Consider the following 72,089-nt stretch of genomic DNA (forward strand, 5'->3'; position numbering starts at 1 on the left):
TTTGACGTGAAGGACGGCTTTTAGAAGAACAAAAGTAATCTTTTCTCGGCTAGAAAATCATGAACATAAAATATCCTTCTAGCAGATTTAACCATTTATCTACGACGTCTGCATCTATTTGGCCCTCATATATGGGAATGTCAATGTTTACTTGTACCTTAAAAGGAGTGGAGCCTCCAGAGTGGCTACTGGATGTGGATGCACTGTCGGTGGGCAAACATTGAAGGATCTTTGGCAAAGTTTTCTATCACCGCGTTCCTTTGCTTCTCGAGGGCTTCCTTGAGCAATATTTTGATAATATATCCTACCTCCTCGTCTTTCTTCTCTTCCAACATGGGTGACCATCGTAGTTTATGAGACTGATCTTACAAAGGTTCAACCAGATCGATCCCTAATTCCTTATATCCCGACCTCATCACGGACATGTAAAGAAAAACAGAGAAAGAGTAGATTGCTCTGATACCGCTAATCCATATTTAAACAGGAATACAACAAATTATAGATATAACCATAAATACAAATATGTAGTAGAAATAACACTTCATTTCATTAATATCCGATACTGAAATATGCTTACAAATAGAATGGAAGTAACACTAGCTCAGGCGATGGTAGATTATCTATCAGAAGAGATGTGGTGGCTACATGTCTTTGAACTATGTTACAATGAGGCTCAAAGGCCTTATCGAGAAATAATCAAAAACCCTAAACATCCAAAAACCTAACCTTAGGAGATGAAGCGCCAAACTATGAGCCCCGTTTGGGTAAATTGGTACATCAACTTCCCGGGGTCGTAACTTTGGCATACGATCTCCATTTGACGCACACAATACCTCGTTAGAAAGAGCTCAGGCGATAGTAGATTATCTATCAGAAGAGATGTGGTGGCTACATGTCTTTGAACTATGTTACAATGAGGCTCAAAGGCCTTATCGAGAAATAATCAAAAACCCTAAACATCCAAAAACCTAACCTTAGGAGATGAAGCGCCAAACTATGAACCCCGTTTGGGTAAATTGGTACATCAACTTCCCGGGGTCGTAACTTTGGCATACGATCTCCATTTGACGCACACAATACCTCGTTAGAAAGATTTATTCGAAAACTACAACTTTTCAAAATCAAATATTGGCCAATGACCTAGTTTGGTCCCAATTTTCTCAAAAAAAACATCGTTTAGGGCCCCAAAACGGCTGCGGATGTTCAGGTCCCAAAAAGTTGTCAAAATAGTAAATTGCGCTACAAATAAGGAAACTGAGAAATTAAAAGAAACAATGGCGGGGTTCCAAGTGAAATAGGTGGGTGGCCACCAATATCCACCTAGATCATTCATATCTCTCTTTTGTATTGCAAACCTAACGTATTGAGAAATTTAGATAATTTTTTAGTAGAAATCTGACATGATTGATAAATTATTTATTGATAACGTAACCCATTAAGAAATTTAAATAATTTTCGAGTAAAAATTCAACATGATTGAAATAATTTATCGCTGAAAATGACACATTCTTAAATGTGACCAATTACAAAATCATTTTAATTTCTCACAAAATTCAAAGAAAGTGATCCATTGTAAGATCTTAGTAATGGGAGTATTAAGATCTCAATGTTTTTATAGTGTTCTTCTCAAATTTATTATATAATTTTGGTGATAGTATCATATTACTAAGTGCGTGTTTTTTAATTAACATGAAATTTAATTTAATTTTGAAAAAGTACACATAATTTATATTTAAAAGTATATACTAAAATATATTATTTTACTTTCGTGATACTCATTGTAATTGGGCACGAAAATATTTTCCAGAAATAAAGATTTCCTCAAAAATGAAAATGCATAGCGTTCGAATAATCAATAGCAGTTTACTATAGTAAATGCGAAGAAAGCATATGATAAAAGCCAATAAAATTGAAATCTAATAAATGCAAAAAAGCATTAAATGATAAAAGTCAATAAAATTAAAATCCCGTCCAAACTGGAGGATTTGAAAAAAATCTTTAACGCAAGAAATACTGTGAAGGAACAATACCATTGGGATGGATTTAATGAATAATACCAATCAATCAGGATGGATATAAAAAATTCCGGAAGTAGCATGAACGACAAAGTTCAGCAAATGGAGAAAATGAACGTCGAGGTTCCAAACGTGACTTGAACCTTGTAGTCTGACGAGACCTTTTTGCATTTCAATGTCAAGCTCTATCTTCAAGTGATCATTCTAGATTTTTGGAAGCTCTAGGGTTCAACGTTTGATATGTCCGAAATTGAAAATTGAAAAGTATTCCTTGTGAAAATCACACATCGATCAACGTTGTCTATTGAAACCATCCATCACCTAGAAACCATTCACTAGAGGAGCGAAGCCCCACCTTATTACTTATTAATTGAACTACATAGAGGAGCCAATGGCCACCTTATTGATTGAATAAAAACTATTTTTGATTTTTGAAACAGGTTTTTGGGATCATTACATCAAAATTTATTCATTACATCAAAATTTATTTATTGACGCGTTCCGAACCAACAAATGTGGTTTATCGTCAAAACAGAAACCTGTATCAAAAATTGATATATCGTCAAAACAGAAACTTGTATCAAAAAATGATATAAATAACGGAAGCCTCAATTCAATAATTTTTTGAGTTTGAAAATTAAAAATTATTCAAATTTTTTTCATTTCATCCATTAGTGTACACTATAAATTATTAAAAATAAATCTTTAATATTAAATTATATTAGTAACAATATTCCTTTAATATCGAATATTATTAATCTATTTTAAAAAAAAATCAAAATTTTGCAAAGCCGCCTCCCCAAGTTGAAATAGATAAACCTATTGTCGTAATGTTGTTTATTGATTTTTTTATTAGTACAATAAATGTGAAAATATAATTTATTTTAAATTTTTAATTAATAAGATAAATAACAATAATGCTAGAACTCTTTATAAAACCATCTAAATATTCAACGTATTTGAACAAATAATATAGTATAATTTAGCAAGTAATAGATAATATATAGCCATATGCTGGATAGTATTTTAAAAATATGTAAATGAAGAGTAAACATAATTTAGTAGATATATAATTTGAATATTTTAATAGTTAGTTATATATATATATATATAATTTTATAAATTTTCATATAGTAAAATATGTTGTATATTATATTCTAAATTTTATATATAATATAAATATATAATTACAATAAATATATAAACGTATATCAAACGCCTTTAACATACGGTCATACACTCAGTTTTGACAACCAATTACATATAACTCCAAATTATTCAAAGTATAATTGATCTTAATGCACTATTACAGAAAACACTTTACAATCGTTTGCAATAATCTACTTGATATTTTTTTTCTGAAATATTCTCTTCCCCTACTTCAGGGATATGCGGGTATTTATATTAATGGCGATATTTCTAAAATGCTAATATTTATAGTCATCCGGACACTTAACGAGAATGATAGCAGTTTTAATAACCTCGACAGGATTAGATGTGCAATGTAAAAAGGCAGGTACTATAATCATGAGTCATATAATGGGAAAACTATCGAAGATAAAGAGAAACTGTCCCTTCCCTCGATTCCTCCTACTTCTGAGGCTTAAGGGTGAAACGCTGATCGTCAACATTGGGCAGGCATAGAGCGTAACCTGTTTTGGAATCGTCATTCCACATGCTTTTTTCATATGCAGCTCGGAGGGATCGCCTTTAACCCTAGAATCAAAAGTGTGCACCAATTGAGCCACCGGAAGTTCAATGGTATGAATAGCCATAGAAGCACTTGGGCATCCTCTCCTTCCTACCCCGAAAGGTATCATACTGAAGTCTGATTGATTTGTTAAATTGATATTCTCTTCTTCCATGAATCTCTTAGGCTTGAATTTTGCAGCATCTTGCCCCCACCTATTGGGATCCCTCCTTATAGCCCACACATTTACCATGACCATTGTTTGCTTAGGTATGTAGTATTCTCATATGGTGACAGCGTCCATAGATTGATGAGGAAGTCCTAGCGGCAACGCTCGGTATAGTCACAAAGTCTCTTTTGCCACACAGTGGAGGTATTTCATGCTTGCCAGATTTGACTCTTTTACATTACCATGTTGGCCAACGATCGATTTGATTTCTTCTTTCAACGTGCTCATTACATGGGGATGTCTGAGCAACTCACTCATTTCCCATTCTAACGTAGTTGATGTTGTCTCCAAGCCCACCACGAACATGTCCTGCACAAATACAAATCCAATTCGTTGCAAAATGCAAATCCAATTACTTGCGAAATAGTGACTGACCAAAATTTAAGAATGAGGGGTGAGGCATACAAGCACAAGACCCTTGATGGTTTCCCATGTGATTTTATTGTTGGTCTCAGCCATATGCAGCAGCACATCGATGAAATCTTGCAAATGAGGCTCTGATTCTGCCTCTTTCTGGCCTTTGGAGGAGACATTAACATGGTCGTCTATTATTTTCTCTGCAAATTCAATGAATGTTTTATCAATTTTCTTCATCTTCGAGTTGATACCTTGCAAATCAAGCCAATCCAAATACAAAATGAAGTCTCCAATGTTGAAGTCTCCCACCCTATCTCTCAACTGTACCAATAGATCTTTAAACCCTTTGAATTTACCACCGAAATCATCGTCCGAAAATTTCTTCTTCACCAGTGTTCTGCAAACAATATTGGAGGTGAGAGTAGAGATGGCCTTGGTAACATTCACACCCATTCTTCCCTTCTCACTCTCCTCCCATATAGAATGGATCATCGCAGACACATATTCCTCTCGCACACGCTTGAAGGACTCAATTCTTTTTGGAGTGAGGAGTTCTAACATGCATATTTTCCTCATTTGCCTCCAATGATCTCCATATGGAGCGAAGACTACATCGTTAAAATTGAAAAGCATTAATCTCCCAGCGGCTCCTAGAGGTCAGCTAGAAAAGATCAAATCATGAGTTTTGAGAAAATTTTTGGCTATCTCAAAAGAAGAAACTGTTAAACACACATGGGAAACATAGAATAGGAAAGATAAATCATGTGAGTACATTTTTTTATTAACATCAGATATACATTTATAGTACAATATGTGACTCTTGGGTTTCAGATCCCAAGGTCTCTTGGACTACTTTGGTCCATTCGGCTTCCACACTAACCCATTTAGGATTAGGTGTCCAACATTCCCCCCCTTAATCCGAAGGGTTATGTATGAGTCCAAGAAGAGAGTTGTAATACAAAATGTGCAAAAAATGCATGGCAGCACTAGGCTGAATGTGCTCTATGAAATGTTGGTAAAAAGGGCAGTGGTTTAAGGATGACCACCAACACTGAAACGCTTAGTGCAGTGCCCGGAACTCTTCCAAAACTGGCAAGAAACTGAAGTTTTCTGCTAGAGGAAGTGATCCAATTGTTTTAAAGAGGGAAACCTTCAACCATAAAAGGGAGGTCTCACCCCACATAAAAGGTAAAACTTGAACCTGAAAAGGGAAGTCTCAACCTGTGATGGTTTAAGGATAACCAACAACTCTGGAATGCTTAATGCAATTCCTGGAACTCTTCCAAAACTGGCAAGAAGCTAGAGTCTTCTGCTAGAGGAAGTGTTCTCAATTGTGTTCCTGGAATGCTTCCGAAACTGGCAAGAAGCTGAAGTCTTCTGCTAGAGGAAGTGTCCCATATTGCCAACTGAAGGCATGTTCATGGGCATCTTTGTCGCTGGCTACAACTCTGAAACTGGTGTGGCAGGTTGTGGCTCAGGCTCGCTTGATGTGACTTTGAAGCTTGTAGATGACCATCGTTTCCCCCCCTGTCAGGTACAAGGTGAGAAGATGGAGAAAACTCAACTGCAAGACTGTTCAATATTCTGGAACAAGTTCTGACATGTGTTTGGAATATCTTCTTGGCTGTTGATGCCCATTGCCAAGAAGCGATCCATCCAAGATGAATCTTTGTTCTTGCAGGACGTTTATTTCTGAAGCATCTGTGTGAAGAATGGCTGGTTTTATGACAGTGCTTACATGGATGAAGATCAAAACAGTGATCTTTCAAATGGCCAACTCGGTCACAGTGTTGGCATTTCACGATCTGTTGTTTTTGTTGTTGTTGTTGCTGTGGAAGAGGGGCAGAATCTGGAACAGCTGGAGGTGAACTGTCATGAGGAGCAAGTGAACTGTCATGAATGAATCCAGCACTCTGAAACTGAATGGGCTTTGAGTAGTCTGGAATATGAAAGGACAAGTCCTTGTCATATCCAAGACCAGTTCTGTGCTTGTTGTGGACAAGCTGTTCCCAAGGTCTGATGATGGGCTTGGGAAGTGCAGACTGAGTTTCTGCATCTGTATGTACAACTGCTGCTTTATTGGGCACTGGGTCTGAATGAACTTGAACAATATTGACTTGTTGTTTATGGGAGTCTACTTCATTGTTCTGAACAGAAACAGGTTCAGAATGACTCCTTTGTTTTAATTCTTCTTGCTGTAGCTGTGTTTCAAGCTGCAAAAAATCAATTTTCTCTTGTGCATATTGTAGACATGTCTGAATTTATGAGAGAGAGCCTTTGCTGACTTGGAATGTTTCATGATTAGAGGAATATATCAGAGTTTTTAAGAACTCTAATATTTCAGTAATTCGAGGCATATTCTTCATTGTCAAAATTACAACCCTTTAAAAGACTGATTACAACTATGACCCAATGAGTAAAAGTAACACCCACTCACAGTACAAAGACACAGAAAAATCCTTTGTAAATGTGCAGCAAATGAATCAAGCCAAATTTACTTCTGTATCACAAACTCTTAGCAACATCATTAATATCCAATCACTAGGTCAGTCATAATGACCAGGCATTATTTGATTGGTACACATTCACTCAGCACATTAGCAACATTAACAATAGTATCTTCATATTCTTACTAGAAAACCCTACATAAATAAAACTGCCAAATACATCTCTGTCAAATCATGTCAATGGCATATATATTCCTCTCATCAATCAGAAGGATCACAACATCAATCTGATTACCAAACCAAACATAACTTATGCTCAACACCAGCACATAATTCTGATCTCAACCTGTAGAACAAACTGTCCAGACCCTAGCAGTAGCACAACAACTTGGATATATATATATATATATATATATATATATATATATATATATATATATATATATATGCTTTCTGACAGACTCAATCAGCAACAACCGAACTCCACTTATTAAATCACTCTCTGCTTGGAAACCTTAAACTTATCAACCTCGCTTTCTTCTCAGCTATAAGCTCATCACCCTGAAAATCCCTAGTAGCCAACAATCAAGCATGCAAACTCAGGCTTAGCCACACAAGGTTACTCATCTGCACTACCTTCGTTTTTTTTTTTATACATGAATCACTCGCAGCTGCATGATTTTTCATTCACACATACGCTAGCAACAAATGTTATCTTATAACAAGCTTCTTACAAGGCCTGTGCCATACATATCTGGTTAGTAGCATTAGTACATCAAGTACCTGCCCATTCATATATCAACCTTTGCTCGCAAATGTCAGCATACATTAATTCTCACCAAAGCATTCCATCATTAAGTTATATTGTATCATTAATCCAACTAACTCAAAGGCATAACAAACACTTAGCAATATATCCCTATAACACTTTGTTAGAACACATAATTAGTCTACATGCTCTGTTTATGGTCACTCCCAACACATATATTCTCTAATACATAGTACGGTGATGCCACAGGGATGCCATTTCAACAGTCATATGAGATCCTTAATCCGCGTCACTCAAGCATAGACGTGTGATATTTCTACAGTCCTTTCGTGCACATGTGTCGTTGTAACGTGTCACAGATAACTAAAGTAGGCCCCGCGATCTGTGATAAATTCTTAGTCTATTAAAACCAGATATTCCAAATGAATGCACGAAGACTTGAACTCTGAGTGATGAATCAGTCGTCGTTTGGTGATGAACTTCAATCGAAAATTTGTGGCGAACGATAGCAATAGGCGTGTGGTATATATCACTAGAGAACAGAGAACCAGTGGGTGTTCTCAGTGGGCTTGGAAAACAGATCCAAAGGAGATCTTGTCAGCATAAAAAAAACAGGCGGCCTTGTAGATTCTGCGGTCCGAGAGGCTCGGCAATGCCTAAAACGGCACAGACGGCTTTATTGACAGAAGAAGGGAGATATGTTATGTGGGAGAAAGAAAGATAGAATTCAATAATAATACCGTCGATTTCAACAAACAGTCGAGATTTAAGAAGCCCAGATTTCAAACGGACGAACCCATGACAGCCACGAGCGCCTCCTCCGAAGCAGCCTCGGCCCCCACCGCCTTTGTCCCCAAGATCGCGAGTTCGAATCCAGCCCAGAGCTGCGAGGTCGAATTGTGAGTGCAGTGGCTTGACGGAGGAGTTAACGTTCTAGTGTCTCTTCAGATGCTCGAAGTATTCTCGAATTGCGGCAATGGAATGAGCAATATGGAGAAGTTAACGACTTCTCATTTCTCCTTTTCATGCGGTCTATCGAGCTCGTGACCTCCTTTTGACAAGTCACCACAAACGACCATCAGAGTAGCGAGGACCAACCATGCTTCCGCTTCAGGCTGGAGTCGGGGTTTCTTTCTCCGTCTTAGGCATCTTGTCATCCACGGAATTGCAAGCGACTGCGGATCGAGTTTCTTGTATCAAGCCCGTTATTGAGGATCTCCAGTCCGTGTCCCTCTGCGACCACTTATTTCACGAGCTATGCTTGCAATAATGGCTAGAATACTATCCGCCAAATAAGAAGGCTACTTGCCCTGTATGCAAACACCAATGTTCGAACAAAGACATTCACAGGCTCTACTTCCAGTCCATTTCAGAGTCGACTCAGCAAACATACTCACAGCGTCCACGCAGCCCTGATTTTGAAGACGTTGAGGTGCTACGGGCAAATGTGAAAAGACTGGAGGGGCAACTCACGATTGTTACTGGGGCCTTGCAATCAACAACACATTAAAGAAATAAGTGAGGAGCTTTCCTCAAACATTCCGAAAGGCTTCATCAATTTCTGCATTCTCAGAGGCGAGCACCGGCTCCGTAACTACCACTCGGTGACCATAGCGGAGATATACCAACCATAGCGGAGGTATGGCATTATAGTATACCAACCAAGCAGAGAACGTTCAACAGCAACGTTCAAAATTCCAAAACGTTCAACACAAGCCACAATTTTCAATTGAATCTGCACTGACATAGTATGCAACAGGGGCAGTTACCAGGTCAGAGACGTTTTTGTCAGAAATGTTTATGAATGAGTGAGAGAGCTGAACAGTCAGAGACGTTTTATGAATCAGTGAGAGAGCATGAAACGCTTATGGACAGAGAGCGCAGGTAAAAATATGGCAGACAGACATGTCAGAAGAACCGCTTGGACAGTGCTGGACAGCGCCAGGAGCAGCTAACATTTAGCTGAAGAAATATTTGTGAGAAAATATTCCTGAGATGCCGAATTGATGGCAGAAATCACTGCACAGAAAGGCCATAAGACAAATGGCTCACATTAATTATGCAGGGCAGGAATACGCCTGCTCTAATACCATGTTAAACACACATGGGAAACATAGAATAGGAAAGATAAATCATGTGAGTACATTTTTTTATTAACATCAGATATACATTTATAGTACAATATGTGACTCTTGGGTTTCAGATCCCAAGGTCTCTTGGACTGCTTTGGTCTATTCGGCTTCCACACTAACCCATTTAGGATTAGGTGTCCAATAGAAACTATGACGGTAGGGACTGAGCCCAAGCTGAGAAACAAAATGGGACCATATTTGTGGGCAAAGTATTCAAAAAAACAATGAGTGGGGAGTCTCATATGGTGGAGGTTTCCGATGATGGGCCATGCACAGTGTCACGCCCCTAGCTTGGCAATACTCTTCCAACCGCATGATGGGGGGTGTGACACCACCACCCACTTTCTTTTTAACAATACTTGTAAGTGTGGACTATGCCTACTTTCTATACTTAGTTTATTTTTCAACTTTCCTAAGTATAACATTCACATACACAGCGGAAACATTCAATTATTCATCTTCATTGTTATTACCATTTACACATATACACAATAGATATTTTAATGGGAGGGGCATCTCCCTAAAATATGAGTCTGCTCGATGATAATAACATTTTTACATAAAATATACAGTTTTATAGTCTTTGCAGGAAACCCCAAGTTTCCTTAGTGCAATTTCTGTCACAACCGTGCATCTCAGCCTGCACCATTTAGACTACCTGAACCATCGTTTGGAGGACCCACAGGTTCTACTGTCCATCGCAACTCGTTCACCCTTGCACCAAATGCCTTCATTCTCCATCACCTCGTTTAGCTGAATGCCCTCAACTCGTTCAGGTGGACGCCCTCGCACACCCTCACCCGTTCACTCGTTCAGGTCAGCGTCCTTGCACGCACTCCCCCATTCACTCATTCAGGCTGGTGCCCTCACACGCCCTCACTTGTTTTGTCTTTCAGACTGACCTCACCCTTTAAGTCATTCAAGTCAGCACCTTTGCATGCCCTCACTCGTTCAGTCGTTCAGGCTGACGCCTTCGCATGCCCTTGCCCGCACGCCTTCACCTGTTCTGTTGTTTAGGCCGACGCCCTCGCTCGAACCCCTTTGAACAACCTCACCTGTTCATTCGTTAAGGCCCATGCCCTTACCTGAACGTCTTCGCCCATTTTTTCATTCAAGTCGACACCCTCGTATGCCCTCACCCGAACGTCTTCACCCGTTTTGTCATTCCGGCCAACGCCCTCGCCTGAATTCCTTCGAACGACCTTGACCGTTCAGTCTTTCAGGCCGACGCCCTCAACGCCCTCGCCCAAACACCTTTGAACAATCTCACCTATTCAGTCGTTCAGGTCGACGCCCTCATACGTCCTCACCCGAATTCCTTCGAAGGACCTCACTCATTCAGTCGTTAAAACAATTGCCCTCGCATGCCCTTACCCATTTGGTTGTTCAGGCTGACGCCCATGCATGCCCTCACCGGAACACCTTTTCACAACTTGTAGCTCCGTTTTCTACGTTTGTTGCGGCTCTGTGCCTCGGCCCAAGAGTCTATCTGCACTTCACCAAATTTCAGTCTTCCCAAGTAGCTCACCCTCTTAGCTCGCATGAACACTTGGAGACTTTGCTGGAATGATTTTTGCCACCACTCCAATGCTATACTTATATGGCGGTTGGCCCATCGGTTGGGGCGTCGAATCACCAAGCGGACCCGCCGTTTCGTCCAACTTGCCCCTCCGTTGGGTTGGCCCATGGTGTGGGCGCCCATATGCGGGACGACCCCCACATATAAACTCGGCAATACTCCCAACACTTAGTCATTTTTCAGGATGACTTTCGCGTCACATGCTGGCTCGTCTCCTCCATTTGGTCATCTCATCGCACTATGCGGGCGCACCCCAACTCGCCGGTTACCTCCCACCGCGTCGCTTGCCCATTGTATGCCCTTCACTCGTTTCCTCCATCGTTCAGCCTAACTCATCGCACCATGCAGGCACGCCCAACTCGCGAGTTACCCCAGCTCGTCGCCCACTCGCCCGTCGTGTACCCTTGACCAAATGATCGCAACTTGTGGGCCTTACATTCCCTCCCACTCTAAATGGTTGTCATCCTCGACAGCACTGTCATATGACATCGCAAATTGTCGGTAGCTCCAACATCAAAATGCTCATGCTACCTGCCTCTACTCTGCCATCATATAAACCATAAAGGCTTATGTCTCCATGAATTGGAAAGTCTCCTCAATCCATGATCATCAGCCACATTCGTCAGAATCCCCAAATGATGCCCCATCGTGGAAGGTTGGTCCCTCAAACTCAATCTACATGCTCACTACAACATATTGTGTTGACCTTATCATGTATCATCATTGTGTGAACCGCTGCCATGATACTCCAACACAATGCTAACGCATCTTTGTACACTGCTCGAGCCCCACGATTTGAACTAGTCGGGTGATCAATCCAACTATCACGCTCAAACCATGAGAATGCACATCCTCATGCCATCATCAGTCATTTCTCCTAGCCTCCTGTCACAACATCAACTCGATCAAGAATCCATCTCCATCTCCATCAAAATGTAAGCCATGCCCAGGTCCATGAAGTAACCCCCATCTCATCTGCGACATGTTGTCCATGATGTTTGGTGTCAATGTGTTACATGTCAATTAGTGTCATCTATCCCAACATCATCATCCATATATGTGTAAAATCCATCTCCTCGAAATGAAGAGATCCTCTCATCAGACCGACTCTTGATGTGCCACATCCAGGTCCATGAAGCAACCTCCATCATATCCGTAATGTGCCATCCCTCAAGTCTACCAAGGGAACAAGTATACGCCTGTCTCATCACCCATGTGCTGCCCAGGATCATAGACCAATCAGGTCCCATGTATAACAAGTGGTTAAGTCTCGACTCAATCCATGCCCAAGTGTTTCCACCATGGCATCATCATCGCTGCAACTCCATTACTCGAAGTGTCTCAAATCGATCCTCCACATCAAGGCACTCTCTCAAGCACACCCATAAATGTACTCAAAACTATGCACCCCATACTGCATCAAAGTCCCCAACCTCATCTCCTCAATGCCTCAGATCCTCCAAGTCCACCATAATATGAAGTCCCCAAATCTCACAACCTCATGTAATCATGAGCTCCATGAGTCATCTCCAACCAACATCCTAGCAAGCATACATGTCTCGGCCCAAAGGTCTCTGCAAGATGCCTCAACTCTCCATGTAGTAGGAATGCTCCATAGTCTTCTCACAACTCCACCAATTCCATGGTCTTGTTATACAAGAGTGCGCAACATCTCCATCGACTCATAAGTAAAACATCTCTATGTCACACCGGCAAATCCACCTACACAACATCCCTGCTTTGGCACTCCTCATTGGATGCCGATAAGTTACACCTCTACAAGTGCTCCTGCATAATGTCCCTGCATAAGACTGCCACGCTCCATGTCCCCAGCTCGACGTCCATGACTAAAGTTACCCATGTTTTCCAACCAAGTAGACCCATCACAACAATCGGTCATCCTCATCCCATTCTGCAATCTGGTCTAGTGAACTTGGTCATCCAAACCATATCATCAAGTCACATGAGTCTCTTCCACCATGGCTCCTCCACTGAAGGTTCCACCAAGACTTCCTCTTGGTCTTGTCCATGAGAAGTCCACCCAAGTATCATCAAACTCAAGTGTGTTCCCTCTCTCCAATCTGTCCATGAGTCATGCTAGGCACTTAGCCAATTTCCCCACATGGCTAAAGCATGATCCATTCCTCCGCAATGATCATCACGTTCCTCCCTTGTCACGGGTATTTGCACCTTTTACCATAAGGTCACAAATAGCCCCAACAAGCTCTACAAAAGTCAATGGTCCTTGCCTCTCCATACAAGGTATCATCGTAGACATCCATGGTAAGATCCTCCATCGCATTGGCAAACAGATTTTTCCCTTCCCTGCATATGGCCCATCTACAAAAAGCTCCAATGGAACACAAGTATAAGAAGTACTTACTTCATCATGACACTCCTCCATGTGAGTATCCTCATCCACCAATGTCTGCAAACTACACAATCCTGGTCCAACTTAAAAAATTTCAAGTTCATTTTGCATCATTGTCATATCTGCAACATCTTCAAACATCATGACTTCCTCTTCTTCATCATCGCAATCTGCAGCTACATCCTGCTCCATTGCCCAACCAAGTCGAAGAAGTTCATCTTCAACATTCCTTTCCAAGACTTCAAGTTCATCTCGAATCTGTGGGTTCTCTTCTTTCATCTGCTTCAACCTGTATAAGGTCAGCAAGAGCCTCCCTTGGCATTCTTCCGAACCTGCCACGTCTTGTCATTCAGCTCAGTCCAAGCACAATGCTTCACCCCTGCTAACCCTGTCACAGAGTGTAGCACTTCACCTGAAAATTTGAATCACCTAACACGAATGTCAAGTATTCACCTTTCTTCATCACGTATCAATAACCACCTGTCACACCCCTACTCTGGTGGTACTCTTCCAATCGCACAATGGGGGGGTGTGGCACCACCACCCACTTTCTTTTTAACATTACTTGTAAGTGTGGACTACAGCTACTTTTCTATACTTAGTTAATTTTTCAACTTTCCTAAGTATAACATTTACATACACAGCGGAAAAATTCAATTATTCATCTTCATCATTATTACCATTTACACATATGCACAACGAATATTTTAATAGGAGGGACTCCCTCAAATATGAGTTTGCCCGATGATAATAACAATTTTACATAAAATATATAGTTTTACAGCATTTGCAGGAAACCCCAAGTTTCCTTGGTACAATTTCTGTCACAACTGTGCATCCCGGCCTGCACCATTCAGATAACCCAAACCACCGTTCGAAGTGCCCACTAGTTCTATTGTCCGTCGCAACTCATTCACTGTCGCACTGAATGCCTTCATTCTCCCTCGGCTCATTTAGTCGAATGCCCTCAACTCGTTCAGGTGGAAGCCCTCGCACGCCCTCACCCGTTCACTCGTTTAGGCCGGTGCCCTCACACGCCCTCGCCAGTTCCGTCATTCAGACCGACCTTGCCCATTCAGTCATTTAGGTTGGCGCTTTCGCACGCCCTCGCCCGTTTAGTCATTCAGGCCGACGCCTTCGCATGCCCTCGCCCGAACGCCTTCGTTCGTTCTTTTGTTTAGGCTCACGCCCTCTCATGCCCTTTGCCTGAACATCTTCAAATGACCTCGCCCACTCAAGCCGATGCCCTCGCTAGAACATCTTCGCCCGTTTTGTCATTCAGGATGACGCGCTCGCACGAACGCCTTTGAACGACTTTTCCCGTTCAATCGTTTAGGCCGACGCCCTCGCCCAAACGACTTCGAACGACCTTGCCCGTTCAGTCATTCAAGTCGACGTCCTCGCACTTCCTCCCTCGAACGCGTTCGAATGACCTCGCTCTGGCAAACGCCCTCACCCGTTTGGTCATTCAGGTCAATGGCCTCGCACGCCCTCGCCTGAACACCTTCGCATGACCTGCGGCTCTGTTTTCTGCCTTTGCTGTGGCTCCTTGCTTCAGCCCAAGAGTCCGCCTGCACTTCGCCAAATTTCAGTCTTCCCAGGTAGCTTGCCCTCCTAGCTCGCATGAACACTTGGAGACTTTTCTTGAATGATTTTTGCCACCATTCCAATGCTCTACTTATATGGCAGTTGTCCTATCGGTTGGGACGTCGACTCACCAAGCTGACCGACCATTTCATCCAACTCGCCCTTTCGTCGCATTGGCCCATGATGTGGGCGCCCATGTACGGGACTACGCCCACATATAAACTCGCCAATACTCCCGACACTTAGTCATTTTTTGAGATGACTTTCGCATCGCACGTTGGCTCGTCTCTTTCGTTCGGTTAGCTCGTCACACCATGCGGGTGTGCCCCAACCTACCAGTTACTTACCAGCTCATCACTCGCTTGTCGTGCGTCCTTCGCTCGTTTCCTCCATCGTTCAGCCCAACTCATCGCACCGTGCAGGCGCGCCCAACTCACCGGTTGCTCCAGCTCGTCGCCTGCTCGCTCATCGTGCACCCTTCGCCAAACGATCCCCAACTCGTGGGCCTTACACATAGGGCCCTGGTGGTAATATGTAGATCTTAATCTCTTTTTTTTTTTTTTTCAAAAACCATATCAAGAAGAAGGAAAGTAATGTACAGAAAATAGCTACTGTGGCAACGACTCCATTAGTGACTGTGAATGTTGCAGGTAAAGCTAGAGAAAGGCGCACACTATGAAAATCCATATCGCACACACCCATTCTGAGCACTGCACTCTACTTTTTGGAAACGAAGCTCTGCTTGTATTAATAGCCGTCAATGAAGGAAACACATAAATCTCCGGTACACGTAAGCTCTAGTTATCCGGAGGCTAGATATCACTAGTGAAACCATTGGAGGAGAAATCAAAACGAACTCTAAACTTATCTTCATAAAATTTTAAAATGTTTGAAGGACCGACTCATTTCAAATCATTGAATAAAAAGACACTAAAGTTGTGGTCATTAAATTTAAAGAAATAAAGGTAATGTAAATTACTAATTTTAAATAATTAGATGCCCTCTCGGAGTCGGAGGAGGGACGTGGTTTCATATTTTTTCGTGGGATAAAACATTTAGTGTTCCTCTTTATTATACTCTTGCCCACATAAAATATTCATAATGTTTTAATAATATTTAACATTCTTTAAAAAGTGTTTATTTAATTTCTTCGTTGACGTGATATGTCGATTATATTCACGTTCATAGTAGTTAACCATTATTTTCTAATATATTTTCTATAGGATAAACATTTAATATTATCTTAAATTTTTTATATTATAATTTATGATGAGGTGCCAATTTGGATTCTCTAATAACAATAACAATAATGGATACTTATTATTTTTTACGAGGGATAATTTAAAAAAAAAATGGTTATTTTCAAAAAAATATATTTTTTAAATTCATCCTTCAGCGGTATAGTGTTTAGATTATTTATAATATAGTTGTTATTTTCAAAAAATATATTTTTTAAATTCATCCTTCCGTGGTATAGTGTTTAGATTATTTATAATATAATTCACGAGGGATAAATATATATTTTTTAAAATGGTTATTTTCCAAAAAAAAAATAATTTATTAAATTCATCTTTCAATAGTATAGTGTTCATATTATTTATAATATAACGTTAATAGTATAGTTATATATTTTTTAAAATGGTTATTTTCCAAGAAAATAATTTATTAAATTCATCTTTCCATAGTATAGTGTTGATATTATTTATAATATAATGTTAATGGTATAGTTGTTAAATTATTTATATTATAGTTTTAAACACATAACTCTTTACTCAAATAATCGAATAATAATAATATTCAATTATTTATATAATAGTAATAGTTCATGTTAAAGATGGATTACAATAATAGATTTTTTTAATTTTTTTTTTTTTTTTTTAATCTAACATATCTTTTTTCTAAAAAAAATTGTCTCTCATTAAGTAAATATGATTATACAACATATACTTCGTGATTCTGGTCTACCTCCTTTCTTCCCCCTCAAATTTAATCTATCTTTGCTAATTGCTAATCCTAGCACCTAGCTCTTCATTACCCTACACTACACTATAGCATAACATCCCACACTATATTTGAACCTATACCTTGGTTGGGAAAACATATTATTGTAAGGTTGAGTGCTCATCCACCTTGGTTTAAGGTTCTCATGAACATTTCAATGGTTATTTAATTCGACCTTGGGCCATGGCATTAATTTCTTGTCCCTTCTCCTACCAGCATGTCGTCCTCGGTATTGTATGGTCCAATGCACATCTTCCATCTGCACCAAGTCTCACGTCGATGCCCAATGTTGGGGTTTGTGAACAATTGAGATATGTTGATGGGTTTCAACGGCTCAGATCTGCTCTCCTGCACTTTAGCCATGACCTAATCCTAACCCTGCTTCATTTTGTGCTTCGCTTGTGGCAATCACTCCGTTTAGCAGTGCGATAATTTTTATGCAAGTTCATCTGTGTAATTAGAGTTCTGAGTGAAATCTAATGGAGTCCTCCTCCACCATACCCAGGTTCAATATTCCCTGGCATCCTACATTTATCATTTTTTTTCCATAAATGTTGTTGTTATTTGTGTGTTGAGGCCTCTTGGGTTATGGTCTTTGTTGACAGGGAATGTTCATGATGAATGCGGGATTGTTCCAGCATATGCAGGGAAAAGGAACACCCTTAACCATCACCATTATGGCGACAACCCTCAGGTCAGTATCCCAACTCTGCACTCATTTCGTGTGCCCTTGCTGTTTTTATACTCTGTGATTAAAAGGGTACTAGTAAATTCCTGGCTCAAATGTTCTGTTGTAGGAGAGTGGATATTTCTAGATGATGGTAGTAGCCCAATGCTCGGTTCACATTTGTTTTACAAGTATCACTGCCCACCTCTCGGCCCACTTAACTGTATTATACTAGGTTACATAATATATTGTCAAATTTCTTATTGCGGGAGTGTAGGCTATGAAATACTAAGGAATGATGGTTAAATTTAGGGTTTATCATGTTTTTCTAAGTTGTTTCTCTCGTTTCCCCTGTTTGCACTGCAATTGTCTATTCCTAGTTTTTGTGGTGTTGCCACGATTTTTCTCTTGTGACCATAATTCTTGATTCTTTATGCGAGAAGGATAATGAAAAATTCCTATTTACAGGTGCTGACCTTAGTTTTGGTCTCGAACCTTTCAACAACAAAGGCAGTTGGGTTCATCATTCCTCCACTGAACTACCGAATTGATTTTCTTTGTGGGATTTACTCTTGCTACTATTTGAAATGAATTGATAACTCATCTGTATGAGAGTTATGACCAGGAAGGGTCTAATTTTGCTCATGAACATTGTTATTTATTTTATTTCCTAGACTTCTTGAGATGATACTGTAACATCTTTGGTGCATATTTCTATTATATTTATACCTTAGCGATAAGACTAGATCTACCTTATAACTTTCATGTACTACTGTATGAATAGTTTCATTTGAAAAGCTCGTATATTTTGTGTGAGAACTCCTTTTTATATTAATCTTGCTAATCGTTTCTAATCTTTAAGAGTTAATCAATTGGTGCCTTTGTTCTTGTGATGGTTAATATTCCCCACAGTGATCTTTGTAATTTGTGCATTCAATGGTTTTTATACATCGCTAGAATTTTCATCAGTTTTGTATATAATGGTTCCTCTTCATTACTCGAATTTGCTTCAACTATGCATTTGATTATTTCTATTCATTCTTCGAATTTACTTAAGCTGTAAGATCTTAAAAGTGAAAACTAGGTACTTTCGTTTTGAATTTATGTGCATAGCTATATTTTTCGTTACATTAATTGTGCTCTGAGGCTAGCTTTCGAATTTAGCTACATGCATGTCGATTTTAGGGTTAAGAGGTTCTGCCTGAATGCCTAATCTGAAGGTTATATATGTGAATGCATTTCAAATTATAGTCGATGCTTGACTATGTGGTATATTTTGTTTAAATGAGATTCTACTTGTAATCGTAATACTTAAGTATGGGAGTATAATTGTGCAGATTCTTTTACCTGGAACTTAATATGTAAATAATATATAGGGTGGCTATAATGGTTAGTACATGGAATGCACTGGTTTGGCATATAATCATAATTATGCATATTCTAATGGCAGTTTTTAATACAAGTTCTCATTTAATCATTATCGCTATATGGTGTATTGCCTTTTTAGGAAGTTCACCTTCAACGTTCTATTTATGCTAGTCCTGTACGACTCATGAGTTCATCATCGATTTGTATTTCGTAGTACAAGAGTAGAAAGGTTTTTTTTTTTTTTTTTTCTTTCTCACTCATAAAAATTCTCAAATTATATTTCTCATATGTTTACGTTGCATGCCTTGTAATTTATTACAAGTTAAGGGCTCAGGTATTTCTAAGTTCCTTGACAAGTATGTGATCGACACACAATGGAGATCTACATGGAGAGGATCTTAGGCTTTTGTCACTATCTTATACATCCATTTTAGATACCCTTGTTGTGATTCCTATGGAATCTAATTTCCTTCCTATGGATCATTTGGGAGGTCAGTACCTCAGTTTCATTTTTAATGCACCAGTTCGATCATGTATTATGAAACCAACTCTACACCCATGAAAGAAATGCTAATATCCTTGTAATCCTTTTCACAAAAAATATTAAGATAATTCTTAAGATCCACATAACTGGACAGGTAGCAAGGAATCCATTCTCAATTTACAATAACCATTTCCTTCTGCCAGTGGAAAGTAAATAGTAATACTAGTTCTTTGACACCAAATGTCCTCCTTATTTTTATTACAGAAGATTATATCTCTACAAATATATATTTTAGCAACAGATAAAATTTATCTATATGCAACAAGAACAGTAGATTAACTACTACACTTTTTCAAAACAATAACCACATACATCTACAACAATTAATTCATAATCATAATCAACATAGATCAAAACAGAGATTTCAATTATTTGTCATACTAGAAAACCTACACTAGAGAAGACACTATCCACCCAACCACGAACTGCCTCCAGTTCTCCTATGAGGTCCATTGTCAATCCCAGAGAATCAACAACCTCATTAATTCTCCCTTTAGGTAGTTATTACCCTTCTTCGCGATACTGTTTCTAATTCAGGTGCGTCCTACTTTTGAAGAGCTTTATTATTTTCTTGCCTAGGATTTTGGTTTTAAAGCCTGCTTTTCTCTCCCATGGTGCTTTAAAGGAAACCAATCTTAGCCCTTTTCTTCAAATAAGAATTTTCTGTGGATTTTATCTGCCTCCCTTAATCTTATCTAGATCTTTGAAAATTATAATCATGAAGAATTAACAATCTTATCCTCGAGTTTCTTTTCTAAGTGCATAGTTTCCTTAAACATTAATTTCCTTTTTTAATGAATAAGAAACTACTTATAATAATTATTCAAATTGTTTTGGCTCCATTTCCATTTATTATACACATACATTAAATAATAATATCTACTAGGAGATGTCACATCCTCCCCCCTTTTTTCACATCGTCCTCGGTGTTTACCTTATATGTGTACACTGCTAGAAAAATGATGGAAGCTTTTTCTGCATATCGTCCTATTGCTTCCAATTGGCCTTCTTAAGGGTGTAGTTCTTCCACTGCACTTTAGTTCGAGCGATGACCTGATTCCAGAGCCAAATCTCTTTCCGATCAAGAATGTAGAGTGGTTCTGCCATGAATTCTCCTTCAGGCTCCACCTTTAACATTTTCAAATCAATAATACGAGAGAAATCATGTACATGTTTCCTAAAAAGGAAATGTGAAAATCATTATCAACTTTAACGTGACTAGGAGAGCTACTTGATAAGCTACAACACCTATTATGTCCAAAATTTCAAATGGCCCACATTAGCAGGGTGCCAATTTTGGGCAAGAACCCATTCTTTTTGTTCTTTTATTTCGTTTTACCCAGATGTACACATGCTCCCCAATATTAAATTCCTTATGTGTCATTTTCTTATCAGCATAACTCTTTTCCGGATCCTGGGTGACCTTAATATTCCGCTGAATTCTTCACACTATGTGTTCTATTTCTTGTAATTGATATGGTCCAAGAATAAGTATGTGCCCTTGCTGACTCCAATTAGGAGGTGTATGGCATTTTCTACTATATAGGGCTTCGAAGGGGCTCATTTTAATTGTTGCGTGATAGCTGTCTTTATAGGTAAATTTAGCCAGATGTAGGAAATCCTCCCATCTTGTTGGTTTATCCATCACATACGTTCTAAGCATATCCTCCAAAATATGGTTGGTTCTTTCCATATAACCATCGATTTGGGGATGATATTTGGTACTAAAGTTAAATTTGTTACCCAGGATGCCAAAAAATGCTTTCCAAAAATTGGAGTAAACTTGGCGTCTCTGTCAAACACTATCCTTTTAGGAACCCCATGAAGTCAAAAAAATTCCGTCATAAAAACGTGTGAAATTTTTGCAGTGCCAAAAGTAGATTGTTCTGGTAGAAAATGGGTTCCTTTACTTAGTAGATCCAAAACCACCATGATAGAATCTTGTCGTCTCTTTGTCTTAGGCAATCCGATTATGAAATCTAAGGAAATGACTTCACATTTCCATTCACGAATGGGTAGTGGGTTTAGTAACCCAGCGAGGTGTTGGTGTTCCACCTTCACCTATTTACACTCTAAACATTTTTTCAAAAATTGTGCTACAACCTTCTTCATTCCTCGCTAGAAATTTTTTTTCCTTAATCATGTAACCATATTTTGATACCCCACGTGTCCAACATAAGGATTTTTATGATATTCATCAAATATCAGTTATTTTAGTTCTTTTACTGTAGGAATATACAATCTGTTTCTATACAAAAACAAATTTTCGCCATTTTCGTTGTATCCCAGGACATCAAATTGCTACAACCTTTGTTGGATTTCTAGATATTTTGGGTCAGGAAGTATACCATGTCTGACTTTATCAAGAAACTTGGTATTAATGTTGTTAATAGTTATTCTCATTAGATTATGGGTGTGTCTTCTCAGAGCATCTGCTATCTTATTTTGTTTTCCTTTTTATGTGTGTTATCTCAAAATCGAACTAGATAAGAAAGGCCATTCACCTAGCTTGCCTAACATTTAAATCTGGTCGACTAAAAACATATTTGAGACTGATATGGTCTATGGTTAGAATAAATTTCTTGCCCAACAGATAATGCCTCCACATTTTTAATGTGTGTATAACTGCGGCTAACACAAAATCATGAACTGCATAATTTCTTTCATGTCCCTTTAACTTTTTGGATTAATAAGAAATTATGAAGTTACCTTGTAGTAGCACTCCTCCTAATCCATTTATACTAGCATCAGTACACACCGTGAAATCTTCATTTCGATCTACTAGTTTCAAAATGGGTGTTGTGGTAAGTAACTATTAAGATTATCAAGCTTCATTGACATTCTATAGTCCATTCATACTTGACTCCTTTCCATTGTAAAGAGGTGATGGGGTGAGCTATTTTTTAGAAACATTCAATGAATCGGCCGTAACACCCCGCCAATCCCATAAAAGACCGAACAATTGATGCATCTTTCGGTACAGGCCAATTCGCCATAGCCTTCGCCTTCTTCGGATCCATGGCTAACACTTTCTTAGAAATAATGTGACCCAGCTATTGCATTTTTGTTTTGTAAAATCCACATTTGTTGTATTTGGCATATAGATGATTCTCCCTTAATATTTGCAATACCAGTTTTAGGTGCTCCTTATGCTCCTCATCATTCCTGGACTGTATTAGGATATCATTAATAAACACTAATACAAATTTGTGGAGGAATTTGCCAACTATGTTGTTCATTAAGCACATAAAACTTGTTAGGGAATTAGCAAGGCTGAATGGGCATACAACAAACTCATAGTGTCCATATCTGGTTCTGAATGTCATTTTATGGCCATCTTCTGGCTTGATTCTTAGTTGACGATAACCAGTTCTCAAATCAATCTTTAAAAACATAGTTTCTCCTCATACTTGGTCAAATAAATCATCAATATGGGGAAACAGGTACTTGTTTTTTATATTTAAGTTGTTCAACTGGCGGTAGTCAATGCACATTCTGAATGTGCCATTCTTTTTCTTAGCAAACAACATAGGTGCTCCCAAGGTGACACGTTTGGTCTGATATAGATCTTGTCTACCAAATCTTGTAACTGCATTGTTAATTCCAACAATTCAGGTGGGCTCATTCAGCATGGGTATCTAGACACGGTTTTTTGCCTAGGTATCAGATCTATGGTGGAATTTATATCCCTGTGTGGCAGTAAGCTGGGAATTTCTCTGGAAAAATATCTTGAAATTCCTTAACGACAGGTAAAGTATCCAAGGTCATCTATCTTCCTTTATTTTTGCTTCCTCGACTCGTACTCAACACAATTGACAACCTTTCCTCGCACATATTTTCATTTTCATTGCGGAAATATGTCACACAAATATAGGATTGAGCATTCCCTTAATAATCTTGTTCTATTTGTGTTGTCCTACACAACATGGTGTCTTCGTCAAACAATTTACTACTACTCCATGCTTCTCAAGATTGTCCATGCCAATTAATATGTCGCAGGATCCTAAGGGATGGACATTTAGATTTACTCTAGTTGCATACCCATGTAAATGTAAAGGGAATTGTTTTACTTGACTGGTCTTTCTTCTCCTGGTACTCGTGGCTAGTTGCACTAACCATGCAGTTTTATATTTTTCAGTTTTAAGAGAGCATTTTTCTACCATAAGAGGTCCAATATATCTCAAGCTAGCTCTAGGGTCAATTAAAACAGAAATATGTTGGTTGAAGAGATTACCTTAAATTTCAATCATTGTTGATTGATGTTCTGCCTATATATCCTCTCATGCAGATCTTATCCTCGGAATACTCCAGGAAATATTTTCATCGTGGTAGCCTCTTGTCTAGTCTGAAGATTGTGCAATGGTGAAGGATTGTGGAGACAATCCATCATCAAATGAGGCTCGCCACATCCTCAACATTTCAGAGGTTTTGTTTCCTTTCCTCCTCCATTATTCTTGTTATCTCGGTTCATAATCCTTGATCCTGCTTGGGACTGTTAGCCTCACTCTCTTAAAAATCAATAATAAATCCAATTATTAAATTAAATAAATAAAATCATGAGAATTCCTCAAACTAAGGAGTCTAGTTTGGATGAAATATTCTCTCCAACTGGCTCTCCTAAATTAGTGTGTAAGTTGAGAAATTGTCTCAGCCAAGTGAGTCTAAGATAGAAACACTATCTTAAGACCACTTACTCATGTATTTAAATGTATTATTAAATTATTTGAATAATGTGAATTACATGAGCATGAGAGACCACATGACGGCTCTCTGCCCTTTCCGTCAGTTTAATTTTTATGTGTTAATTTGTTGTGCATATGGTTATATGGATTTGTGATCCTTCTTCATTATTTCCTATTCTAATATTTTTCTGCATATGATCTTTTCGAAAATGTTTTTGGTATGTCGGTTTATGTCATTTTGTGCCAATAGTAGTTTTACTTCTGTCCTTTTTTGGCCAAAATTTCGAGTTTTCTCCTTTATTTCAGAACTATTGATAACACAGTCTAGCTTTTCTGACTGCCCCCTCCATGGTTTCTGGATTATCAAACTCGATCCACTCCTTATACACGGTGGGTAAGAAATTCACAAAACACTATACCTTAGCTTTTTTTTCCTCAATGTAGGGTACATATCCGAGCAAATTTATAAATTTTAGCACAAATTCATCCATTGAGAGTTGTCCTAACTTGAGTTCATGAAATTCCTTAGCACGGTCATCATAATATTATTCAGTTAAGTATTAGTTTTTAAACTGCTTTTGGAACTCTTCCCATGACACAGTCCTTTCCTCAAGAAGACACACTGCGTTAGCTTCCTCCCGTGAGAGAGATGCTTTACCCTACAGTTGGTAAATGGCCAATTTGGCCTTCAAGTTGCTCTCATACTCATATACCTGAAAAATATTTGGTCATGTTTAGCAACCATGACTCTGCATATTCATCTTTTACCTCATGAAATGTATGGGTTATGATCTTATGAAACATCTATCAAATCCCCCCCCCCCACTTTTAGAAGGTTCCAGCTCGATGCCTCTTTTCCCTGTTTTCTCTACTTCTGGTTCCACTATCTTTTGAATGGATCTTTCTCTCAATCCCCTAATAATTTTTTCCTTTTCCTCACTCACTTTCAACAACCTCTCATTACTTCTTTTGAGCACCACCAATTCTTGCTAAAAATTCCTAATGACCTCTAGAAGTTGGGCATTTGCTTGGGTAGCCCCCTCTCCCAGTTTGATGTACAAATCTAAACTCCTAGTGTTGGCTTGAATATCCTCCTCCATTTAAGTTGACTGCTCTTACATTTACACAGACACCTATTTATTACTTTTACTATACCGCTTCAAGAATATATATATATATATATATATATATATATAGATATTAAAAAAAATCTATTACTCTTCTCTTTATTTCATATAGCAAATTCGGGGCCCAGTGGTGTTGTTGGGCACATATACCATATGTGACGTACCTCTCCTCTATTTTTTTTTGTCTGTCATTAGAAAAATATGATTATACAACATATACTTTTTGATTCTCGTCTTCCTCCCTTCTTCACCCACAAATTTAATATATCTTTGGTAATTGTTAATCCTAGCACCTAGCTCTTCATTACCCTACATGGTGTAACTTCATCCCCTTCATTAGACTATAGTATAACATCCCACATTATATCTAAACCTATACCTTGGTTGGGAAAACATATTATTGTAAGGTTGAGTGCTCATCCACCTTGGTTTAAGGTTCTCATGAACATTTCAATGGTTATTTAATTCGACTTGGGGCAATGGCATTAATTTCTTATCCCTTCACTTGCCAGCGCATCCTCCCCAGTACCGTATGGTCCAATGGACACCTGCCATCTGCACCAAGTCACATGGGTTCACATGGTGATGCCCAACATTGGGTTTTACTAACGACTAAGATATGTTGATGGGTTTCAACCGCTCAAATCTACTCTCTTCCACTTTAGTTGTGACCTAACCCTAACCCTTCTTTAATTCGTGCTTTGCCTGTGAAAATCACTCTGCTTAGTGGTGCAAGAGATTTTTTTTAAGGTCATATGTGTAATTGGAGCTCTGAAAAAAATCCGAAGGAGTCCTCCTCCTCCATACGTAGGTTTGACATTCTCTAGCATCCTCCATTTATCATATTATTTTTAATGTTGCTATTATTTTTGTGTTGACAATGCTTGGGTTATGGTCTTTGTTGAGAGGGAATGCTCATGGCGAATGTCAGATTGTTCGATCACCTACAGGGTGAAGGAACACCCTCAACCATTGCCACTGTGGCAACAAATGTCAGGTCAATATCACAATTCTGCACCTAATTCACATGCCCTTGTTATTTTTATACTCTATGATTTAAAGGGTACTAGCTAATTCCCATCTCAAATGTCCTGTTGTAGGAGAGTGGATATTTCTAGGTGATGGCAGCAACCCAACACTCGGTTCCCATGTCGGTTTGCATTGGTTTTACAGGTATGGTTGCCCACATCTTAGCCCACTTGAATGTATTCTACTGTGTTACATAATCTATTGTCAAATTTCTTATTGATGGAGTCTAGGTTATGAAAAACTATGGAATGATGGTTAAGTTTTGGGTTTATCATGTTTCCCGAAGTTGCTACTCCGGTTTCCCCAGTTTGCACTGCAATATTCTATTCCCAGGTTTTGTGGCATTTCCACAGTGGCATTCTTGTGACCATAATCCTTGATTCTTTACAGAAGAAGGATAATGAAACATTCTTGTGTATAGGTGTTGACCTTGGTTGTGGTCTCTAGCCTTTCGACAATAGAGGCGACTGGGTTCTTCATTCCTCCACCAAGCTACCCAACTGATCTGCTTTCTGGGATCTACTCTTGCTACTGTTTGAAATGAATTTATAACTCATCTGTATGATATTTCTGACCAGGAAGGGTTTAATTTTTCTCATGAAAATTGTTATCTATTTTCTTTCCTAGACTTCTTAAGATAATAGTGTAACACCTTTGGTGTATATTTCTGCTGCATCACTACCTTAGCGATAACCTATTCTACCTTAGGACTTTCATGTACTACTGTATGAATAGTTTCATTTGAAAGGTTAGTATATTTTATGTCAAAAATCTGTTTTATATTATGTTTGTTAATCATTTCTTATCTTTAAGAGTTAATCCATGCGTGTCTGTATTCTTTTAGTGGTTAATATTCCTCACAGGGATCTGCGTAAGCTATGCATTAAATGGTTTTTATACATCACTAAAATTTTCTTTAGTTGTGTATATAATGGTTCCTCTTCATTTCTGGAATTTTCTTTGTCTATTCATTTGATTTTTCCTATTAATCGTTGGAATTTACTTAAGTTGTAAGATATTAAAAGTGAAATTTTTGTACTTTCGTTTTGAATTTATGGGCATAGCTATATTATTTGCTACATTAATTGTGTTATGAATCTAGCTTTCGAATTTAATTACCTGTATGTCGATTTCGGGCTTAAGAGGTTTTGTCTTGATGCCTAATCTCAAGGTCATATATGTGAATGCATTTCAACTTGTAGTCGATGCTTGAATCTAAGGTATATTTTCTTCAAATGAGCTTCTACTTGTAATCGTAATACTCATGTATGGGACTATAATCGTGCATATTTCTTTAACTGAAACTTAATATGTAAATTGTATATATGATGGCTAGAACTCTTAGTACATTGAATGCATTGGTTTGGCATATAATCATAACTTCTCATATTCTAATGATATTTTGCCATACAACTTCTCATTTAATCCTTATCACTATATGGTGTAATTCCTTTTTAGGAAGTTCACCTTCAACATTGTATTTCGGTTAGTCATGTACAACTCATTAGTTCATCATCGAGTTGTATTTGGTAGTGCAGGAGTAGAAAGGTTATTTTTTTTTCTCACTCATAAAAATTCTCAAATCATATTTCTCCTATGTTTATGTTGCATGCCTTGTAATTTATTATAAGTTAAGGTTTCACGTATATCTCAGTTCCTTTACATGTATGTGATCGATACACAGTGGAGATCCACAGGGAGAGGATCTTAGGCTTCTGTCACTATCTCATGCATTCATTTTACTACCCTTGATACGATTCCTATGGAATCTAATTTCCTTCCTATGGATCATTTGGGAGGTCAGTACTTCAGTTTCAGTTTTAATAGACCAGTTCAATCATTTATTATGAAACCAAATCTACACCCATGAAAGGAATGCTAATATCCTTGTAATCCTTTTAACAAATAATATTAAGCATATTCTTTAAGATCCACATAATTGGATAGGTAGCACGGAATAAATTCACAATTTACAATAACCCTTTCCTGCTTTTAGTGGAAAGTAAAGAATAACATTAGTTCTTTGACACCGAAGATTTCCCTTATTTTTATTATAGCAGATTATATCTCTACAAATATATAAATGTATCTATATGCAACAAGAACAATAGATTAACCACTCCAATAGATTTGAAACAATAACCAGATGCATCTACAACAATAAATTCATAGTCATAATCAACATAGATCAAACTAGAGATTTCAGCTATCCATCATACTACAAAACTTGAACCAGAGAAGACATTATCCACCAAACCATTAACTGCCTCCAGCTCTCCCCCAAGCTCTATTGTTTTTCTAGGGAATCAACAACCTCATTAATTCTCCATTTGGATAATTATTACCCTTCATCATGATATTGTTTCTAATTCAGTAGTGTCCTGCCTTTGATGAGCTTTATTGTTATCCTGCTTAGGCTTTTGCTTTTAAACATCGCCTTTCTCTCCCACAATGCTTTAAAGCCAACTAGTCTTAGCCATTTTCTCCAACTAAAATTTTTCTAAGGGAGTTTATCTCCTTGCCTTAATATTATCTAGAATATTTGAAGATTCCAATCATGAAGAATTAACAATATTATCCTTGAGTGTCTTTTTTGAGTGCATAGTTTCCTTAAACATTAATTTCCTTTTTCTTATTAATAAGAAAATACATACAATAATTATTCATAGTGTTTTGGCTCCAGTGCCATTTATTATACACATGCATTAAACACCAATATCTACTAGGGGATGTCACATTTTATTACCGATAATTAACCTTTAGCTTGTATATGTTTTTATGTTAAGCATTGTATATGAATATTTTTCTTATTTAGTATGGTAAAGAAATTATTTTTTAAACCTATGATTGGTCAATAACTCTTGAGTTTTATTATAGGATCCACTAATATGAATTGACTATGAAACTAACTTTAAATTGATGTTCAATTGGAGAGTGGAGAAGCGTGAGAAGTGTGTTAGGTCGACCCTATTTTGCCTAAGACTAGAAGCATCTTTCCCACATACCCACAACCAACTTCATGACCAACTATCTTCCCTCTGCATTGGGTGATCCATAGATGTGTGTCAAAATGCATACCCTACCCTAAAATGAGAGGATTGGAGCATGATCTAATTGATTAATTATCTTCCTCCTACATTAGGGTATGAGTAGGCTCCTCCCCACACCCACTTACCCCCTCCAAAAAAAAAGATATTTCTTATTAGTGTGGGATTTCCACCACTCTGATATTTCATTAGGCTTAGAAAATAATAGAATATTGTTTTTACATATCAAATTGACCTTGCTTATATAGCTTAATGGGAGCTTGGAAACAACGAGATGGGTGGGGGCGCAAGGTGTTGAATCCATATTATACATAATGTATCACCAATTATAACTTTTTCCCATTCCTTAGACAAATAATTGAATCATGAGTTAAATCAACAACACATTATATATTAGAAAATCATAAAAAATGAGAAGAATGCACAGGTAACCATGAAAGTAGCAACACATAGAACATAAGGCACAGACGCAACACATAAACATGAGAATGCCAAAAATTAGGCGGAAACACTTCTCAGAGAAAAACAAGCATACTCTTTCTCTCTTATTCTTCTTCTTATTATTAAAATATTCTTCTTACATAATTCACTTGCCACCACCATTGTGCACACAAGTTTTACTCAACGAACCTCTGACATATTTTGTGCATTCGCCACATACTAAAAAACACCCTCAATTTGACTACATATTCGAAAATACGTCTAAAAGTCACATTATTTAACCCCCTACAAACACAAACCCAATAAAGATTCTTAATTTAAAAAACCCCTACTTTCACTAGATATTATAGGTATCTTGTTTTTCATCACATTTTTATACCCATCTATTCTTTTTCATTAACTTTGAGCTCCATGTTTTATACTTGTCAATATAAAAACCCTTTAACCCCTATTTTATGCTCAAAATATTATGTCATTTTTTCCTCAATATATATCCCCAAATGAGCACACGTGGTATTGTATTGCTATGCTTGTGAAACCCTCATGCTAGTGTGCAAGCTTAATTATGATGCATGCGAGAAACCACTCACTTTAAGACACTACCTAATGGAAAACACCACTTCCTCAACTATATATAGGCTCCAACCTACTGCAGGCCCTCCGAAGTCACCACCTAGAGGAAGCCACCACTCTCTATTTCTTATGCCTCAACATGAACGAAGCCATCACTCCCTAAATCAACAAAACAATACTTTCTCGCAGTCCACCACTTTCCTATTTATGGCCCCAACCTTTAAGCTATTAGGTACCAAATTTCATTCATTTTCAAACTAGGGTCCACTATCTCTACATAAACACTATAGAGCACATTTCACAACTTTCAAACTGGGCCCACTTATAACTCTCTTAGCTCACTATCAAACTTCTCTACAACAAAATCCTTTGCTTAACTAATGAATCTACTCTGAACATCAAATACATAAAATCCTTCTCACTCAACCATAGATCACTCAAAAATATGCTAGAAATATAAAGTGTATGGAAGCCACAACTACATATAAACCAATCAATACCAGCACTAGAAACATACTCCTGAAAAATAATTGTCAACAATATGAAACATACAATAGCTACATCAACACTCTAGCCTTCATAGAAAAAATACAACACTCAACCATTCTTGTAATTCTATCCATCAAAACCTCACGCAATACTTGCCACAATTGGACCTACAACATAAACAAACAATGTAGACATATGATCTTTAATTGAATGTCCCTATAATAGAAGCTACAACAATATGTTGTTCTCAAAATCTATAGTAACTTAATACTAGAAACAACATATAGACATTGTTAGATACTCTCCTTAATCACTTTGAAAATATTTTCTTTATTTCTTCATATTTAATCTTGGATTTTCATTCTACATTAGTGTACCTCACATTCTCACACAATCTAGCCCTTACCTCTACACATTCTGGAATTTTATAATAAAAGAAACATGCAATGCTTTCATTTGATCACATCCCATGATTTTGGACCAAATCAATGGAGATCAATTAAAATCTTCAAAAACCATTTCGAATTGACTCCATTACCACCAAAATACCTAGGTAAATACTCTAGGAAAGGCCCGTGGTATTTTGTCTATGCACATAAATCACATTTTTCTCTTACAGGAAGTGCGGTAGGCACATAAGGGCAAGATCGAGCAGATTTCCATTTGAATATAACAAGTACACATGGATTTTGCAAGTCTCATAGGCATGAAGAAGAAATCAAGAGAAAATGTTGCTATGCTCGGAAAAATCATGTTTTTGAAAATCATACCTACAATTACCTATAACATCACTTCCTTAGACATTTTTTCAACCAATTGTACACCCCCAAAACTTTTGAACACATCGACAATACAATGTACAAGCTCTCCTCAACAATTAACATCAATGCCCCCTTTCATCATGGTAATCCTCCTATCACATCATCCCCCTTTGACATCAATAACAAATGGATTCTCTAATAGGATGAAAGGGCGATATCACCCATATTTTGACTAAGATATTCAAATGCTTCTCAAAGTAGTGGTTTTGTGAATATATCTATAATTTGTTCCTTAGTGTTGACATACTCCATTTTGATGTTTTACCCTGCAACTTGTTCTGAATGAGAGTGGTACTTGATCGGGATATGTTTTGTACTTGGATGCATGATTGTATTTCTTAAGAGAATGATTTCACTGGTATTGTCATGGTAGGTGGTGATAGGTTGATTTGTCTCTATATTGACATCCTTCAATGCTTCCTTCATCCATAGGAATTATGTTCAACAATATGTTGTTGTTATGTAATCAATTTCAACTATGGATAGAGATATAGATGATTGTTTCTTGGTTAACCATGATACAAGATAGTCTCGTAAAAATAATTCATTCCCATTGGTAATATTTTAATAATCAATATTTCTTTCCCAACCTATATCACTATATGTTTTTAAGGTGAAAATTATGCTGTTAGGGTACAATACTCCAAAATAAAAGTTCCTTTTAGCTATCTAAGTATTCTTTTTACAACTACCATGTGAGATTCCTTAATGAACGACTAGAACATTGCCACCATTTCTATTGCTTGCATGATATCTAGTCATGAATATATAAGAAACCTCTAGTCATTGATATGTAAAGAGTCACATCCACCACAAGAGTTTCATCATCCTTACTTAGCTTGTAACCTGAAGTCATAAGTGTTCTCGTAATAACACATTCTTCCATCCCAAATCACTTAAGCATATGCTTGATATCATTTTCTTGTGATATGGACATTTCTGCTTTAGTTTTGAGTTACTTGAAGTCCAAGAATGTAATACATTTCTCTAATCATTCACGTTTAAAATGCTTTTTACATCTCTTGGGAAAAGTTGTGACCCATTTCATCATTGTTACTCCAAAAAATTAGAACATCCATCTATATTAGTGTTATTAGCATATCGCCTTTGTCGATCTTCATCTAAAGGTTGCTTCCTAAAACTCCTTTCTTGAATCCTTATTGTTGAATATAGTGACTAACTCTAGCGTACTAAGATCTTGGACATTTCTTTAATCCATACACTACCTTCTTTAATTTGGATACAAAGTCTTTATTTTTAGACAAGTCAAACCCCTCTGGTCATTCCATCTATACTTCCTTTTTTAGATCTCCATTTAGAAAGGCTAAATTCACATCCATTTGATAGACCTTTAAATAATTTTGAACAAGAAAATGTTAAAAACATCCTTATACTCTCTAGTCTAGCAAGAGAAGCAAAAGTCTCTTCAAAATCAATTCCTCCAAATTGAGTATATCCCTTGCACACCAATCTTTCCTTATTTCTAATGATATGCCCATATTCATTAATTTTGTTCTTATACACCCACTTGGTTCCTATGAAATTATTATTCGTTGTATGAGGTACTCCCTGCCATGTTCCATTATTTTCAATTGAGTTCATCTCTTTTTCCATTTCCGTTATTGAGTGAGGATCCTTACATATGTTGAGTGAAATTTCCCAGTTCTATTGTGGGTAAAAAGGAAATGTCATTCCTTTTTAGTTTGTTTGTCATCCTTCTTCGAGTTTGTATTCCTCCATCCACATCTAAAATTGTTTGGTCTTATATATGATCTTTATGTACAGAATTTAACTTATATGGTGTTTAAGATAGTTCTTCCTTTTTATTTTCTGGCTCCTTCTCTTCCTTTCCACCACTTTCCTTTTGATAAGTAAGGGTATGGTCTTGTTCATTGGTTTGAACAACTTCTTGTTTAGGAAGAGATTTATCTATATTTACATCGATGCTTTTGACTATCTTCCACAACCTGTTGTTGTAGAATTTGTAGGCTTTTCTTCTCAATGAGTATCCATGGAAAATTTCTTCATCAACACGTGAAAGAAATTTCTCTAGTGAATCATCATTAATCTTCATTGAGCATTTGCTTCAAAATATTCTGAACTATTTTATAGATGGATTCCTTCCTTTCCATAGTTCATATGAAGTTTTATCATTGTTTATTTCTAGTTGATCTTTGTTCATGATATAAATTGTTACCCCAACTGCCTCCCTCCAAATTTTCCCTGTAAATTAGCCTCTAACAACATTTTTCTTGCAGTTTATTGTACAAATCGGTTCTTTTTCTCTATTACTCAATTTTGTTGTTGAGTCCTAGCAATAGAGAGTTCCCTTTTGATTCCATATTTTTCACAGAGTCATTGAATTCTCCTGAGGTAAATTCCCGACCTCTAGATTTTCTTAAGCATTTGATCTTCAACTTGATTTCATTTTCAACGATTGATTTGAAAGTTTTAAAACAATCTAGCATTTTTGACTTATATCTTATGAAAAATACCCACAACATTATAATATAATCATTTATGAATAAATTAATGTATATTTCTCCTTGTAGAGCTAGAGTTGTGGTTGGACCACACAAATTTGCATGAATAAGTTCAAGAGGCTTTGATGTTGACAACTCCTTTTAGTTAAAGCTAGTCTTTGTTTGCTTTCCAGGTTGACATTGTACACATATACCATTTTTTGGATTTCAAATTTTGGAGATATTTCTTACTGCTTAATTTTTGCTAATCTTCACCAAGTTATCAAAGATTAGGTATCCCAAATGCTTTTGCCACAACCAAATTTCATTTGCTTGACTCATGTAACATCTCTCTTCTTGAATTTCACTGAGAATGTATACCTTGTCATCTGACCTTTTCATATTCGAATGTCAAGCTCTATTTTCAAGTGATGAATGTCTCATTCTAGATTTCTAGAGTTGTCAGCTTTAAAGATTGAATATGTTGAAATTAAAATGTGTTCCTTATGAATATCACACATAAACCGATGCTTATGTACGAAATAATGCACCGCCCAAAAATCCATATAATAGAAACCATCATCACCCAAACATCTACACAGAAGAGAGAAACATCACCTTATTAATTAAATAAAACTTAATTTTGAGTATGAAAATGGAAAATTATTCAAAATATTTTCAATCTCATCTATTATTAAAATTATTCTTTTAATATCGAATTTTGTTTATCTATTTAACAAAAATTCAAAATTTTGGAAGACCACTTCCACAAATTGAAATGGATATAGTTGTCTATCTATTTAATAAAAATTCAAAATTGTGGAAGGCCACTTCCACATATTGAAATGGATAAACCTATTGGCTTAAAGTTTATTATAATAAATGCCAAAATATAATATATTTTTAATTTATAATTAATAGCATAAATAATAATAACACTAGAACCCTTTATAAAACAATATAAATATTCAACTTTATTGAACAAATAATATAGAGTAATTTAACGAGTAATAGGTAATATATAGGCATATGCTGGATAGTATTTTAAAAATATATGAATGAATAGTAAACATAATAGAGTAGATATATATTTTGAATATTTTAATAGTTTAATAACAAGAGAGCGTTTGTAAATGCGAATTTTATATATATAGATAGATAGATAAGTTTATTAATGGTCATGTGTTATATTACAATATATTGTATATTGTATTTTAATTTTTATATATAATATAAATATATAATTACAATAAAAATATATATATTTATTTATCAAACATCATGCATTAAGTATTGACAACCAATTACATATAACTCCATATTATTGAAAATAATTGATCTTAATAGACTATTACAGAAGACACTTTACTATCATTTACAATATTCTTTTTTCTGAAACATTATCTTCCCCTGGTTCAGGAATATGTGAGTATTTGTATTAATAGCGATATATCTAAGATGCTAATATTTATAGTAATCCCAACATGACGAGAATAATAGCATTTTTAATAACCTCGACATGACTAGATGTACAGAGTCACAAAGGCAGGTACTATACTCATAAGCCATATAATGGGGAAACCATTGCAGATAAAGAGAAACTGTCCCTTCCCTCGTCTCCTCCTATTCCTACTATTTAGGGTGAAACGCTGATCCTCAACATTGGATAGGCATAGAGAGGAACCTGTCTTGGAATCGTGATTCCACAGGCTTCTTTTATATCCAGCTGGGAGGGATCACCTTCAAGACTCCAATCAAAAGTGTGCAGCAACTGAGTCACTGTAGGTTCAATGGTATGAATAGCCATAGAAGCCCCTGGGCATCCTCTCCTTCCTGCCCCAAACGTTATCATACCGAAGTCCGATTGATCTGTTAAATTGATATTCTCTCCTTCCATGAATCTCTCGGGTTTGAATTCGGAAGCATCTTGCCCCCACATATTGGGATCCCTCCCTATAGCCCACAAATTTACCATGACCGTTGTTTGCTTAGTTATGTACTATCCTCCTATGGTCACAGCCTCCATAGATACATGAGGAATCGCTAGCCGCAGCGTTGGGTATAGTCATGGAGGTATTTCATGCTTGCAAGATTCGACTCCTTTACATTACCATGTTGGCCAACGACTGATTCGATTTCTTCCTGCAAACTCTCCATCGCGTGGGGATGTATGAGCAGTTCAGTCATTGCCCACTTTAAAGTAGTTGCCCAGTTCAGTCATGCCCCGAACATGTCCTGCACAAATACAAATCCAATTAGTTGCAAAATGTTGACTGACCGACGTTTGAGAATGAGGGGCGAGGAATACAACCACAAGAGCCTTGACGGTTGCCCGTGTGGTTTTAGTGTCGGTCTTAGCCATATGCAGCAACACATCGACGAAGTCTTGCACATGAGGCTTTGCATCTGCCTCTTTCTGGCCATGGGATGATTAACATTAACATGGTCGTCTATTATTTTCTCTGCAAATTCATTGAATGTTTTATCAATTTTCTTCATTCGCCCCTAACAGATCAAATGTACCAACAGATCTTTAAACACTTTGAATTCACCACCCAAATCATCGTCAGATTTTATTTTTTTCACAAGTATTCGCCAAACTATGTTGAAGGTGACAGTAGAGATGACCTTGCTCACGTTCATGCCCATTCTTAATAATTGCTTAAGTAATTGTTTTCCATCAAGTTTTTGGTATAGTTAGAGTAGGATATATGTTGGATATGCCTTGATGTAAAACTTTATGAATAGATAAAGGAAAATATGATTAAACAACTTATATTTATTGATATCACAATTTGATCAATTTGTGTAATTAAATATTAATTTTCTCACACTCGCAATTTGATGATTTCAGTAGAATAATTTTAAATCCTCTTATATATATATATATATATATATATATATATATATATATATATATATATTCATTCTCGAAAAAAACAAAATGCAAATTCAATATATAGTTTATTGAAACAAAAGAATTCGATATACAGTTTATTGAAACATAAAAGATAACACATGTTGAAAATTCTTCAACTCCATATATATATATATTCATTCTCGAAAGAAACAAAATGCAATGCAAATTCAATATATAGTTTATTGAAACAAAAGAATTCAGTATACAGTTTATTGAAACAAAAAAGGTAACACATGTTGAAAATTCTCCAACTCCATTGATGAATTGAAACATTAGAAATCGATATCCTTGGATTTCACAAATGGAAACGTAGATGCAAGCCGGTCAAAATCTGCAGGGATATCTCTCATTCCCATAATCTCTTCGTTGACGATATCCTAATCTTTGCTACTCTCTGCAATTCCACCTGGGCCTGTCTTTATGTGATCTTCAAGAAGTTTCAAAGTGCCACAGGCCTTATGATCAATTCCATGAAATCAGTGCTTTACCATAATGATTCAAATCCCACTGTTGCCCAGTGGATTGCTGATTGTTTTCGGATAAACCTTGCACTCATAAAAGATGGTTTCACATATTTGGGTTTCCGTCTAAAAGCTAAGGGATATCGGTGCCGGGACTGGTATTGGTTGATTGAACGTTTCTACAACAAAATCTCATCGTGGGAAATGCGCTTCCTCTCCCTTGCTGGCAGATTCATTTTGGTCCACGCGGTCCTCTCTCAACTTGCGGTATATTGGAGCCATCTTTTCCTCCTCCCAGCTTCGATCTCTAACAAAATGAAATCCATTGCTTCAAATTTCTTGTGGGGTGGCAGATCTTTCCACTCAAAAAGTCACCTTGTCAAGATGGACTCTATCTCCAGGCCGAAAAATCGTGGTGGCTGGGGCCTTCTCAACATGAAGCTCTTCGGCAAGGCGCTCATATGCAAGTCCCTCCACAGAGGTATTTATGGGAATGGGCCCTGGAGTTCCCTCATCAACAAAAAGTACCTCAAAGCCAGGAATTTGTCATATTGGCTCAGAAGATCCTCTCTTGGTTCAAGGAACGGATCCCCCATCTAGAACAGCTTCAAAAAGATTCAGCCCTTCTTTCTGCAAAATTTAAAATGGTCTATTTTCTCCGGTTCTTCTGTTCTAATTGGCATTGACACCACTCTTCAAAATCTCGAATCCATGATTCCCCCGCCCCTTCTTTCCTTCTTCAACTCTAGAGGCATCTTTACCTGGGACAAACTCATTCTATCCTGGTCCTCTCATGAGCCACACTGGAAATCCAACCTCCAGCTAGCCATCCCCCCTCCCCTCCGTCCGTTATGGACCTCTTTCACAACCTGCTCTTCTCATAGACGGTTTCTCCAGCTTGGTACCAAGGACGAACTCATCTGGTCCATCAAAAATGCCCCTCACCCTGTTTCCGTTCGGATCCTCTACTCTGCCCTCTCAGCTGCCCTCCCTCCTCTCCCATCTGTCTTCCCGGTCAAACTCTGGAAAGCCCCCTGCCCCCTAAAATCCATCCTTTTTTCTTGGCTTCTCTTCTCCAACAAGAATCTTTCCTGGGATGTTCTTCAGAAGAAAGGATGGAATGGTCCTAGCAGATGTCATCTTTGCCTTGCGGAGCAAGAAACGAACATTCACATGTTCTTTCTCTGCCCTGCCTCCTCCGCCATCTGGTGCGAACTTTCCTCGGTCTTTGATTTTCCTCTCAGGTGTTTCTCCTCTGTACAGGAAGCTTTCTTTTGGTGGGGTGCACAATGCTCCACCTGGCATGGTCTTTTCATTTCCACATGCTGGAACATCTGGAAGTGGAGGAACAGGCATATCTTTCAAGACTGCTGCCTTCCACTTATTTCTATCATTCCCATCATTCTGGGCTCCATGCCAGCGTCGACCTGATTGCGCTCCTATATGCAGTTCTTTTCAGCATATGTTTCATCTCGCTTTATCTCTGGTTATTACAGACATCTACTCCAGATTTGGTATAAATTTTGGTTATTAGATATATCTGCTATAATTTTCTTCAAAATGTTTTTCTTGCAATATGGGTTCCATATATTTCTATCTAATACGCACACTTTGCTGAAAGTCAATGTGCTTCCATGTATTCATGAACCATTTCTCCACATTTGGATATGCCATTCTTCTGATGGCACAAATGTTCTTGCTTGCTCTTCACAAGCTATCCTACCATAAGACATGTTTCCTCAATTGTATTGACGATCATTATATGGTCCAATATAATATATTCTGCTTTTTTTCTCTCTGAAAAAACTATATATTTCGGAGCTAGAAACTAATGTTAAATATATAAATTTGTCGTCCAATGTATTCCAAAGCCATAATGTTGTGGTAATTTCCTTTATGTTCCCATAAGGCCACGAAATAATTTATCATGTATTTACAAACTTGAAAACTTTTTATGTCAGTCCAAATGTTACATTCTACCATCATTATACAATCGATTGCATAGAGTGTCCATCTCTAACAAATTCAGGTAAATCTAAGCCGTTTTGTTACTCCCTCCATATATTGTTCATTGTTGTGCCTTTTCGCAGACCTTGATTGAAGTTTAACATCATGCATAATGGTGTTTAGAGAGTTAGGTAAGAGATGTTCGAAGTTGAATACATCTATGAATGGAAAAGTGATAAGAAATGATGCTAACATAATTGAGTTTAATATATTTTATTTGCAATCTAATTATTTTGATTAAATTTATTATACATTTAAAAAATTGATTTTTGAGAAAAGTGTTAAGAGAATTATATGTGATACTCTTTTAATTATTTGAGCATTATTAATTATTTATAATAATGAATTTTTAATTAAATTTGAAAGAAAATAACCTTTTTTTAATGACTGACCAATTTCATATTGTATTTTCCATGGATGGACGAATTGTAAATTTTGGGGATGGTATATTGAATATATTTTGATGTGAAAATTTTCAAAAAAAATAAAAATAAAAAGGGATAAAAATAAATTTATTGGTATCAAAGTTTTATCCAGATTAATGTTTGTTTTTTTTTTTTTTTTTAAGTTTGATTGGTATTTAAATGTTGATCTTTTCACTTGTTTTCTTAGTTCACAGAGTAGTTGAATGTTGATTCCTTAACTTCTTTTCTTAGATCAAATCGTAAATAACTGTTGACGTCTCCACTTTTGTAATTTTTCTAATAAAATTTGCAATATTTGTATTTTGTATTTTTTTATATAAATTTACTAAATGATTATAATTTTTTTAAATAGTAAATATAAGTTTGCAAAACAATATAACATTTATGATTTCAATTTATTAAAAGAAAATAAATAATAGAAAGATTTGTCTTTAAATTTTCAAAGTGTATTTTTTAATTACACATAAGAATTTGTTATCCTTAATTTTTTTTTTAACTATATATATATAATAATAATAATTTGTTATCTTTAAATTATTTTTTTTAATTATATATATATATATATATATATATAAATTAAAAATTAATAAATTGTTATCCTTAAATTAATTTTTTTAATTAAAAAATATTTTGCTACAATGTGATTGGCCTCAAAATTTGGATGTTTTATTTTAGTTTATTTTTATATGGTTACCATGTCATCTATGAAATTTGGTCACATGATAATTCACCAATTTTCATGACATCTTGTAATCAATAATTCTAACCAATTTGTATTAATTAAATTTTTATATTGAGAAATTGTAAATACTAACATAACATAATGTTAATATGGTTGTGTCTAGTTTAAATATCTTGATTATTTAGAAATCTACATATTAAAAAATTAAATATAATTAAAAAAATATATTAATTATTTAAATTAAGTTACTGGATATTACTTTTAATCACATGATAATTCACCAATTTTCATGAGTATCATGGATGACATCTTGTAATCAATAATTCTAACCAATTTGTATTAATTAGCTCTTTATATTGAGAAATTGTAAATACTAACATAACATAATGTTAATATGGTTGTGTCTAGTTAAAATATCTTGATTATTTAGAAATCTACATATTAAAAAATTAAATATAATTAAAAAATATATTAATTATTTAAATCAAGTTACTGGATATTACTTTTAATTAAGGTTAAATTAGAGAAATATATACTAAAAAGAATTGTAATTATAAAAAAGTAACTTAATGGTTATATATAAGTTCAAATAATGATATTTTTTAAAGTAAGTTAGTTATATGAAGTTGTATAGTAATAAATTTTAAGAATCTTGAAAAATTAAATTAAATTTAATGTAAATAAATAATTGTAAATACCAAATTAACACAATGTTAATAAATTAAAAAACCTTGTTGCCAATTTTCACAATGATGGTTGACATCTTGTAATCAAGATAAAACAAATAAGTGATTCAAACTATCTTTTATTAATTAACTTTTTGTATTCACTAATTGTAAATATGAAGTATTGAGTTAACATATATTTATTATTTAAAAATATACATGCTAGAGGCTAAAATAAAATAAAAATATCTTAATTAAAACTTATATATTATTTGTCTGCATGTGGTAGCTCAAGTGGTGATGGTCGTCGAATGAAGTCTCATCGAACCAAAGCTATTAGGTTTGAATCTTGTGCTACCCTCCCCCATAGAGGGGTGAATAATGGACATGTAAACTCGAAAATAGGAGAGTCCTCTCAAGCTTACAAAAAAACAAAATTATTTGTTATTTATTTAAATCAAATTAGTTGATACTATTATTAATTAAATTTAAATTAGAGAAAGATATATTTATAAAGAATTATAATTATAAATTCTCATTTTATAATCAAAGTAAAACAAATCAATAATTCAAACTAATATTTATTAATGAATTTTTTGTATTTACTAATTCTAAATATAAACCTAATGTTAGTATGGTTGTGTTGACTTAACATATCTTTATTAGATCCTACAAACTAGTAACTATATATAAATAAATCATTTTAAATAAAATTAGTAAATAAATACCCATAAGTTTCTGAAAACTAATACTAATTAACATATCTTTATTAGATCCTACAAATTAGTAACTATATATAAATAAATCATTTTAAATAAAATTAGGAAATAAATACCCACAAGTTTCTAAAAACTAATCATTAATTATCATAATAGTTATTAATTATAAAATCTATATATAAATAGTCCATGAGATCCTCGATATGCTCTAATCGAGTGCTTTGTTAAAACACTCCTTGACGTGAAGTCGCTGGTTCAATTCCCTCCCTGATTGGGGTGATAATTTGGACATGATGAAGATGTCGTCATGCCAAGCTTACAAAAAAAATAATTCCCTCCCCGATCGGGGTGATAATTTCGACATGATGAAGATGTCATCTTGCCAAGCTTAGAAAAAAATAAAAAATTCCACGGGGTCTTGGATAGACAGTGATCGGGTTCTCTATTAAGACACTCCTTGATGTGAAGTCACTAGTTCAATTCTCTGCCTAGATTAGGGTGATATATTAGACATAATGAAGATGTAGTCTCGCCAAGCTTTAAAAAAATTAATCAAAGAAAATAAGTTATATATAAATAAAAATTAAAAAAGTTAAGAAATAAAACATTAGGAGATCCTAAAAATTAGTAATTATAAACTATTAAAACTATTTTAACAAAATTATGAAATAAACGTTCACACGGTTTTAAAGACTAATAAGTAAATAATAACATAATGGCTATATAAGCTCAAATAATGATATATATTTAAAGAAAATAAATACATGAAGTTAATGTGCTCAAATAATGATATATATTTAAAAAAATAAATACATGAAGTTAATAGCTCAAATAATGATATATATTAAAAAAAATACATGAAGTTAATCATTTAACTATTTTGATTGACTAATTGTAAATATGAACATAACATAATGTTGATATGGTTGAGTTAAGTTAACATATCTTTATTATTTATAAATATACATATTAAAGAATCAAGTAAAGAAAATATCTTAATTAAAAAATATATATTATTTATTTAAATCAAGTTAGTTAATTACTGAAAAAAATTATAATTATAAATTGGCATAATTTTTGTTAATTAACTATTTAGATTGACTAATTTTAAATACAAATATGAGATAATGTACATCAATATGGTTTTGTTAAGTTAACATATCTCCTAAAAATTAGTAGCTATATAAATAATTTTTTTAGTAAATTTTGGAAAGAAATGATCACAAGATTCGAAAAACTAATAACTAATCATCATAATAGTTATTATTTATATTCTTAAAACATTTGAAATAAAAGGTATTTGAGTGGGTTATATAATTTAGGTCATGATTGCTATCACATAATGTTTCAGGTGACAAAAATTCAATAATATTTAAAATATAGAAATTTACAACCAATTAATTTTTCGCAAAATTGTTTAATATCTTCATAATGATCCCACTCATATAATTCCTTTAATGGTGTCCCAAACCTATTTTGAAGTAGTCAAAAACTATAGATGTACCATGAGACACTATTTAAATGCACTCAAAGACCCATTCACCTATCAATTTGTGTTCTTCTTTGCTTCATAGCTTCTGGGTTAGTTTATTTAGTTAGTTTGTAGCTCACAGTTAGCTTTCAACAACCTATAGCGCCCAATGTTTGTGTGAATATAGCTAAATTTTTCTTTGTTGTTCTTGTGCAAGAAGGTTACATTGGGTTTGGAACGCTTACCTACTTCTCTCTTTCACATGAATTTTCATGATTTTTTTATAAAGGTAAGCTTATAGTTCTCTAATCTCATCTAAATAGGTGTATAAATGCAATGTCATAACATTTAATGTCTATGCACACAAATATTTGAAGAACTATATTCATGAAAACTACATTGTAGACAATCGAGAAAAAGATTTGATAAGGTTCCTTGGTCTCCACATACACTTACCAAATCTTGGGAAATCCAAAATCCAATGTTTAAAATATTGGTGATTAATACAGTGTTCTTGTGACCGAGGTGATGTTTCAGTTCCTAAATTCTCATGATTTTTTTCAATAGAAAATTACAAGTAGATGGTGGGAATGGATTTTATAAAATCAAGAACAAATTAGGGATAAATTCAAGATGCCTCTATGTTTTCATAAAAGAAAACATTGGAAGATAATATTTTGTCAATTAGAGAAACAAGTTGATAGTGTTCTATGTTAGTTAAGACTATCATCTGTGAAACTTGGAGATTTTCTGTATTTTTTTTGTTCTTTTGGAAGTTAAAATAGCATAGAAAATATGACATGGATTTAGCTTGATTGTGCATCCGGTTGTGAATCACATTTCATTCATCCACGTAGAGAGGTGTACAATCCATAGCCTCACATTTTTAATACATAATTCTAAATTAAAGGTTTCGGATATGATTGAATAGTAATCAACATTATGTCCCTTCACTTAAACTATAAGCAAGAGTCTTTATGATGTATATATAAAAATCCAAAACTCCATCATTGCTCCTCCAAAACCCAAACCAATATCTTCGCAAACTAGTATCTTCTCTTCCAGTTCCTTTGGAAAGAAAGAGCAAACTCTACACTTACTCCCTCCATTTTTTGTCGACATTGAGTCCCCAAAGTTACAGAGTAAAGAAAGCAAGTTCACATATTATAAAGCTAAGGAATAAGGCCGGAGGTCTGATTTCAAATAAAGTGAGTTACTTCCAAAGATGATAACAACTAACTTGACAAGGTCTCATATTTTATAGGGCACCTTAAATACCTTTTCCAAAAAATGTTAAGTGCATATAAGAGAAATATACTAACTTTATATTTAAATTGATTCTCAAATGAATTGGTTTCTCAAATGATAGTCTCACATAAATTGGTCGAGGTTTTCTATAGATGGTTTAATGTATCTTTTAAAGCAATTTTTAATATTTTTTATTGGTGTGTAATAAAATAATTTGATTTAATTAAAAATATAAAAAAAATTAATTTGTTTTATTTTTGGTAAATGCACATAGTTATTATTGACACCTAATCATGGGGATTGGGTGAACAGTTGTAAATAGTGTAAATAATAAATAATGGGAAAGGAAGAGTCATCGGGACATGAAACCCAAGAGTCACTCCCTCATGTATATAACTATGAGAAACCTAAATGAATAAATAGATTTAATTTCAGGAGTTACCTCCTAGCCTGACATGGAATCAGAGTGAGAGCCATTTTTGGCTTCCCTCTCTACTTTGTAACTCCCATTCAGCCTATTCAGCCTTTTTTTTCATCTTTTGTAGACTAACATCTTTTTCAAAGCTCTGCGAAATTTCATGCATTGGTGCATTAAACCTTGGGTTTCGTATTCAATCTTACTGTTGAAGGGGTCGTATTGTTGCATTGAGTCAACCTGGTTCACTGAACATCCACTATGCATTTCCTGGAAGTACACAACAAAAGTGTGGTGTTGTGGACGACATTATGACTGACAACATGGACGTTTGGTATATGCCGATTTTTTTGTATGGAGAATGAATGTTGTAACATTGAATGATTGTGTTACATTGAGTGCAACGAAAGTTGTGCTAATAATTCGACACACCACCATAGAACTCTATTACATTGAACAAAGGTCCTAAACTCTGTTCCCAAACTCTGCCTCCATTTCCATGCTCACTGAACCCCATTTTTTTGAATCCATTGGGCTATACACTGTGGTTTTACATTGTTTTGAATGTACTATGGTATACATTATGGTTTTACATTTTTTTGAATCCGTAGATTTCTCCTCTGTTGTGCCTCCATCCACGACTCTATTTTCATGACTCTGTTGGTATACTGTAACACCATACCATATTACTATTGCATATATTCCACGCCTTATTACATATGCCCCACTCCTCATATCTGATTACATATACCTCTGTTTTTTTAACTCCATATATAACAAAGCCTGTCATATGCCTGCATACCATATATCATTATTTTTAATATATAACGTTATGGAGTTCATTCAATAGTATAATGCTATTGACACTTACGTTGAATGATATACCATACTCTGATATACCCAGTACACCTCTTCTCCCCGTTTTATTACATTAGATGCTGACCCTGATGGAATATCATACCATCCCACTCCCAATACCACTCCACTCCCAATAGGATCCACCATACATCGGTCAACCAACAATCCTCCTACTTGGTTGTATCTTTGCGAGCCATACCACCATATGATATTACGTTGAATGCAACTCGTTCCATATACACCCTCCCCATAAGCCCCTTCCCCATATACTTCCATAAAATCCCTCCCCAATAAACCACATTCCCCACATAATACCTCTGTTTTCAATATCAAAATCATATTTTTTTAAACCATTAGGAGTAAAATTTTGCAGCAGAAGTATTTTTTTCCACTGTACACATATTTTACAATGCATTCATTGATATCTATTGTGGGAGTGGTTCTCACTGGGAAGAAGAACTATCCAGATTGGTCACAGAAAATCAAACACACTCTCATTTTTAATGAACTGTGGAATGGAGTGTGTGATGGAGAAGGAGACAAAGAACCAAAAAAGCCTACCTCAGACAATGAATTTTCCATTTGGGAAAATAAGAATATCAAGGCTTATGCCTTGATTGCAGCATCAGTAAATGAAGAGGTGAGTCACCATATGTCTCCATTTTCAAATGCTTTCGAACCCTTACAAAAACTAAAGGAAATCTATGACTCACACTATGCATTGAAGTTGTTCAACTCATGATTAAATTGTTCAGCCTTGAATTACAAAATGATGATCCTGTTGCTATGGCATCATAAGTAAAATCTATTATGTGTGATATCAAAGTCACTAATTTTGAGCTAGACATTCCTTTGATAGATTTTGTCAAGGCACTTTAACCCACTTACTCAAATTATCTTGATTCATTGCAAGCAAATGGAAACCTCAAAGAAATTACCTTTGACTCCCTCGTGAATAAATTTGTTGAGAGAGAGAAAGATTTTGGGAAGAAGACAACTCCTCAGCCTTTTGAAGAGGCTATGTGTCTTGCACATAGAGAGAAGAATCTTTCTCAATATTCTTCCAAAGGAAGAGGTGGCTGAAGAGGAAGAGGAAGAAGAAATTTTAGAGGCAAGGGGGGCAGGCACTCTCAAGGAGAAAAGTCAAATTTTCATTGCATACGTTGCAATAGAGATGGATCACATGATGCATCCACATGCAAGTTTCCTTGGGACAAAATTGAGGAGGAAAGAAATCAACCCAAAGGTAAAGCTAATGACAAAGAGAAAGGCAAAGCACTTGAATCCGCTCACTATGTTGTCGCACATTGTAATATTGGAGTAAATGAAGACTTGTTTAATGCTTTACTTGCTTCTTGGAAAAATGATTTGTTGCTTGATTTAGGAGCAAATTGACACATGAATTTTAGAAGAGAATTTTTTGAAGAATTTACTAACAATGTTGATGGAGAAGTTTACTTTACAGACAAATCAAAACTCAAGCCATCAGGGCTTTGCACAATCAGGCTCAAATTTCCCGGTCTTCCAAACTTTCTTCTACTTGATGTTTTATATCTCCCACATTTGAGGAGAATATTGTTGTCCTTGGTCCAAATCTGTGAGAAAGGACACTCCATTCGTATGTCTTATGGCAACGTTGAAGTGAGAAAAGCATCAGATCACTCACTTGTCATGTCGGGGATAGAAGAAGAAAGGATTCTCAAGCTGCAAGGTACATCTGCTTGTGCACAAAATTTCTCATACAATTCTCATTATGATGAAGGTACATTTCCATCAAGTCTATTATGGTATGATATATTTGGACACTTGAACTATGACAACCTTCTCTTGTTGAAGAAAAATGGTGTTACTGGTTTGCCTACAATTCCTAGGAAACTTAAGCAATGTGATGCTTGCATTCTAGGAAAGGATAGCGAACAATCTTTTCATGATTCACATTCCAGAGCACATAGAGAACTTGAACTCATTCATTCATATTTATGTGGTCCAATGCATGTTCCTTCTGCAAATGGAAATAAATACATGATGACATTTATTGATGACTGCACCAGAATGTGTTGGGTTTATTTATTGAAGAACAAATATGATGCTTTTGAAACATTTAAGAACTTTCACACATGGATTGAAAATGATGCACAATCTCATATTGGCTCTATTTTCATTGATAATGCAAAAAAATACACTTCGAATGAATTTGAAAACTATCTTCACAAACATGGGATCAAACATCAAACAATTTTGACTTATAATCCCCAACAGAAAAGAGTAACTCAAAGAATGAATAGGAAAATCTTAAATATGGTGTGCTCCATGATGTTTTCCAAGAATGTAAAATAATGTTTTTGGTTGATGTAGTTCTATGTGTTATATATGTAAAGAATAGATGTCCATCTAATGATATTAGAAACAATAATCCTTATGAAATGTGGTATGCGCACATTCCTTCGGTAAAGAATCTCAGGGCCTTTGGTTCCACCTGTTATGCTTTGATAACAAAGGTACATAGAAACAAACTTGGTGCAAGGAGTCATAAGTGTATCTTCTTGGGGTATTCAAACACCTCCAAAGCATACCCCCTCTATGATAAATTTAGTAAAAAGTTTGTTGTATCTAGAGATGTAATACTTCTTGAATCATCCAAAGCTGACAATGTTGTTGAGCGACAACTTGGTCTATTGGATAGATTTGCAAATTCAAAATCATTTCAAGAATTTGATAATCAAATTCCATATCTTGATGGGGGGATTCCTATACCAGACCAATATGTGGAATCTTCTTCTGAAGCACTCTCTCCCCCACATGAAACTCCAACCACTCATGATACTTTGAGTGATGTGATTGATAGAGTTGGGAGACTCAATCTTGATTCAGTCCCAATTCAATCAACTGAGCAATCTGGACCATCTCAGAAAGATCCCCCAAAGTGGATGACAAAGACACTTGAAAGTGTTCATCCTAATGAGGTTGGAAAGATAGGAACAAGAAATTCAACCCGGTAAAAAGAAGGTGATTTAGAGGACTCTGGTTCACCTGTTGATATGGATGTTTCTTACGATTGTGAATTGAATTTGTTTACAGACTTTGAGCCAAATTCCTTTAGAGAATCCACTTCTCATGATGAATGGAAAGAAGTAATAAAAAAGGAGTATGATGCCTTGATAAAGAATGACACTTGGAATATGTTTGATCCTCCATTGAGAACCAAACCAATTGGTTGCAAGTGGGTCTACAATAACAAGTATAAAGTTGATGGCTCACTTGACAAGCACAAAGCCAAGCTTGTGGCAAAAGGTTTTGCACAGAAGGAAGGGGTCGATTATGTGGAGACTTTTGCCCCCACAACAAAATGGGCTACAATCTGGACACTCTTTGCCCTAGCAGCTCAGACAGGTTGGAAAGTCCATCAAATGGATGTAAAAGCTGCTTTCTTGAATGGAGATATAAAAGATAATGTGTTTACGTCCCAGTCTGAAGGATTTGTTATGAAAGGACATGAAAATAAAGTATGCAGACTTGTGAAATCCGTGGATGGCCTCAAGTAAGCACTATGAGCCTGGTATGAAAAATTAACTGAGAATCTTTTGAAACTCAATTTCAAACATTATGATCTTGATGATGCAGCTTTGTTTGTCAATAAATTTGGCAAAAAATTTGTATATCTTATGGTATATATAGATGATCTTTTGATGACAGGGAAAAATGAGAGATACATTGCATCCATAAACAAGGAATTGAGGAAAGGTTTTGAAATGAATGATTCGGGCTATGTTCATTAGTATCTTTGTTTTTAAGTAACTCAACATCTGAAGTCTATATTCCTTTCTCAAAATAAGTACATTGGAGATCTGTTGAATAGGTTTGGCATGGCTGAATGCAATCCTTAACTACTCTAATGGAACAAAACTTAAAGCTCGCATCCAATTAAGGAAAAGAATTTGAGGATGCAACAAAGTGTAGGCAACTTGTAGGAAGCCTCAACTACCTGACTACTATGAGACCAAACATTTCATTTGTTGTTGGAATCCTCTCTAGGTTTATGCCAAAGCCTTTTGAGGGACACTGGACTTGAAGGGAAATCAATACTTTGGACTCAAGTATATATAGGTGGGTGATTTCATGTTTATTGGATACTCTCATTCAGACTTCGATGGAGAAAAATAAACTAGGGTATCTGATGCAGAAGCATTTATCCCAAGGAAAATCCTTGTAAATGGTAGACATAGGGGGTCATGCATTTTAGGAAATAGTTTTCCTAAGTCTCAAGTCAATGTAATATTTATGCTTTTAAGTGATTTAATTAGATAATGGGAGAATATGTAAATGCTCTCAAAATAAATAAATGATAACATGAGTGTTAGAAGTCAAATCCAACTCTTAAACAGTACCATGATTCTAGGAACAAGAGAGAGCTTTTAGGCATTAAATGGGAAGCTGATAAGAAGACTTTTATGTTTTAAAATAGAGGAAATGATGGAATGGATAAAGTCTAAAGGAGATTTATCTGCCACATATCCATGCATGTAGCGAGATTTAGTATTTTGTTAGAGGATTGATCGGACCCTTCAATGATCCGTTCCAATGTTTCTATATAAATATATTTAAGCCTACGGGTAGGAGGAAGAGGCCACTAATAGCAGAATCGGGCCTGTGTGTTTGTGCGAGACCGAAGAGTCTCGAATGTAATCGTTGTTTTTACATTAATATATGCAAAGTTAATTCCTGACTGTGTAAGAATATTGAAGTATTCCATGTATGAGTTTACTGTGAATTCGTAGGATCTGCAACAGGTTGCAGGCAGAATTCTGAAGGACACAAAAAGAGGAGTGATTCAGAGGAATCACTATGGATTTCGAATCCAAGTGAAGAGACAGAGGAAGCTTTGGAGGAATATCATAGCAAGGGTGCACTTAAGAGTTCAACTGAGAAGAAGCTGAGAAGTGTGAGCAGAAGACGGAGTTGAAGAGCACTGGAAGGGCAGAGATCAAAGGAGTGTGAGAGTTATGCCCAGAAGGAAGAGTCGTAGTGAAATAGAAAAGGAGGAAAAACCTCTAAAGAACCCAGAAGAGCTGCAGAAACTAAAGAAACCATGAAAAACTAAGTACAGAGAGTCAAGCGGAAAAGTGAAGGATGGATGTTCAGTATCCGTTGGATGACTAAGATCAACAGCCAAGATTAACTTGTGTCGGCAACAAAATCCTTTTAAGTTATCGGAATGAGCGTTGGAGGTTTGTGATGAGCGAGTAATGATTACTCGTGGACCGTTAGATCGTGGTGAGATCAATGGTCACGATTAAATCACATATCAGTGATCAGAGGTGTAAAGGTCAATGATGGTGTTTAGCGGAGTTTTGATATCGTCGATAGTGATATATCAGTGATCGGTGTTGGGAGTTATTGGCAATCGGTTGTCGGGGCTTCGGAGTTCGGAAGTGGATGGTAAGGGTAGACCCGATGATAGTTGTGAACGCAGGTGTATAGGATTTGAGATGCGTGTATATGTGTTCCCATATGGGTCAGTGGTTTTGTTGATATGTGTTATGACCATGGGGAAGCCGATTAGCTGATTGCGATAAAGGTAAAGCGTTGGAATCTATGCTAAAGTCGTATTAAAGAAAAAATATATGTTTGCGAAGTAATTCCTTTTTAAATGGATTTAAATGAGAATAGTGCTGATATGAAGGTTATATGTTAAATACGTATATCCAATGAAAGGTGGAATAATATATATGTGGCCACGGTTTATGAGGGCTATTTAGAAAGTCCCGGTAGGAGGTTTCAGGCAGGGTGATTGGTTCCGATACAAAGGGGCTTATAAAGGGGCCTTGACCATTTAAGGTCTGAAGATTTGAGTCCATTGTAGAGTCAAATGACCTATGATAGTTGTGGATGCATCATGATTAAATGCATACTGTGGGTATGTGCAGGTTTACCCTGCACCATTAGTGGTATTAGAGCAGAAGTTTGTATCAGAGCAGATCTGTAACTAGAACAAAATTGAAATCAGAGCGAAGGAAGATTTCGTATGAAAAGGAGGTTGCACATAGAAGAAGGTAATGTGCATAAGGCTACAATAAGAAGACTGCAAAGGGAAATTTTGATGTTCTAGAAGATTTTAGCATTCCACCAAAGGCTTGGAATAGGTAGTAACAGAGAATTCCTTAAAGGAAAGAAAAAACAATATTTCTTACTGCAAGTTCTGAAGGAAAGACGACTCGGGCACAAAACAGAGGACAATCCATTCAAGGTGCAGAAGAATGGGAGAAACAATATCATGCTAAGATCTTGAATGAGAGGTAATATGTTCTGTTTTAAATTAAGAATGTTTTATTTATACTAATGCACAGGTGACAGTAAGAGAAGCTGTGAGAGAAGAACCAGGTGAGTTCTTGAAAACAGAGTAAGGAGAATACTCTGAAGAAGAAGTGGCAGTGAAATTGAAGAATCCAATAAGAAATTAGACATAGAGGACAACTAAAGTGTTCTCAAGGGAGAGTGAGAGATTGCAGAAGCCTAGAAGGAGAAAAGGTGTTGCTCAAGAAGAGGTTCCAGACAGAGGACCCATGCTTACCAATAGACTGAGTGGGTAGAGCTTAGTGAGGTAAGATTGTAGCCAAGAGGACTAGATGTTGTAGAGGCTTCTTGGAAAGGAGCTCATGAAGAAATAAGAGAAGAAGATGACTACTAATAGTCATAGCAGAGGTTCAGAGAGAATCCATAGCAGAGGATATAAGAAAGAGGATGCCAAAGAAAATGGCAAGAGGATGAGTCAAGAAGAAATTAAAAAAGAGGTTGCTGAATTAAAAGAACAACTCAATGCACTAAGGAGAATGCTTGAGGAAAGCCAAAGACTAGGTTGGGTTTTGAGGAAGAAGCCAGTGGAATGGCATGAGATGTAGAGAAGGCTACAACAAAAGCAAGTGAAGTGGCTGATGTAAAAACTAAAGGAAGCTGAGTTGGAAATGGAAATGGAAGAGTACATTTGTGAACTAGAAGAAGGAGAATTTCTGGCAGAAAGTGAAGATGAAGACTTGAAGACTAAAACTTCAAGTGAGACCAAAAGGTCTGATGATTTTAAATATAACAATTTATGTATGTTTACAGGTCAAGGACAATTGGCTGATATTGTCATAAAACAGGAAGAAGAATGGCAGAATCAAAATTCTGTTTTGGAAAAAGATGAGATAGATAGATCTCATATACAACTGGAGAAAGATATCAAACAACTAAGTGAAGGGTTTGAAGAGATTGAAGAGGAGACAATCGCAAAATTTCTAAATCATCTGAAATATTTAGAACAACAAGGGACTGAAGGCAAACTGAGGAAGATACTATGTTAGCTGAAAACATAGTAAAGGATCATCAATTCACTATGATGATAGGCACAGTGGAGATAGCCGTGGAAACTGTTGAGAGAGACAATAGGGAAGAAGGACATATATTGAAATATGTTCAGAAGGAGGAACCCTATGCAAAGGATTTAACCTTGGGAAAAGGAACACTAACAAAGGAGTGTTTTGAAGATGATGGACAGTCTTTTGAAGATGTCAAAAGTTTGGAGGAGTATTATATGAGAACAGAGTATAATGGAGAAAACCTCTTCAATGAGGGAAGTAGTGATTTGCTACCGCAAAAAGACCTTGAGATTACAAGGGTCAAAGGAAGACAATGTTTTAATACTGTAACACAACATGTGAAGGATGAATCTCGAAGAAGAGAGCATTGTGATGAAGTGCTTGCTAAGTGTGAAGAGGAAATTAAACTGCTGGAGAAACTGATGAGAGAACCTGACGGTAGAACAAAAGCTACAGTTACAGTTTCTGAAGAAGAAGATGTGTCTCAAGTAGCCATGGAGACAGGAAGATGCAATAATTTGTTTGCAGGTTCATTAAAAATCACGAATGAGTATGAATATGTGATCAGAGAGATTGAGTAGAGATTGTTTGAAGATGGTAAAGAGGCAGTAGGAATCAAACAATTTCAAATTGAAGATAACCAGCATCAGGCTAAAGAAGAAGAAGTTCACTACTGTGAACCCAGGCAGGAAGACATCATTAGAACAGATGGTGTGGAAGAGAGACTAAATGACAGTCTCATGAATTCTACTGAGAATTCGAATCAACATAATGATGTGCTGACATAGGAGAAGGAGAAAATAGAGCAGCAAACTAAATTGTTGCCAAAGAAATATAAGGCATAACATCCTTATGTTTTTAATTTTAACAAGTGTTTTGAGTGTGCAGGTTTTGTTGCAAATGATGGAGGAGATTTGGCACAAGTGAACAGCCAAATAAAGGTGAAAGAAGAGAATTCTATGGAAGAAGTCAATCCATGGAATAAAGAAGATAATTTTCTAGAGAAAATGTTGAACAATCATGATTCAATTATGAAAGAGGGTAAGGATGATAGGGAGGTAGCAAACAAACCAAAAGTTGGAGCAAATAAAAGAGAAGTCAGCATAGGAGTCACAACAACAGTTGAAGCAAGAAAAGCCAGCATAGAAGACAAAAACAGTAACTTGAAACAAAGAGAAAGAGATAGAAATACAAAGCAGAAGATGGACCAACCCAAAGATATGTTGGACATAGAAATTGAAGAAATATGGCAGCAGATGATGAAGCAATTCAAATGGAGGAGAATGGTAGCAGCAGGAAGGATAATCAATCAGAGTTTGAAGTTGATTGACAAGAATATGAACATGGAGCAAAAGACAGCAAAAATGCAGCAGCAACAAGGGAACAAAGCATCTAGACAGTTATAGAACAAATTGTGGGATCCACAAAGACAAAGCTCAGAAGACACATGATCAGGAGATCATGAATATCTTCTACTTAGGGAGTCGGATGCAAGAGCATTTAGCCCAAGGAAAATTGTTGTAAATAGTAGACATAGGGGGTCATGCATTTTAGGAAATAGTTTTCCTAAGTCTCAAGTCAATGTAATATTTAGGATTCTAATTGATTTAATTAGATAATGGGAGAATATGTAAATCCTCTCAAAATAAATAAATGAGAACATGAGTGGTAGAAGTCAAATCCAACTCTTAAATAGTTCCATGATTCTAGGAACAAGAGAGAGCTTTTAGGCTTTAAATGGGAAGCTGATAAGAAGACTTGTCTGTTTTAAAAAAGAGGAAAAGATGGAATGGATAAAGTCTCAAGGAAACTTATCTGCCACATATGCATGCATGTAGCGAGCTTCAGGATTTTGTTAGAGGATTGATCGAACCCTTCAATTATCTGATCCAATGTTTCTATATAAATATATGTAAGCCTACACGCAGGAGGAAGAGGCCACTAATAGTAGAATTAGGCCTCTGTGTGTGTGTGTGAGACGGAAGAGTATTAAATGTAATCGTTGTTTTTACATTAATATATGAAGAGTTAATTCCTGACTGTGTCAGAATATTGAAGTATTCCATGTATGAGTTTACTGTGAATTCGTAGGATCTGCAACAAGTTGCAAGCAGAATTCTGAAGGGCACAGAAAGAGGAGTGATTCATAGGAATCACAATGGACTTCGAATCCAAGTGAAGAGACAGAGGAAGCTTTGGAGGAATAGCGTAGCATGGGTGCGCTTAAGAGTTCAACTTAGAAGAAGCTAAGAAGTGGAAGCAGAAGACAGAGTTGAAGAGATTTGCAAGGGCAGAGATCAAAGGAGTGTGAGAAGTTAAGCCTAGAAGGAAGAGTCGCAACGAAATAACTTGGAAAAAATAAGTGCAAAGAGTCGAGGGGAAAAGTGAAGGATGGACGCTTAGCAGCCATTGGATCATTAAGATCAATGGCCAAGATTAAGTCGCGTTGGCAAAAAAATCCTTTTAAGTTGTTGAAATGAGCCTTGGAGGTTTGTGAAGAGCGAGCAGCGGTTAATCGTGGACCATTGTATCATGGCGAGATCAACGGTCACGATTAAATTTCATATCAGCGATCGAAGGTGTAAAGGTTAGCGGCGGTGTTTAGCGGACTTGCGATATCGCTGATAGCGATATATCAGTGATCGGCGTTAGGAGTTATCTGTAATCGGGTGTCAGGGCTTCGGAGATCGAAAGTGGATGGTAAGGGGGGACCCGACAATAGTTTTGAATGCGGGTGTATAGGATTTAAGATCCCTGTATATGTGTTCCCATATGGGTCGGCGGTTCTGTTGATATGCGTTATGACCGCGGGGAAGCCGATTAGATGATTATCGATAAACGTAAAGTGTTGGAATTTGTGCTAAAGCCATATTAAAGCCAAAAGATATGTTTGCGAAGTAATTCCTTTGTAAATGGATTTAAATGAGAATAGTGCCGATATGAAGGTTATACGTTAAATACGTATAACTAATGGAAAGTGGAAGAATATATAAGTGGCCAAGGTTTATGAGGGCTGTTTAGAAACTCCCGATAGGAGGTTTCAGGTGGGATGATTGGTTCCGATAAAAAGGGGCTTATAAAGGGGCCTTGACCATTTAAGGTCTGAATATTTGACTACATTGTAGATTCAAATGAATTGGGACAGTTGTGGATGCATCATGATTAAATGCATACTCTGGGTATGTGCGAGTTTACCCTCCACCAATATCTACTTCTGGTTATGCTATGAGTCTTGGATCAGGAACTGTCTCGTGGAGATCAAGAAAGCAATCAGTTCCAGAAGATTCCACAACAGAGGCAAAGTATGTGGCAATATCTGAGGCAACAAAAGAAATTATCTGGCTCAAGAAATCTTGGAAGATTTGTATGTACAAAAAGTACATTCGACTCCACTCATGATTGAAAACACCTCTGCAATAAAGTTTTCCAAGAACCCAAATTTCCATGATCAAACGAAGCACATCAATAAAAAATACCATCTGATTTGACATCATGTTGAGGCCAAGACAATCCATCTACGCCATTGTTCCACTAATGAGAATATTGCAGACATCTTCACCAAATCACTTCGAAGAGAAAATCTTGAAATATTCAGAACGATGCTTGGACTCACCAACATCCCTTCAGATTAGGGGGGGGGGTGTTGACACCTAATCATGGCAATTGGGTGAACAGCTGTAAGATTGTGTAAATAATAAATAATGGAAAAGAAAGAGTCATGAGGAGATGAAACCCAAGAGTCACTCCCTCATGTATATAACTATGAGAAATCTAAATGAATAAACAAATTTGATTTGAGGAGTTACCTCCTGACGTGCCAGTGATTAATGTATTATTGAAATTTTTGTATTTGAGTATATTTTTTATTATTTTGAACATAATAATTGTATTTGATTTTAAATAATAGATATATTAAAGCGAATTGACATTATGTATAATTTTGTGAATAAGTTTTTAGATACAATCTATTATGTTTATGTGTATATTTATTTTCAAAAAAAAATTTCATAATCTAAATTTGATCATCTGTAATTATTAGATGAGTGATAGCTTCTAATCTCTATGAAATATTCTTAGAGGCATAGCCTAGTTAATAGAAGAAACAATTTTTTTAGGGTTATTTTTCTGGTCATTTTAACCAAGCCCAACACAGATTTTAAAAAATTTTGATTTTGGGTTTTTTAATCTACAAGATTCAATTTCAACAACAAGGGTTTTTCGAATCAGTTAATGTAGCAAAATAATGTATTTTAAATAACAAAAAAATCACAATTTTGCTTGAAATTGTATCTCGTAAAAAATAGTATTTAGTCTATTACTGCACAATTTTAACATATTCTTAATAATAGTCGCAAATCAAAGATTAAATTTTATTGAACCGACATGATAATTCTATAACCTTATGTGAAGAGCATGTGTAAGTATGCTAGTCTCTCTTAAAATAAAAATAAAATATTCTCTAAATAGAAAAGCAATGTCATAACAAAAAAGAAAAAAAACATGTTATGCATATTTAATTAGTTTTCCATATGGCCTAATATAATTTCATGTAAATGAATTAGAAGTAAAAAAAATATGAGTAATATGTTTAAATCTTATAGTATTCAAAAATATTTTAACATATGATAGAAACTTTATATGTCAAAATTTTTAAAAGAAAATATTTTAATATTGTATAAAATACAATATCCAATGTGATATATCAATAAAATATTTTAATATGAATTAAAATTGACATTTACTTAAAATGATTCAATACACATGTTATGTAATCTCTATAACATTCAAAAATACAATTTAAACAATAAAAAATTACACATTATTTTTTGCACTCTAAAATAAGTTTGCACCTAAAAAATTTCATTCCTATGGGCTCATGTTAGATCCATGCTTAAGATGGATCTATGTTGGTATCAAATATTCACAGTTTCAACACATAATTCTAGATTAAAGGTTTTGGATATGGTTGAATAATCTCTACGTTCACTTCCATGATACACACACACACACACACACACATGCACATGCACACTTATACTCAACAAAGGTATTTATTTTATTTTAAATTATTAATGTTTTCTCAAAATGTATTATTTAATATATATGTCATTTTTTTTATAAAATAATATTTAATTTTGTAAGCAATAGATTGTTTGTTGATAAAGTATATTGTATTATATGAACATAATTTTTGTTTTTATATACAGTTCGGATTCACTACTTGAGCAATGAAAGAATTTCAGAAAACCAAGTTTTTAATCAATTAATTTATTCACTTCACATTTCAATTCACCAAAATGAGACTATAGGATTATATTTGTCTATTGATTATGTCATTTTACCCAAAACATAATGCCCTCCAACACTTGTTTATTTGTGAGTTGATATATTAAAATAATATAAATGTATATTCTTGTACAAACACATATTTTACAAATGGAGGTGTCATTCATATAAATATTAACTAAGGGATATACACAAATTAAATGGCTTGTAAACATTGATAAACATCAAATAACTTAAGTTGGGAGCTTTGTTAGAATACGATGGCTTGTTAAATACCTCATACGGAGAAAACAATAACTCATGTTCATATAACATTTTTTTAATTAATTGGTTACAATAAAAAGATAGAAAAAACTATTAAAAATATTCGATAATATTCTTTACAAGTTAAATTGCAAAAATTCGTTAATTAAATAGAATTGTTTGAAACCTGCTCCAAAATAGACACACTTATATATCAATATAAATATCAATTTGAAATATTCAATTATTATAAGAATTTATTTTTCATTCACAATTACATGTGTAGCCGAATTAGACATAAATATTCGAATTAAAAAAAAACACATATTTAAAATATAAACTCATGCATAGTCACCTAAATTCATGATGTCACTAGGCTAGAACCTGCTATTGATTTATAATTTACAACTAGCACAATGACATTATTAAATATGATTAATCTAAACCTATATCAATTGATGATGATGATGATGGTTAACGTCTACTGAGACCAAACTTTGGTCTATTGGACCTAAAGAAATGAATTATTTAGTTTGATTTAAGATTTTATTCCTATGCTCAAAAAGCTTGGAGAGAAGCCTCCTAAGTTCACTGTATTGTTGACAACGTAAAAGGATAGGAAGGTCAGTATTGCAACAAAGATATTGAAATTGAGATCTAATGTGGTTGTACATGGGGCACTCTAAGAGGAAGTGATTTTCATCGTCAATGTTCATATTCTCACAGAGATGGCAGAACCTTTCCATCCATGGTGTTTTAGGAACTACCCAATGACCCGTTTCACTATGGAGCTCATGAGAGTTTGTTCTAGTCTTGGTTATATTAATTATCTCTTTGAGCCAGTTAAAACAGAGAGATACTTTTGATCTTCTAGGTGGGGTTGATGACCTCCTTATAATATCTTAATTTTCTTTTAGCTGCCAAATCTTTCTCACAACACATTTTTTTCTTTGAACTTGAAAGTAAAAATATTTTTAATGTTATTAATGTTTTGCAATGCAACATTCTCGTCGATCTCCCAATGGTTTAACCAGGCCTTGGTGTCTTTATACCAACCTCATTTGAGCCTTAGGTGGTTTTGGCTGGAATTTAAAGCTAGCTTAGGAGGTCTATGGTCTCCTATGTTATTGAGTTTGTGTTTGTACAATAGAAGCCTAGTCATAGCTAGGCTCTCGATAGGGGAAAGACCCAATTCTATAAGGAGAATAGGATAGGGTGTGTTACTTTTAATTTTGAGGTTATACGTTATAAAAGGCTTCTAGATTTGCTCAATCTTTCTCTAGGATTCTCTGGAGATGCTACAACCCCAAACCTCACATCCATATAAGATAATCGGAGTGAGTAAAGTTTCAAAGAGGAACTTCTTTCTATCCCACATTACGAGGTTTGCCATTTTACAATTATTTTCCAGACCAAAATAAGCTTTCCATCCCCATTAATCCTTTTCTCAATGCTTTAGTTCTAGTTAAACTTCCGATGGATATCAAATAATATTAATAATAATAAATATATAAATAAATTAATACAATTATAAACAACACAAAAGACCAGAACAGATATCGAGTTGGTGGAGATACATTTGGAAGTTTATTGCACCTCCAAGCACCAAACTATTCTTCTGGTGCATTCTTAGAGACAAAGTGCCCATGGGGGAGCAGCTAGCACACAGATCTTTTCACGGGCCTACCTGGTGCATTTTGTGCAAATGTGAATCTGAATCCACATAACACCTTTTTCTACTCTGCACCGCACTGCAATCTCTTTGGGGCAGCTTATCCTCATCTATCATTTTCTGTGGGCTACGGGCTAGCAATGATCTTAGCAGTGCTTGGGAAAATTGGTCTGATAGACACAAGGGATCCAAACTACAGAGCATCCCCTTGCTTGTCAGTTGGTATATCTGGCTAGCTCGAAACCTTTTCATTTTTTATAACAAAGCTGTGTTTTGGCCGCACATAAAGGCTGGTATAATCTCTGCCTATAATGAATTTCCTGAACCTCCACCTCCTAGAGAGTGCCGCACATATCCACCTCCCAGCATTGGCAAATCTACTCCCTGGGCTTTCTTTGTTGGGGCCGCAAATCAACAGGGTTGTGGAGGTGGCTTCATTTTTTATATAGATGAACATCACTTTTATAAAGTTAAGATGGAATTAGGAGCTGGCACAAATAATTTTGCGGAACTCATTACCCTCCGACACTTATTGCATTTCTCCTTGGGACATGAGTGCTTCAAAATAAATATTTTTGGGGACTCAAAGATTATTATTAACTGGTTCAATGGCATATCTATTTGTCACATACACACACTTAGCAACATATTAAACGAAGTAAATATCTTCAAGGCAGAATTTAACAATATCTCTTGCAATCATATTTACAGGGAGCATAACTGCAGTGCTGACCAACTATCCAAGGAGGTCGCGTCATTACCCAGAGGAGAATGGGTGATAGAAGAGCAGAGGGGGATAAATGAATTCCGCTATTATCATCGGCCTTATATAGACCAGCACTATTAGGGGACCTCGGTCCTTGAACAACAATGTTTTTTGTTGAATACTGTAAAACTGAAATTTTTGAAATCTTTTGAAAATACATTGACATATACTTTTGAGAAATGATACTGAAAGGGCCTTGCGTGGCCTATGTACAGGCTTATACAGACTTATTATAGTTTTATACAACTGCTTTTTGGGCAGATCGCCCTGCATGGTGTATCTGGACAGCTCAGAGTCTCTCAAGTTAGTCTACGTCTTGACTCAGTATACAACATATGCAATAGCATCTACAATATGTAATTTTTCCATATTAATGAAAAATTACGGATTTTTCCAGGGAAAAAAAAATTAATACAATTATAAATTATTATATTAACATATTTATAAAAAACGTATTCACATATTTATAATAATATATTACTGTATTGAACCTATTTTATATAACATTGTATTCGAGGTACAAGCAACACATTAATGTATATAACTTAAAGAAGATAATGTAGATAATAGTATACAAAAAACAATGGTTTGTATAAATAAAATATCTAATATAATTAGACTTCTATATATAAATAAAATATCTAATATAATTAGACCTTTATATAGAGAAAATTATAGATTAATAATAATATAAAAATAAGATATTTTTATTAAAATTTAATATAAAAATAATTAAATTATAAATCATGTTAACAAAAACTATGTACTTATACTATTAATTTGATTTATACTTATATTATTAATATGATTTGTTAAAAAAAGATAAAACTACTGAAGTAATAATATAAATACTTAACTTACACATTAGAAAAACAACTATAATATAACATTATTTATGAAATTCATCGCTCATTCTTGCAATTGAATGGACCAGACATAACAAACATGGAATACCAATAGCTCAAAAAATAAATTTAACCCGATAACAATTTAATAACCATGTTGAATTTTGATGCAGGAGCATCTGGTCGACAGGGTGAAGACCGAGAGGGGGTGAACACAGTTTCGGAAGAAGATTGGGGAAGATGAACGGTTCATTAAACTGGACAGCAAGCCTGTCAGAGTTATTATGTTTTTTTTGTTTAATTTCTTTCAGGGTCAACTACAGCATTAAACTCTGTTGTCCTAATTTATGTTTGTTTTATTTTAATTATTGTAACAGGTTTTAGTTAGAAGTGTTAAAGATAGATTAGTGTCAATAAGTATGTAAACAGCAAACCCTTATGGTATAAAGGGGACAAGTGAACAAACAAATAGTAAAGGAAACGTATGCCTGTAGCAACTGCACAAACTGTAATAGCATAACTACCAAGCAGTTAACTAACTGCCCAAACTATTGTACAAAAAGACAAACGAAATAACCCAGAGGGGTTCAACAGCAGAACATGTAAAGGAGAATAATAGAAATACATACATTTTCTTCCTTCATCAAATACAGTGCACAATTAAACACACAGTTCCAAGATTTTTGTCTCTGTAACAGAATGTACATGTATACTACTGTGTTTTCAATTCATTTCAGGTAAATAAAATAACAGAGTTTTTACAATTCCAAAGATTCTATCGACCAGCCAAGGCCAACAGTGAGCACAAGGCGGGAAGGCGCAAACCAACACAACAGAGCATACCAGACCACGGTCGAAACCGGGCAAGCAACAAAACCAATTACAATTAAGTTTATAAGCCACTGAATATTACATTGTACGCCTATATAATTCAACTTCCATAAAACTGTGCAACGAGGGTTCATTGAACCGAGCTATGAAGGTCTCACAGAAACCCTCCAAGTTACGGCTACGGGTTGGAGTTAACCCAACACACTCAGGTTCGACAGACATATAGTATACATACAACAGGCGAAAGCAAATGCAACCAAGACCAAGAACCATTGTGAGAAAGTGAAACAAGGACAGAGCTACCCGGAAAGGAGTGACTGTAACCCTTGCGAATCCACGGGAACCGGCCACACCTGCCAACACAAAACAAGGTGAAGGGTGAGGGTTTGAAACCAGATAATAACCCTGTACAAGAAAGCTATGACACGAAGCTGTGAATAAACCAAAGAAAACCCGTGTATGGTAGAGACGGAGAGGCCATACCTGTAGTGAGCCGAGACCCAGGCCAGCAGAATCGAAGTATTAACCCTGAACACGAAGGGGCTGCGGGACGTTAGTTCCGGTACAAACGGGGGATAAAGAAATATAACACGGAACGAAACCATACCTATTCTATAAAGCCGAGCGCCGGAGGAAAGCCAAGTTGGAAAGCCATCGAACTGTGCATTTGATAGCTGAGCAGACCAGCAACCATTCATCACCAGCATTCACCACGAAGTTACCAAAAGGACCATAACGAACAGTATTCACCAGAACAAACCCAGGAATGCTCACACAGTAATAAAAAACAAGTTGACTGTGCAGTGGAGGAACCGGAACTTACCAATAAAACCTGAAGTGAATACATCGACTCCCACAGCAACGGATAGACAGAGTTGAATAACATTGTTTCATCATAAAAACCAGCGGGAGCTCAACAGGGTTCTCCCCACAGGCAGAGAAACCAAAGGCGGAGCCGAGACCAGAACGAGACCACAGAGCAAGTCACAAAGTGAAAATGACCGAACAGGCGCGAAACGGCGGAGGAAAAGCGAATTAAGGGGATTAGGGTTTGTCAACTCCGAGGAGGGCAGGTGTCATAAGGAGAGACCAAGTAAGGTACCGTGAATTGAATGTCAATCAACCACCAGAATCATTTACAATCGTTTTTTAATCAAACCAAAGTATTAGTGTAAGTCCACGTAGATTGAGCTAGCGTGGGACCACGTGGGCTGGACCCATCAATTGGTATCATAGCAGTTTTTTTTTGTTGAAGTAGAAGAGGATGGAAGCGCCAAGACGAGGACGTGGAAGAGGTGCACGTAGAGGAGCAGATGAAGGATTGAGGGAACAAATTAGAGTTCTTACAGCTCGCTTGGAAGCAGTGGAAGCGGGTAGACGAAGAGACCCAGAACTTGGAGATACCAGTGAGGAGGAAGTGGTGACTGCTGCAGACGGGTCTGATGAGGAAGCTCCGGAATTGAAGCTGCTGCGACAGGTTTTATTGGCCAGCAGCAAACCAAAAACAGAAATCTCTAATTATGATGGCAGTCTGTCCGCGGAAGTCCTGTTGGACTGGATAAGCGAACTGGACAAATATTTTGAAAACGAAGAAGTCAGTGAGGATAAAAGGGTTAAGTTCGCTACCACTAAGCTAAAGGGACACACGCTACTGTGGTGGGACAGTGTCCAAGCGGACAGAAAAAGAATGAACAAGTCGCCGATACGACAATGGTCCAGGATGATAGCGAAATTGAAAGGCAGATTTCTGCCAAAAGACTACCAGGTGGAATTATATCGGCGAGTGCAGAGTTTAAAGCAGAGGGGAATGACAGTTAAGGAGTACACGGAAGAATTTTACTGAGTAAATTTACGTGCTGGTTATACTGATGATAACCCAGAAAAGACAGCAAGGTACGTAAATGGATTGAGGATGGAGATATTAGATGAAATCAGTATTCTTTCTCCCCGGAATATTGAAGAAGCCTTTCAGAGCGCTGTAAAGGCTGAGGAAAAGATTAACAGAAAACAGAACAGCAGAAGAGGTAGAGGAAATAGCAGAGGACGGGGACAATCCTACGATAGAGGAAAGAGTGCTGCGAACAGCGAAGAAGGCAGCAGTTCAAAAACTTCAGGGACAGCAGAAAAAGGAGATAGCACCAGAGGAGGTCGGTCATACCAGAGAGGACGAGGGAATGGCCGCGAAAGAGGGACTAATGTCGAGTGCTACAGGTGCCACAAATGGGGGCACAGAGCCTTTGAATGTCCAGAAGTTGAACAGGCCGGACAGAGAGGTACACTTATGGCGCAGCCTGAAGAAGCTGAAGCCCAACCCCGAGAGGTGGAAGACATGGCGGAGACAGGAGAAGCCTTAATTTTGAACAAAGTATTATTAAAACCAACCAAGGAAGTGTCTGAACCAACACAGCGGAAAGCACTGTTCCGGACAGTCTGCAAATCGCAGGGAAAGTGCTGCAAGGTGATAATAGACAGCGGGAGTACGGATAACTTGGTTGCCACTGAGATGGTGGAAAAACTGGGGTTGAAGTGGCGGAAGCACCCCACACCTTACAAGGTGTCGTGGCTGCAGAAAGGCCACCATCTGTTGGTTGATGAACAATGCGAAGTAGATTTTCACATTGGCAAGTACCACGATACAGTGGTCTGCGATATTATGCCAATGGACGTGTGCCACATACTGCTCGGAAGACCATGGCAGTATGACAGGAAGGTGACACACGATGGGAAAACCAATTGTTATAAGTTTACGAAGGATGGGGTCAAACACACACTTGTACCCATCAAGGAGGAAGATTCAGCAGAATCAAGCGAAACAAAGGCGCTATTAATGGGAGGAAAACAGTTCATAAAGCAGGTTGAGGAAAATGAAATTAATTTTGCAGTTGTGAGGAGGATGAAGCCAGTATTACTGAACTTAGAAAAATCAGAATTGCCCAAAGAAGTACAAGAGCTGTTAGAAGAATTTCAGGACATTGCGGCTGATGAGCTACCTGATAAATTGCCTCCCAAAAGGAGCATCAGCCACCACATCGATTTTATACCAGGAGCAAGCTTGCCGAACAAGGCAACGTACAGGATGAGTCCAAAGGACAATGAGGAAGTACGCAAACAAGTGCAGGAGTTGTTATATAAGGGACTGATCAGAGAAAGTTTAAGCCCCTGTGCGGTACCTACAGTCCTTGCACCCAAGAAAGGTGGAGAATGGCGAATGTGCACAGATTCGCGAGCTGTAAACAAAATTACAATTCGGTACAGGTTTCCCTTGCCTAGAATGGATGATATGATGGACTGTCTTAGTGAGGCAGCATATTTTACGAAAATAGATCTGAAAAGTGGGTACCATCAGATCAGAATTAGAGAGGGAGACGAATGGAAGACAGCCTTCAAGACTAACGAAGGACTGTACGAATGGCTGGTTATGCCATTTGGGTTGAGTAACGCTCCGAGTACTTTTATGAGACTGATGAATGAAATGTTAAAGGAATTTATTGGAAAATTCGTGATAGTCTGTTTGGACGATATTTTAATTTTCAGCAGGACGAAAAAAGAGCACCTTCAGCATATTCGAAGGGTATTCGAGAAGCTGCAGCAGAACAAACTGCTGATAAATTTGAAGAAATGCACTTTCTTGCAGAAGGAGTTAATTTATCTGGGATTTGTAGTGGCAGAGAATGAGTTAAAGATGGACCCGGAGAAGATTGAAGCGATCATGAGTTGGCCGTCACTTAAGAGTTTATTCGAGGTACGTAGCTTTCACGGTTTAGCAAGTTTTTATCGAAAGTTCATCAAGAATTTTAGTGAAATCTGCATGCCAATGCTAGAGACCATCAAAAAGGCCAGCCAACCTTTTTGCTGGACTAAGGCGGCAGAAAACAGCTTCCAACTTCTGAAGCGGAAAATAACGGAGAGGCCAATCTTGAGACTGCCCGATTTCAGCAAACCTTTTCAGGTTCGGTGTGATGCAAGCGGGACAGCTATTGGCGCTGTACTTAGTCAAGAGGACAGACCAGTGGCGTTCTTTAGTGAGAAATTAAATGAAATTCGGCAGAAATATTCATCATATGACAAAGAATTCTATGCAGTGGTTCAAGCCTTGAAGCATTGGAGGCACTACTTACTAGGCAATGAGTTCGTCTTGTTCTCTGATAATTCTGCGTTACAGTATATAACACAGCAGCACAAACTGAACCATAAACATGCCAAGTGGGTGGAGTACCTGCAAAGTTTCACTTTTGTGTTGAAGCACATAAGCGGGCAAGCCAACAAAGTGGCGGACGCTTTAAGCAGAAGAGCCCTGCTCTTACAAGAAAGTGGCATACAGGTGATGGGATTTGAGTATTTGAAGGATTTGTACCAGATGGATGCGGATTTCAAGGAAGCTTTTGAGGCATGCCAAAACCCCGTATTAAGGAACACGAGCCCATGGCTAGATTTCAACCTACAGGAAGGATTATTATTTCGAGGAGGACAGCTATGTGTTCCAGACTGTTCAATGAGGGAAAATTTAGTAAGAGAGAAGCATAGTGGTGGGTTGGCGAGACATTTTGGCATCGATAAAACGTTGGAGCAGCTTGGGCATTTCTATTATTGGCCAAAGATGAGCCGGGACGTGCAGAGGTATGTAACCAGATGTAAAATCTGCCAACTGGCGAAAGGGCACAGCCAGAACACCAGACTGTACACACCCTTACCTGTCCCAAGCAGACCGTGGGATTCGGTCAGCATTGACTTTGTCCTAGGATTGCCTAGAACGCAGCGGGGATATGATTCAGTGATGGTGGTGGTGGATAGGTTCTCAAAGATGGCTCATTTTATTCCTTGCCGGAAGACTAGCGACGCCACAAACGTGGCACACCTCTTCTTTACAGAAGTGGTTCGATTACATGGCTTACCTAAAACCATAGTTTCAGACAGGGATGTGGAATTTACAGGGCATTTTTGGCGCACCCTGTGGAAAAAGCTGGGCACACAGTTAAATTTCAGTTCTGCATATCACCCGCAGACTGACGGACAGACAGAGGTGGTGAACAGGAGTTTGGGCAATTTGTTACGCAGCTTAACAGGAGAAAACTCGCGATTATGGGATCGAGCTCTCGCCCAGGCAGAATTCGCTTATAACGATTCGCCCAATCGGAGCACCGGGCTTAGCCCATTTCAAATCTTGTATGGTATGCATCCGCGAGGAGTACATGAATTACGAGATTTGGGACAGCTAGAAAGGAGAAGCGCAGACGGAGAGGATTTTGCCGAAGCAATGAGTGAGCTGCATGAAAAAGTTAAGTTAAGATTACAAGACAGCACGCAGAAATATAAGCAACATGCAGACACAAAGCGGCGAGAGGTAAATTTTGAGATTGGGGACGAAGTCCTTGCGCATTTGCTCCGGGAACGGTTTCCTAAGGGTACGTATAACAAACTGAAATTCAAGAAAATCGGCCCATGCAAAATTCTGTGCAAATTTTCAGCGAATGCATATGAAATTCAGCTGCCACCTGATATAGGTATATCACCCATATTCAACGTGGCAAACCTGTTCCCATATCATGCCCAGGTGGAAGATGGTAGAATGGTACAGCCACAACGGGACACCAAGTTCGAGAGCAGTCTTTGGAAGAAACAGTTGCCTTCGGTCCGGACCCATGAAATCGAAGGAATCCTCAGCACACAGGTAGCCAAGAAGACGCGCAGGAAGGAGTATCTGCGTTATCTCGTCAAGTGGAAGGACCGTCCAATGGAGGACAGCTCCTGGCTCGACGAGACACAGATTCGGAAAGCTGGCTACTCGGTGGAGGAACTCATGGAACGGAGCCATGAGATCTCTCTTTTACCCCGGCAGCCTAATGCAGGAGCATCTGGTCGACAGGGTGAAGACCGAGAGGGGGTGAACACTGTTTCGGAAGAAGATTGGGGAAGATGAACGGTTCATTAAACTGGACAGCAAGCCTGTCAGAGTTATTATGTTTTTTTTGTTTAATTTCTTTCAGGGTCAACTACAGCATTAAACTCTGTTGTCCTAATTTATGTTTGTTTTATTTTAATTATTGTAACAAGTTTTAGTTAGAAGTGTTAAAGATAGATTAGTGTCAATAAGTATGTAAACAGCAAACCCTTATGGTATAAAGGGGACAAGTGAACAAACAAATAGTAAAGGAAACGTATGCCTGTAGCAACTGCACAAACTGTAATAGCATAACTACCAAGCAGTTAACTAACTGCCCAAACTATTGTACAAAAAGACAAACGAAATAACCCAGAGGGGTTCAGCAGCAGAACATGTAAAGGAGAATAATAGAAATACATACATTTTCTTCCTTCATCAAATACAGTGCACAATTAAACACACAGTTCCAAGATTTTTGTCTCTGTAACAGAATGTACATGTATACTACTGTGTTTTCAATTCATTTCAGGTAAATAAAATAACAGAGTTTTTACAATTCCAAAGAGTCTATCGACCAGCCAAGGCCGCGAGTGAGCACAAGGCGGGAAGGCGCAAACCAACACAACAGAGCGTACCAGACCACAGTCGAAACCGGGTAAGCAACAAAACCAATTACAATTAAGTTTATAAGCCACTGAATATTACATTGTACGCCTATATAATTCAACTTCCATAAAATTGTGCAACGAGGGTTCATTGAACCGAGCTATCAAGGTCTCACAGAAACCCTCCAAGTTATGGCTACGGGTTGGAGTTAACCCAACACACTCAGGTTCGACAGACATATAGTATACATACAACAGGCGAAAGCAAATGCAACCAAGACCAAGAACCACTGTGAGAAAGTGAAACAAGGACAGAGCTACCCGGAAAAGAGTGACTGTAACCCTTGCGAATCCATGGGAACCGGCCACACCTGCCAACACAAAACAAGGTGAAGGGTGAGGGTTTGAAACCAGATAATAACCTTGTACAAGAAAGCTATGACATGAAGCTGTGAATAAACCAAAGAAAACCCGTGTATGGTAGAGACGGAGAGGCCATACCTGCAGTGAGCCGAGACCCAGGCCAGCAGAATCGAAGTATTAACCCTGAACACGAAGGGGCTGCGGGACGTTAGTTCCGGTACAAACGGGGGATAAAGAAATATAACACGGAACGAAACCATACCTATTCTATAAAGCCGAGCGCCGGAGGAAAGCCAAGTTGGAAAGCCATCGAACTGTGCATTTGATAGCTGAGCAGACCAGCAGCCATTCATCACCAGCATTCACCATGAAGTTACCAAAAGGACCATAACGAACAGTATTCACCAGAACAAACCCAGGAATTCTCACACAGTCGTAAAAAACAAGTTGACTGTGCAGTGGAGGAACCAGAACTTACCAATAAAACCTGAAGTGAATACATCGACTCCCACAGCAACGGATAGACAGAGTTGAATAGCATTGTTTCATCATAAAAACCAGCGGGAGCTCAACAGGGTTCTCCCCACAGGCAGAGAAACCAGAGGCGGAGCCGAGACCAGAACGAGACCACAGAGCAAGTCACAAAGTGAAAATGACCGAACAGGCGCGAAACGGCGGAGGAAAAGCGAATTAAGGGGATTAGGGTTTGTCAACTCCGAGGAGGGCAGGTGTCATAAGGAGAGACCAAGTAAGGTACCGTGAATTGAATGTCAATCAACCACCAGAATCATTTAAAATCGTTTTTTAATCAAACCAAAGTATTAGTGTAAGTCCACGTAGATTGAGCTAGCGTGGGACCACGTGGGCTGGACCCATCAAATTTTCTCTTCTAATTCCCATTGGTTCCACAAAAGAATAAACTATGGAAAAATTTGATTGCCACATTCAAGTCATTTATTCAAAGAGGATATATGCTATCACCCTGGACTGTGCCTCCACCTGTTAGAGCGGGCGTCCACCTGCTAGTGCAATACCCTATATGGCTCAGGGCTTAATGCAAAACACTCTACGAGAAAGTAGGAAATATAAATCTAGATGATATCAATATTACAAATTCACAATTTTGAATTTTAATATTACAAAATTTATATATTTATGAAATTTATTAATTTATTATTATAAATTTTATTTTTTTAAGATAATTAATTTTAATAGTAACATTATATTATAAAAATATTAATATTAACTTAATATTATAACCCCTAAACAATTAATATTATAAACTCTAAACTTTTCCAGAACACTTAATAAACACTATTATTTTCAAAAGGGTTAATTATATTATAGATATGTATATTGTGTACAGTGGAGGGTATCACCTCTATAACAGTATAAATATAATTCAAAAGAAACTGACTTATCTCTTTTGTATTGTGGTTCTAGACTATTGAGGAATTTAGATAATTTTTCAAAACAAATCTGACATAATTAATAGATTATGTATTGCCAAACTAGTTCATTGAGAAATTTAAATAATTTTCTAGTAAAAAACTAGCATGATTGAAATAATTTATCGGTCAAAAAAACACATTCTTGATTTACAAAATCATTTTCATTTCTCATGGAATGCAAAGAAAGTGATCCATTACAAGATCTTAGTAATGGGAGTATTAAGATCTCAATGTTTTCAGTGTGTTCTTCTCAAGTTTATTATATAATTTCTGTGATAGCATTGGGAGTATTAAGATCTCAATGTTTTCAGTGTGTTCTTTTTAAGTTTATTCAATGTTTTCAGTGTGTTCTTTCTCAAGTTTATTATATAATTTCTGTGATACCATTGGGAGTATTAAGATCTCAATGTTTTCAGTGTGTTCTTCTTAAGTTTATTATATAATTTCTGTGATAGCATTATATTACTAAGTGCATGCTTTTTCAATTAACATGAAA

The 72,089-nt window shown here is 36.5% G+C and overlaps 1 protein-coding gene and 2 pseudogenes across 1 annotated transcript; all 3 read right to left on the reverse strand.

The window, feature by feature from the left end:
• Positions 1-3,547: 3,547 nt before the first annotated feature.
• On the reverse strand, positions 3,548-3,964 carry LOC149252141 (cytochrome P450 750A1 pseudogene; annotated as a pseudogene).
• Positions 3,965-4,048: 84 nt separating this feature from the next.
• On the reverse strand, positions 4,049-4,867 carry LOC149252142 (cytochrome P450 750A1 pseudogene; annotated as a pseudogene).
• A 31,196-nt stretch (positions 4,868-36,063) lies between these two features.
• Positions 36,064-37,076, reverse strand: LOC149252143 (cytochrome P450 750A1-like). The gene is made up of 4 exons (XM_089454085.1): positions 36,951-37,076; positions 36,706-36,843; positions 36,539-36,620; positions 36,064-36,380 (listed from the first exon to the last, which is right to left on the reverse strand). The coding sequence occupies exons 1-4, from the start codon at positions 37,074-37,076 to the stop codon at positions 36,064-36,066; spliced, it is 663 nt and encodes a 220-aa protein (XP_089310211.1).
• Positions 37,077-72,089: the final 35,013 nt, after the last annotated feature.

The sequence above is a fragment of the Pinus tabuliformis genome, chromosome 7, assembly GCF_031772625.1.
Source record: "Pinus tabuliformis cultivar Carrire ecotype Pingquan chromosome 7, CPIR1, whole genome shotgun sequence".
NCBI lineage: Eukaryota > Viridiplantae > Streptophyta > Pinopsida > Pinales > Pinaceae > Pinus > Pinus tabuliformis.

Coding starts and splice junctions, on each gene's coding strand:
- LOC149252143 (XM_089454085.1), bottom strand. CDS start 37,076: ATGGGCATGAACGTGAGCAAGGTCATCTCTACTGTCACCTTCAACATA. Junction 36,844..36,950: donor AAGTGTTTAAAGATCTGTTG/GTACATTTGATC, acceptor TCCCATGGCCAG/AAAGAGGCAGATGCAAAGCC. Junction 36,621..36,705: donor CCCCTCATTCTCAAACGTCG/GTCAGTCAACAT, acceptor ACTACTTTAAAG/TGGGCAATGACTGAACTGCT.